This window comes from Peromyscus californicus, unplaced genomic scaffold, assembly GCF_007827085.1.
Source record: "Peromyscus californicus insignis strain IS unplaced genomic scaffold, ASM782708v3 Scaffold_4__1_contigs__length_199733344, whole genome shotgun sequence".
NCBI classification, from domain to species: domain Eukaryota; kingdom Metazoa; phylum Chordata; class Mammalia; order Rodentia; family Cricetidae; genus Peromyscus; species Peromyscus californicus.
This window is the reverse complement of record NW_026294562.1, coordinates 48,545,499-48,617,587: the sequence shown is the minus strand read 5'-3', so window position 1 is coordinate 48,617,587 and position 72,089 is coordinate 48,545,499. Positions and strand designations below refer to the sequence as shown.

Here is a 72,089-nt window from a genome sequence, read left to right as displayed (position 1 = left end):
TTGGTTTTACTTGTGTGAGAAATTTATTTATGTGTTTTCATGGGTATATGTAACCTCCATGGGTTGGAGTTTTCATTCTAGTAACTTTTATAGGCTAGATTTGTGGAAAGATATTGTGCAAATTTGACTTTATCATGTAATATCTTGTTTTCTCCATTTATGGTGAATGAAAATTTTGCTGAGTATAATAGTCTGTACTGGCATCTGTGGTCTCTTAGAGTCTGAAAGATGTCTGTCCAGGTCTTTCTGCTATTAGAGAAGTTGGGTATAATTCTAATAGGTCTACCTTTATATCTTACTTTCTCTTTTTCCCTTACAGCTTTTAATATTCTTTCTTTGTTCTGTATGTTTACTGTTATATTATGTGTTGATGAGATTTTCTTTTCTGGTCCAACCTATTTCATGTTCTGTAAGTTCTTGCACCTTTATAGGCATCTCCTTTAGGTTAGGACATTTTTCGTCTATGTTTTAGTTGAAAATATTTTCTGGGCCTTTGAGCTGGGATTCTTTCCCTTCTATTGCTTCTATTGCTATTATTTTTAGGTTTGGTCTTTTCATAATGTCACATATTTCCTGGATCTTTTGTGCCAAGATCTTTTAGACTTTTAACATTTTCTTTGACCAAAGTATCTGTTTTTCTATTATATGTTTAATATCTGAGATTCTCTCTTACATCTCTTGTATTGTATTGGTAATGCTTGCATTTGTGTTTGCTGTTGATTTACCTGGATTTTCCATTTCTAGAATTCCATAATATGTGTTTTCTTTATTGCTTCTATTTCCACTTTCAGGTCTTGAACAGTTTTATTCATTTTCTCCAATTTTTTGTTTGTCTTTTCCTCGATTTTTTGGAGGGATTTATTCATGTACTATTTAAAGACTTCTATGATCTTCATAAAGTTGATTTTAAAGCATTTTTATTGTGCTTCAGTTATGTTGGAGTATCAAGGGCTTGTTGCAGTAAGATAGTCATGTTGGAGTATTGAGGGCTTCTTGTAGTAGGATAGTTGTGTTCTGGAGGTGACATATTTTCCTGGTTTTTATTGATTGTATTCATATGCTTTGTTTAGGCATCTGGGTTTGGAATGGTTATAGGTCTATTTGCTAATTTCTGAATTAGGCTTTCTTGGATGGGTGTTTTGTTCTTTAGTTTCTGTTTCCTCTCTGTTCTTCTGGTCTGTGCAGTCTGTGGTTGAGCAGGGGAGGTCTCTTAATGAGGCTATGAGACATTCTTGAAGCACCTGTCCCTTACACAGTAAACTTAAAAAGGTCAACAAATGCCAGGTGGTGGTGGCACACACCTTTAATCCCAGCACTCGGGAGGCAGAGCCAGGCGGATCTCTGTGAGTTCAAGGCCAGCCTGGTCTCCAAAGCGAGTTCCAGGAAAGGCGCAAAGCTACACAGAGAAACCCTGTCTCGAAAAACCAAAAAAAAAAAAAGTCAACAAGATTTGGTGGGCTAGAGGAGTTGGTCACAGTTCAGATTACAAGCCTCTTCCCACTGTACATTCAGACATTACATGACATACAACTCTGCCCTACATAGAGACATGTTGATGAGCAAAGTATGGAATGGAAAGTGATAGAAGTATGAGGCATCAGGACCTCCCTTTCTTAGAAAAGTTAGCACATGCAGAGTCACGGCAATGTCATATGACCAAAGAACAACAGAATGCCAGGATTAGATGTATAGACAAATTCTATAAAGATATAAATGTGAACACTATATTGTGCCAGAATTGGAAATAATAACTGCAGCACTATGGCCTGATGATTTTTCTTGGGCATTCTGACCATCAAATGTTAATCATACTGCTTGGGACATGGCAAAATGCCTGGGTGGCTTGAAGATTTTGTTTTGGTCTAATGTCCTTGAAGCAACCAAAGATAATAGTCTGAGAACAGGTTGTCATATGCCTTTAGATTCTTAAAAATTGGGTTATAGGGTTAATGAGCAAAAATGATAACTTATTAATGATGTCAAAACTTGAGGGAAAATGATTGGAAATGATAACTCTGTTCTATCACAGTTTATTAGTGATGACTAAAAGATAAGCAAAAGGAAGTGAAACACATGTCCAAAAACAAAAATGATATGATATATGTTTTGAAACATCATAAATGTATCCCTGCTTACTAAATTCTGTACAAATGAAAAAGCACTCTGGCTGCTAGTCAGTCAGGCTGCAAGATTCTCCTGTCCACCATGACCTGGCACACTTCCTTCCCTCACCTACCCCTTACATCTTCTGCTGGGACCTGTCCCACTGGGAATGATTCCCATATGCTTCCTCTTGTCCACATCACCTAGAATGAAACTAAGAAATATCCTGTGTCTGATTCCTCTGTTGCTGCTTTTGCATTCACCCATCTTTAGACCCTGCCCTCATTTTGGAGCTTTACTCAGGTACTCTACTACAGAGCTGTAGCAATAAAAACCACATGGTATTGACATTTAAAAAGCAGGTTGATCAAATGAATCAAATCAATCACCCAGACAAGGTAAACCTATACGTCTATGGGTACCTCATTTTATTTTATTTTTTAATTTTTTTTTATAAAGAAGCCAGAATTATACAATGGAAAAAAGAAAGCATCTTCAACAAATGATGCTTACATAACTGGATGTCTGCATGTCTATTGATCCTTATTTATCTCTCTGTACAAAACTCAGGTCCAATTAGATCAAAGACCTCAACATAAAACCAGATACACTGAACCTGATAGAAGAGAAAGTGGGGAATAGCCTTCAACATATTGACACAGGAGACAATTTCTTGAACAGATTATCAATAGTGCAGGCAGTAAGATCAACAATTAATAAATCTAAGCTTCAAGAAACTGAAAAGCTTCTGTAAACAAAAGACACCATCAGGAGGACAAAACATCAGCCTATAGAATGGGAAAAGATATTCACAGTCTGTTTTTTAAAAGACCACTCTTAAGTGGTCTTAATTAGAAGTGACAAATTATCAAAAAAAGAATTTAGGTCTACTCATGTTTCCCATTTTTGTTTTGTTTTGTTTTGTTTTTTTGTGGCTGATACAGACAGATTGGTGAAAGACTGATGGATTATATTTTTTCTATCATCTAATTGTTTTAAATATTAGTCTTATGTTCAAGTATCTGAGTATATGTCATGTCTTCAGTTAACCCACAGATTGTGTTGTTTCTGGGTGAAAAGGGAATGCATGTCAATTGTTAGGATGATAAATGCCCGCAGTGTGTTATAAAGCATATGCAAACATTAAGAAGAGGGGATCTATTGATTTCATCTGTGTCTCTGCCAGTACAGTCCTTCACATTCCTCTCTGCATCAGATTCTGGTGTTCTAGGCTCCTCAGTATATTGAGGAGTATTCAATATCATTTCAAAGTTTATGTTTAAAATAAGCATAAATAAAATAAACACAGGCTTTATTTCTGTCCTTTATATTTGAGAGTTTAGGTTCTGCATCATACCAAGTACTTCCTGAGGTCTCTGTGCACGTGCATGGGAAAGAAGAAAGGCAACAACTCCATGCCATCCCTTATGACTGGAATGGATAGTATTCAACAAAGCACCACCTGTAACCCAATGAAGATTCCTGGCACTGGACAGTTGGGCACCATTGTAATAAGAAAGTACAAGGTGGGGACCTGAAAAAGAGGGAGAGGTGGAATGGTTTATAGGCTGGTGAGAAAGGCAGATCTGGAGAGGTGAGGATGGTAAGTCTAGCCAACTGGCCACTCAAGTCCAGGGAAGTGCCTGGGCCTGGGCTATGGCAAAGAGCCAGGTCTTAGTCTGGACCCTTGAGCAGTAGGGGATGTGTGCCATATTGATGTCTGTGGCTCCTGTTATCTCTGGGGGCTATACAGGGGCCATGGCCCACATTGCCACCAAAAGCCACATAGATGCCTGGAGTCTGTGCTACAACCTGTGGCCATGAGGATGTCCGAGGGCCATGATGCTACCAGGGACATCCTGATCTGATTGGTCTGTGCAGTCACCCTGGTAATGGTGTCCTCCAGGTCAGGGCTGCTTCAGAGGGCCATGTCTGGGTCCTTGGCCCTATAGCAGCCAGGGCCTGAGTTGATGTCCAAAGCTCCTGTGGTCACCAAGGGCCATGTGGAGGACCAGGGTCTGGTTGGCCACCTTGGACCATGTCAGTGTCTGAGAACTATCCCACACCTGGGGACCATGGTGATCTGGGTGGCAGGTGCTGCCATCTGCAGCCATGAAGACTTTGCAGACCATGTCAGGGTTGGTGGCCCTGTGGAGGCTGGAGTCTGGGTGGTGTCCATGGCTCCAGCTGCTACCAAGGGCTCTGCAGATGCCCAGGGTATAGCCAGCCACCTGGGACCATGTTGGTGCCTGGGGGCCAAGCTGCTGCAGAGGTTGTGCTGATCTGAGGGCCCGTGCTGCCATGGGGACCATTGTGGCATCTGGGCCCAAGCTGCTGCCTAGGGCCTTGTCTGGGTCTGTGGTCTTGCTGCAGCTGGGGGTCTGTGCTTATGTCCATAGCTGGTGTTAGCATGGGGATCATTTCATAACTGCCCTTCACTGGCCCTGGGATGTTTGGTCCTGCCCCTCACTGGTTATTACAGCAGGTGAGCTGGCCCTATCCCTCAGGAGAGAGTTCACCCCTGCACTCAGGAAAGATAACTCCACTCCTCATCATTGTTGTGCACCTCACCTGGGAAGTACACTAGCACTGACCCTGTGGTCAGGGACACAGGTGAGCTATCCCTGGAGGCATGAGACCAGGAGAGTTGACTCCACCACCCCTCCTCTACCATGTGGTGCCCTGGGTGAGGGAAAGATGCCCCTCCACACCCATTACTGTCTGCGGCAGGTGAGTGAGGTGGCCCTGTGGTCATGAGAGTAGGAGAGCTAGCCCTGACCCTCACCAGCTACAATGCATGAGAAAGCAGTCACTGCTTCCCATCTGGACAACACACTGGAGCTGACCCTGTTGTTGGGGATGCAGGTGAGCCAGCCCTGAGGGCATGAGAGCAGGAGAGTTGACCCTGTCCCACCCCTAATATGCCTGTACAGAAATTGGGAAAGAGGGCCTTGCACCTTGCTTGGGCAAAACAGTAGAGCTGGTCCTGGTGATATGAGTGAGGGGGACCTGGATCTGAAGGCCCAAGAATAGAACTGGCCCTGCTCATTGCTGTGGGCTGCTATGGGTGAGAGAGCTGAGGCAGTGCTGGAGAGCTCATCTGGGTAGTGACAATGAGGGAAAGCAAGCGAGCTGATCAACCCAGCTACCACCAAGGCCCAGAACCAGAGTCACACTACAGCTTCGAAGACAAGATTCTTCTTTTTACTTTCTTGTTCTTTTTGTTTTTATTTTTGTTCTGGTCTTTGTTTTATTTGGTTTGGGGGTTTTCTTTTGTATTTGGTTTTTTTGTGGGGGAGGTTGCAAGGGCAGGGGGTTGATGCAAGGGGTCGGGGAGATAAATGGGATTGGAATGCATGAATCATAAAGAATCACATAAAGTAAGGATAACCAGGCTACAATCCACAATCCCAGAAAAGCTAGGTAACAAGGAGGGCCCTAAAAGAGACATGCATGGATGCCCATGAGAAGGGGAAATAGATAAGATCTCCTGAGTAAATTGGGAGCTTGGAACTGAGGAGCAAGGAGTAAGGGGAAGGTTGAAATAGAACATGAGGGAACAGGTTGGCCAAGTTGGGGGAGGGACAGAGAGGGAAAGTAAGGAAAGAGATATCTTGATAGAGGGAGCCATTATGGGGTTAGAGAGAAACCTAGTGCTAGAGAAATTCCCACGAATCCCCAAGGATGAACCCAGCTAAGACTCCAAGCAATAGTGGAGAAGGTGCCTGGACTGGCCTTCCCCTGTAATCAGATTGATGACTACCCTAATTGTCATCATAGAACCTTCATCCAGTAACTTATGGAAGCAGATGCAGAGATCCACAGCTAAGTACTCGATTGAGCTCATGGAGTCCAGTTGAAGAGAGGGAGGAGGAATTATATGAGCAAAGGGGTCAAGATCACGATGGGGAAACCTGGAGACAGCTGGCCCCAGCTAGTTGGAGCTTGCTGACTCTGGACTCATAGCTGGGAAATGTGGTGGACCAGCCCCCACATTTATTTACCCCAGGAACTCTTGAGGAATGAGGAATAAGAAACTTAGTTAGAAACAGAGGGGAGAGAAACAGAGAGAAATGCAGCATAGACTTGGGTGGGTATGGATCCTTATTCATCAGCCCAGAACTTTATTCCAAAGGTCTATTTATAACAATGCCAAGGGGTGGAGTAAAAGACCTCCCCCTTGCTAGTTACGGTCAAGTGTAGACCCTTACAAATACTCAGGCCTGTGGTCCAATCAACCTCTTATGCAGTCCTGCTGAGTACAGCCACTAGGAAACCTAGTAGATTACAACAGAGGAACCTTCATAAACCTAAACTAGTCCCTCTGAATGTGGGTGCCAGTTGTGGGCTTGAGCAGTATGTGGGGCCCCTGGTAGTGTGACCAGGATTTATCCTGGGTGTATGAACTGGCTTTTTGGAGCCCATTCCCTGTGGTCGGATACCTTGCTCAGACTCAATACAGAGGGGAGGGGCTTGGTCATGCCTCAACTTTGTTGGCTCCCCATGGGAGATCTTACCCTCTCTGAGGAATGGATGGGGAGGGAGCGGGGTGGGGTGGGGTGGAGGTTGAACCGGAGGAGGGTAGGGAGGGGGAACTGTGGTTGATATGTAAAATGAAAAACAAAACCTTTAAATGAATTTTAAAAAGTGGAAAAAGAGTTTAGGGTCTGAATCACTTGGTCTTCAGACGGTTCTAATGCTGACGATGAAGACCTCCTTCCACTAGATGTGTCATCTTGCTGGATACATAATCACTGGTAAAGGAAAGCAACTCAATTCTCGAGATATTGACTAAGTGTTCCTGTTTACCAGCCAGCATGAAGGAACTAAGCAGGGAATCTCAAGATGCTCCTATGTTAATGGAAACAAAAAACATACCATAACCAACAATGCATTTGCTCTAAATAGTAATGATCAATTCAGTTACAAGAAAGACTTCTCAGCATAGAAAGAGGACTTGAAGACAAAGCAGAGAGCAATTTCCTTCTATTCCCCCATTTACCTATGCAAACAATTATGTCAAAATCATTGTTTGTCTTGGGGAAAACACTTGGGGGATGTTGTCCCTGAGGGCTTGGGAGGAGCTAAATGTCCCATGTGAGTACAGCACCATGAAAGCATTAACTGAGAAGCCTGGGAGGACTGCTTTCAGTATCTACTTCTACTGTCACAGATACAACAACAACAACAACAACAAAACCTTTGGATTTTTTTTAACCATCATTCACAGGTGAGCATCTTAGAATTTAACTTTGGTCTTAACCATCTAGACAGCTACACTGGGGATTTAGAACAGATTTGGGTAAGATTGCTTTAGCTGGGAGAGGTAGATTAGGAAACTGAGATTAAAGTCAAACACCCAAAATCATATAAATTCCCATTCTAAGCAAACCCAAATCACTCCAGGTCCTATAACCATAGAAACTTCTCAGGCTTGTCTCTATGTCGGGTACAGATCCTTGTCAGCTTTTAACCCCATTTAAGTTTTCTTATGGAGTCTCCATTTTGCATTTTTCCTGTCTGATTTGCAAGTTGTGCTTTTCCAAAGTAAGAAGTCCTCAGACATTCTCCTTTCCCAAACTACCATTCAGTTTTCCAGAATCCCGGTGGCAATGGATGACAGTCTATTAACCAAGGAAAGAACCATTTGAGAGACAGTGACTTGAAGAGAGTCAGAAGAGGGAGAGGAGAGACAGAGGGAAAAAGGAGAGGGGTGACACTAATGTTCTATCAGGAGGGAAGAATGACAGAGACCACTGTCTCAAGAAAAATCAACTTGACTAATCTCTGCTGTCTCTAGGTGACAATTTATAAGCTGAAAATAAATTTTTGACCACCTGTGGTCTAAAAATTTTTGGTACTAAAGACCTATTTCAAGATTTTAAAAGTCCCATTTTCACTTTAGTTTAAAGTATGTGTCTTCTTTCTTGATCTCAGATCCTACATGTAGTAAGGGAATGTGGTCAGGGATCATTCAGGGAATAGTCAGGGGCTATGGAGGGGATGGTTAGAGGATGTGTGGTAGGTAGTAAATGGTTGTGCCACAGGTAGTCAGGAGCTGATTATTACGTAGTCATGGAGTGTGCAATGGACAATTAGGGGCTGGGCAGTGAGTATCTGGGGGCCATTAAGTGAGTAGCCAAAGGCTATAACTTACATAGTCAGGGGCTATACTATAGTCAGTCAGAAACTTGCAGTAAGTAAACAGGGGATTTGCAGTGGGGAGTGGGTCTTTACCCTGCTGGATTCTTTAACCTCATCTCTCCCAGAACATTTTTATTTTGTCATTTTAATTGCTGTTTTACCATTCATCCTTCATTTCTGTTTTATAGAGTCAAAGAGGTGTGAGGAAACAGAAAAGGAAACAATATCCAAGGCAGTTGTCAGAAAGCACCAGCAATGTGCTCTTTTTGAGTGACAGTCCTGATACTATTTAGGACTCCTTTAGAAGCCCCAATTTGGAGACTGTCTAGTAGTATAATTCCTTTACAAGTACAATGTATTTTTGCATTATGCCTTTTATAAGAGAACCATTCCATGTATGTTACCACTTTAGCCTGTTTTATCCCACTAGTACTCCTCTTGATTAGATTACTAATAAGGTAACCTGAGTATAAACACCTCCTGAAGAGCTCCTTACCCTACACAAAATTCACAATATTTCTGCTTTGCCATGAGTGAGAATTCAAGCTTTCTCTTCTACCATTTACCTTTCCCCGAAACCTTCAAAAGTGGGCTAATGATCTTCCAGTATTCAGTAGTGAGAGGCAAGCCCATGTCTTCAGGTTCCTATGTGTACTTCCTACTTCTCTTGGATAACCCAACAGTGCTGCAAGCATTCCTATTTGTCCTTTTTTCAGTCAGTCTTCAGATTTTGTTCTGTTTGAGTCATTGTCCTCTAACTTTTCTAGAAAGGAGCCCTCACAAAATAGTATTCTTCCATAAGGATCCCTAAACCTCAGTTGGTTTTGTCTCTCCAGATACTTCACTTCAATGACTCTTCAAGTTTCCATCTTCTCAGGATTAAAGGATAAAAGTGGAGAAAATCTTGGGACCAGTTTCTTCATTTTGTGTTTGTGTTATTATGAGCAGGGTGTACAGATGCATGTGTGTTGAATGTGTATGTGGAGGCCCACAGTCAACTGTGGGTGTTGTTCCTCGGGAACTAACCTCCTAATTTTTGGAGACAGAGTTTCTCACTGGGTCATGGAGCTTATTCATTCAGCTAGTCTGGCTAATCAGTAAGACACAAGGATCCTCCTGTACACACACACACACACACACACACACACACACACACACACACACACACACGTACATACACACTAATATTTGTACACAGAGAGAGTAAAATGGAGGGAGATGGAAGATGGGGAAAAGGAAGAGAGAAGGGAAGAGAAAGTGAGGACTTAAAAGCCTGCACCACCACCATAACTGTTTATTTGTATGGATGCTCTAAATTAAACTCATGTCCTCATATTTACACATCAAGCACTTTACCAACTGATCTACCTCCCTGGCCTCTCTTTGTATACTTTAAATAATTAATGCTAGGGTATCTAGTATCTTTCCAATATGGGACATCTATCAGTTTTCTCAGGTTAAAGAGTTAAACTTTTAGAGCCAACTAAAAAAATTATGGTCAGAACATGCCTACTTAGAAGTACATATTCTTCCTATACTGCTGAGGAATTTGCTTAGCCTCTGCACTGCTCAGATAATTCTTTAGTAAGGAGCCTTTCTATTTAAACACAGAAGGAAGTTCATTCTCCTTCAGCATCAAGGAAGTACCACCCACAAGCTAGCTGTAGGTAAATGATACCATTTTGTGTGTGTGTGTGTGTGTGTGTGTGTGTGTGTGTGTGTGTGTGTGTGTGTTTGACTGATTGTTTTTGAAGTTTATGAAGAGTTTATGTTCTTTTCTTCAAATTAACAGAAATATGAATCAAGGAAACAAAACCACCATCTCTGAATTCATCCTCCTTGGTCTCTCCAACCAGGCTGAGAAGCAGAAACTCATCTTTGTGCTTTTCCTGAGTATGTACCTGGTCTCTGTGGTTGGAAACGGGCTCATAATTTTGGCCATTGGATTGGATATACATCTTCACACACCCATGTATCTCTTCCTTGCCAACCTATCATTTGCTGATATTTCGTCCTCTTCTACCTCAGTCCCCAAAATGCTGATGAATATTCAGACCAAAAGTCAATCCATCTCGTATGAGGGCTGCATCACACAGATGTATTTTTCTATTGTATTTGTTGTCGTTGATAATTTCCTCTTGGGGGTCATGGCTTATGACCGATTTGTGGCCATCTGCCACCCTCTGAATTATACAATCATCATGCACTCCAGGTTCTGTCTTTTTCTCACTGTTTGCCCATGGGTTCTCAGCAATATTGTTGCCCTGACACATACTCTTCTGGCCAATCAGTTGGTTTTCTGCAACCACAACACCATCCAACACTTCTTCTGTGACTTGGCCCCCCTGCTCAAACTTTCTTGCTCAGATGCAATGATCAATGAACTTGTGAAATTTATTGTGGGCTTATCAGTCATCACCTTCCCCTTTGTCCTTATCCTCTTCTCCTATGTCTGCATAATCAGGGATGTGCTGAGAATTTCATCCACAGAAGGAAAGTGGAAGGCCTTTTCTACCTGTGGTTCTCACCTGACAGTCGTAATACTCTTCTATGGGACTATTGTGGGGGTTTACTTTTTCCCTTCATCCACTCACCCTGAGGACACAGACAAGATTGGTGCAGTACTCTTCACTGTAGTGACACCCATGATGAACCCCTTCATCTATAGCCTGAGGAATAAGGACATGAAAAGTGCCCTGAGCAAGCTCATCAATAAAAGACATTTCCTCCCTTTGATGTCATGAGCATCTGAACTCTTTTGATCTGCACAACTAGATAAATGGCAGAGCCAAGAGTTTGTAGAATAGTTATGATGATTCAACATTTAGTGAACATTTTGTATCTGCCCAATTGCCTCCTACTCCAATTTCTGAGGGTTATGTGCTTTTACATTAGTTCTGGTACTAGAAATGAGACTGCTTATCTACATAGTTAAGTCACAACAGAAACATAAACTTGGTTACAATATATACTGTTGTAAACTTAGGTACAAATTATTTGTGATTTGCATATATTGACTTACATTGGGAGCTTCATAGCTACAGATATATCTTTGCAGTATCCTATTTATTCCACACCTGAGATATGCATGATTAATAGAGGATGGTGAATGGAGTTGAATGAATAGGAAAGGTAGAGAATCTGAGAGGAGTTAGGAAAGGGAAAGAATATGATTAAGCTATAGAGGAAGAAAATTTACAAACTAAAACTTAGTAAATAAACTTTAAAAATAAAAAATTAAAAAGAAAGGAAAAAGGTTGAGCAACTCAAGCCAGAGACACTTCAGGTCAGGATTTTCTTGGGTAGTCATATATGCACTTTAGACTGTATTTTTTGGTGTAGCTGTACCTTAGCAAACATAGGTTTCTCATCAGTTAGGTTTCTCATGAATGGAAATTAATTTCGGTGGAGATCTGGCCAAAGTTCAAACTGTTAAACATTTATCAGGCTAAAAAAGATTTTATCATTATCTTCCAAACCTCCCCTGGATTAACAATTCAACCTCTCCAAGAGCTTGGTACTTCCATTTTATAATATGGTTGGTTGTCTGGGAAATGTGATTTAAATTAATTTGTATACCTATGGGCCTGACCTACTAATCTATATTGCCTGGCTTATAGATTCTAGGCAAGGTTAGAAACTGCATTTGCTGTGAGTCACAAGATATGAAAAGACTAATTTGACCAGTAATAGAGTTGTGCACAAGTTGTGGGTCTGCCTAAAGAAATAGTTTTACAAGTTCCCATAATGATCATGATAAATTCTCATGGAAAAAAATGTCTGGATGTGTGTCTAAATGTTTGTATTTACCAGAATCATTTTTTCTTTTTTGTTTTTCTTTATTAAGAAATTTTCTATTCACTCTACATACCACCCACAGATCCCCCCTCCTCCCTCCTCCCATCCTCCAGCCCTCCCTCCCAGGCCACCTCACATCCCCACATCCCTCAAATCAAGGTCTCCCATGGGGAGTCAGCAGGTCCAAGCCCCTCCCCACTGCACTAAGGCTGTGCAAGGCATCACACCACAGGCACCGGGCTCCCAAAAGTCTGCCCATGCACCAGGGATGAATCCTGATCCCCCTGCCTGGGTGCCCCCCAAACAGTTTGAGCCAAACAAACATCTTCCATATCCAGAGGGCCTAGTCCAGTCCCATGGGGGCACCACAGCCACTAGTCTACAGTTCATGGGCTTCCACTAATGTGGCCAGTCATCTCTGCACTTCTTTCCATCATGATCCTCAACATCCCCCGCCTGCAGAATCCCTCCTCTCTCTCATCAGTTAGATTCCTAGAGCTCAGCCTGGTGCCTGGCCTTGGATCTCAGAGAGGCTGGCTAACAGGGAAAGACTCTAGGAGGGACAGATGGATGACCCAGTGAAGGTGAAGTGGATGAGATCTACATGAGCAGACTGGGAATGACAGGGGGTGGAGGGTGAGGAATGGGGCATGAGAACATAGGGGAATGGGAGGGTCGAGCTGGAACAGGGACAGAGTGGGAGGGCAGGGAGGAAGATACCATGATAGATGAGGACATCATGGGTATAGGAAGAGTTAGGGTGCCAGGGAGGCTCTCAGAAATCCACAATATTGACCCCACCTTGGAGTGCTGGCAGCAGTCTAAAGGGTGCCTAGACTGGTCTACTTTGGTGACCAGTCTAGTGAATACCCTAACCATCATCACAGAGCCATTGTCCAGTGACTGATGGAGGCAGATGCACAGAATCATTTTTCAAATCACTATTTTCAACAAACATCCACCAAGAACTTTTTATTTACCAGTCTTTAGATGCGTCCCAGAGACTAAAAGAATGAATGTACCATAGTATCATTATATTAGCAAACCAAACAGGAAAGGTAAATATAATTTTACATGATTTTTTAAGGTCAATAAACAAAGGCAACATTTGGTTCATTACTAAAGTCATTAATCAAGGAAGTGTAAAAAAGAGTGTATGAAATTTGCACTAAATGTGTAAAATGCCAGCAATATTTTTTGAGCCAAATTTGAAGCAAGTTTTAATTAAATACTGGCCAGGAGGACAGACTTTGGCCAGGACCATTCTGGGGTTCCCAGAAAATGGCAATAAGTCACATTCTGCCAAGGCCTATACAGACAAACCCATAAAGCCACTGTATTTCCCATCAGGTCCAATTAGGGACAAGCATTATATCCTGACATACTTCCTGCCTATGTACCTCCGCCTACATCCAATCAAGGGCAAGCACACACCATGACATATTTCTTGCCAACATACCTCCTGCCACATGTGATCAAGCACATCCTGTGCAGTTGAGTCAAAGCAACTTGTTTAGGGAAACAAAAACATGTGGCTTGTTATCTCCCATAAACAATAGCCTCCAGCATTTCAGGAAGTAACTGTTCTTGGGCAAGGGGCTTACACATTAGAGGCATTTTTGTTTCATAGATCACCTAGGCACAATAATTAAAACTTCAAACTTAACGCATAACTTTGGCTCTCACATTACCACTAGAAACACAGAAGCCCTGGATTTAAATTGAAGTGTACTTTCTGTGCATTTTTAATAGGATTCTTGAAAAGTAGAGGCAGATTTTTTTCTTCAGTTTTGTATAGACCACAAAATATTTAACACATTCAGTCTCTTCACCAGGCTAAATAATTATAACCCTTAAACCTTTCTCACACATGAAAGTAACCTTCCCCTTTAGTGAGCAATGACAGAGGGGTTAGGGAAACCCCAAATTATTGTATAGGAAAGTGTTCAAAATTAAAGTTCTCAAACTTTCTGATGCTATGACCCTTTAATACAGTCCCTCATGTTGTGGTGACCCACAACCATAAAATTATTTTCGTTGCTTCTTCATAACTGTAATTTGCTACTTTTATGAACTGTAGTGTAAAAATTTTATATGCCGGCTATCTGATATACAACCCCTGTGAAAGGATCATTCGACCTCAAAGAGGTCATGACCCAAAGGTTGAAAACCGATGGTTTAACGTAAATACCGAACAATTCACACAGAATAAGACTGTCAGTATAGCAACGAAGAGGGTAAAGACAAAACCTGAGGTTCAGGTCATATTTTACGCAGACAAAAATGAAAATCACGTGCTAATTTCCATTTTTAGCAGCATCAGGAATTAGTTAAAGTGTAGAATTAATGTATTTAGTTTCAAAAATCTTTCTTCAGACATCCTGTGTTACTCCACAGAACTTGTGATGAAGTTCTGAATTGAATGTGGCTAAGCTGTTTAAGAACATTGAACATACTGGCGATCCAGACCCATTGAAGGACTGTTTTTTTTTTTTTTATTATTTTGCAATACAATTCTGTTCTACATACGAGCCATGGATTCCCTTGTTCTCCCCCCTCCCACCCCCCTCACCTTCCCCCCAGCCCACTTCCCATTCCCACCTCCTCCAGGGCAAAGCCTCCCCCAAGGACTGAGATCAACCTGGTAGACTCAGTCCAAGCATGTCCAGTCCCTTCCTCCCAGGCCGAGCCAAGCGACCCTGCATAGGCTCCAGGTTTCAAACAGCCAACTCATGCAATGAGCACAGGACCCGGTCCCACTGCCTGGATGCCTCCCAAACAGATCAAGCCAATCAATTGTCTCACCCATTCAGAGGGCCTGATCCAGTTGGGGACCCCTCAGCCATTGGTTCATAGTTCATGTGTTTCCATTTGTTTGGCTATTTGTCCCTGTGCCAGCAATATTTTTGTATTATTTCACTAAATGAAAAAAATCAGTACCCTAATGAGAATAAACATAAAGTAAGACAAATGTTCTATTCTTGGCTCTTATGGCAAAATATATGAGACAAATCATAAGCATAAATGTAAGTTGCTCATTCTCCAGTGGATGGCTACATACATATGGGCATATGGACACCAATAATTGGATTCAGTGAGTCATTAATAGTAAATAAATAAATAAATAAATAAATAAATAAATAAATAAATAAATAAAAGACATGAAGCTGGGGAAGAGATGCAAGTTAGTAAGATGTAGCAGTAGAAGGATATGACTAAAATACATTGTATAAATGTACAAAACTTTCAAAGAATAAAAAAACTTTTTAAGGAATTAAAACTTTTGATCTGCTAGCATTCCTACTGTCTGCCAAAGAGTTCTTCAATTTCCACATCTAAATCAAGTAAAAAATCACTCCAGAATAGGTTATAGAGAAGTTGTAAACATCTCACACTTCTTTCCTTATATCCTCCTTCCACTTGCTTGTGTCTCTCTATTTATCTTATTCTTTGAAAAATTCATACATGCATACAATGTATCCTCTACCCTCAATTAGCTCCTTCAAACTCTCCCACTTTCCAACATACCTCCATCCAAACTTTAGGCACTTTTTAATAGTTTACTGAATACCATTAGTGATGCCCATATGAACATGAGTGTTGTTTGGAGATCTAATATAACATATATGACATACCAGTGGGAACTTCCCAAAGAAAAGTGACTCTATAGCTCCCATCAACCTTTAACTGAAAATATATCCTCATCTGGGAATGGGGCCTTAGGAGTCCTTCTCCTTTCATGATGGAAATCTTAACCAACTTGACATTCTGCAGATCTTGAAGAGGTACCCACATCTGCTGTGAGTTCCTGTGTGTGAAACAGTCATGTCAAGTCCAGAAGACAGCAGTCCACAGCCTTATTCCTCAATTTCTATCTGCTACATTCTTTACAAACCTTTTCTTCAGTGATAGTCCATAACTTTTGAGACAGGAGCAAGTATTAGAATATGAAACTATGTAAATGCCCGTAAGTAGATAAAGTGATAAAGAAAATATGGTTTCTGATATACTATTCAGCCTAAAATGAAAAAAAGAAGGAATCATATCATATATAACATGAATAAAATGAAAATATTATGGAAAATAAAATAGGCCAGTCACAGAAAGATAAATATTGCACTTACATGAATATCTAAAATAATCAAACTCATTTAAGCACAGAATAGAATAACTGCTAGGTGATAAGACACAGAAGATTAAAGAATTGATATGTGTGTTTCAAATACACAATTTCAAACAATTCTAGTTACCCATTGAACAACATTTTGCTTATAGTCAACAACCATGCAACATACATACACTTAAAGATTAAGTAAGAGGAAGATATCATTTTGTGTGTTGTCATTATAGTTTAAAAAGCAAAATCTAGCCATGCCAAGTGTTGGTGAAAACTGGGAGTACATGGAATCCTAATAAATTGCTAACATTGTTGAGTAGTTTTTTAAATGATACAATTAGTTTGATGAACAACTCAGCAATTTCCTAAAATATTAAGTGTATACCCACCTTACAATCCAGCCATTTCAACCTAGGTGTTGCCTTGTAGAACATAAAATATATATGTATTCAAGACTCCCCACATATGTTCATTACAGTTTTATTTATGATAGCCCAAAAAGTAGAAACAACCCCAATATTCACAAACAGATGAAGGAACAAACACAATATGTTGCATCCATGGAATATAGCAATATTCCATAATTATGTCACATTTATGAGGTACCTTAAAGTACCTCATTCAACCTCTACCAAGAACTGAGATGTCGAGGATATGTGTGTGATCACATTGTGAACCCTAAGATTGCATTTTTTACTGGAAAAATTTGATTCTAGTTGTAGTGTGTTACAGCCTTGGCATACACATTTAATCCATGAGCTTTCTGCTTGAATATTATGAACAGGATTAAATAAATTTGACCATAGGTCAAGAGGTGGAGCAAGCAACCTATGGACAGAAAGTGAACATAGGATGATTATGAAAAAAAAAAAAAAACAGAACAAAAGGAAGTTAAGAGGACAGATAGAGAGTTGCACATGAAGTAGAAGTGAGGGACATTTTAGTTTGAAGGGATTTGTTTGAAATGGCATAGGACAAGGAGGCTTCTGGGATGTCAGTGGAGGAAGGTCAGCTGGGTACTTTCTTTACCTTTCTGAGCTAGCAGGCTTGCACTCCTGAGTCCCAAGTCCTTTTTAGTAAAATCAAGTGATTGAGATTTTGTTAAAAACAACATTTGGTGCTCCAATGCATGACATGACCACATGGACAGAGAAATCGCACCAGCCATGGACACATTGAGAAGCTATCAGTTTTGGTAAGACACCTGGGAAGTCCTCGAGGAAATAAGTAATATTAAATGGAAATGTCTCTCCTGTCTTAAGGATGGAAAATATTGAAATACAGGGCATTAGGACTCTGTATAGTGCTACTTTAGATGGCTTGAAAACAGAAGCAGAATATGAAAAGATAAATGACTCAACTGAGATTGACATAATAGCAATTATAATTACTGAATCTTTCTGGTGATCTATATTTCATCCTCAGTAGCCATAGCGGTTATGTGCCAAATATGAAAAGTGGTTTGACTGTGGGGATCAATGGAATAGTCACAACATTTGACTAATACAGGGTTTTCTGATGGTTCATCAGTTGCTCATGGGACCAAAACTAAGGGAAAGCAGTAGGATATACACCAGGAGATATAATGGTCATTACTGAGGAATGAACCACAAAATCAGCACAGAACTATTGGCTATAAGACAAACAACTAGAAAAGCTAAATGAAGATCTGTATCTTCACTAATTTATGGTGCATGTGTAATAGTATAGGTATATGGTTATCAAAATGCAAAACTATTAAATGGCAGATAAATGGCAAAGATATCTGGTCATGGGAGGCATGCAGAAAAATGGCAAATTTTACCAAAACAGCAAATTTTATGTGGCTCATACAGGCAAGAAAGAAAACTTTTGAAAATAACGAAATAGGGGACAAATTGGCATCATGTTTAATTAAGACTAGAATATTAAAAATTTACCAGAGAATAAATCAGCAAGAACAATAGATTGTACATTTGAAAAACTTTAAAGTTTACACCTAACACTAAAAACTAATGGGAAATAGAGAACCAAATTAAACCAGAAAATATGAGAATAAGTATTATAAGGAATCCATACCCAGAAGTTGGTTCACACCTTTAATCCCGGCATTTGGAAGGCATATATATTTAATTCTAACACTTGGGAGGCAGAGGCAGGCACTTAAGAATTACATTGAATGAAATTCAAAAGCCACTTACAAAAGGCAGGTTGAAATTCAAACTGATTATCCTTTGTGATCTAAAAATAAATACACTTAAACCTTGAATTTATATATAGATGGAAGGGGAATATAGGTACATTTACCCACACATACTAAAGCATATTTAGTTTCAAATTTTCAAAAGAATTTTTAAAATTAAAATATAATACTTTTTTATTGCCCCAAAACAAAACAAAACAAAACACAAAAAACAAAAACCTACCAAAAAAGGAAGCCCCAGAATTAGTGCTGGGGAATGATCTTGCTTTTATCTTGCCAGGAGTATAGCAGCATTCAACTAAGGAACCAGAGACCACTGGACAAATAAAACATCTGCAGAAAAAGGACAGATCATCAAGAGAAAATGTCCCAAGAAAAAAATTAATTGCCCACCTCCAGAGGATCTGACTGAATTCTGGCTCAGAGCCCCAGACTAGCACCAGCATCCATGCCACCATCTTGCAGGAGCAGCTGCTCCTTCCCACTGGACAATGTGGGTCAGGGCAGGATAACCCTGGGTGGCTCTCCCTTCCTTCTTCCAGTCATGTGACTGGCCTGCACTTGGCAGATTCTCAAATCTTGTCTCTGCTGCCCTCTACAGACATTAGTAGCAAACGGGCTTTATGTGGTCCCACTTCTATCATAAATTCAAACTGTCTTTGTGGTTGGAGCATGACTCTCTTCTTCTTTAAACCCATGTATGATTGTTAAAGAAAAACCTTCAATCTCTGTTTCATATCAGAAGAGCCACCTGGTATGGGACAGAAGAAAATGAAAAATAAGGGACTATTCTATTGTCACTAATCTCATAATCTTTTGGTTTACATTTGACTCTCTAACACTTTTTTTAAGGCATAACTATCATCTCAAAATCTATAAGATTATATATACATATATGTATATAAACTTGTATGTACATACGTATAATATATATATATAAACTTTCTGTCATGATACTAGTATTCATACAGAGTACTGACTAATTTCAAAAACAGGCTCCCTCTAGCTTCCTGTATGTGTTCTAAGTTTTGAGTCTGAAGTAGATAACTAGAAACTAAGTTTGTGTGCCTCAGATGTACTTAATAAGCTGTGGCCCTCGAAGCTGTCAGAGATCTGCTGCATACAGCCTTTAAAATGTTTAAGTTTTCTACAATAACCATGACCATTCCTAACACTAACCTTTGAGGTCTCCAAGAAGATGATGGGGCCCTGCAATGATGAATCCATCTGGACTGTGGTAATGCTAACTACTGGGCTAAACTGCTGCCAGTTTTTGCACACACATAAAAAAGGACAGCTTTTGGTTGACTGCTATGTTCTACCTAACCAGGATTGCCACTAAGCTGACAAACACCAAACAAAAATCAGTGTCATGCTACAAACTGCTCAGGACATTCAAATTGCTGAGTTCATGTGAGAGGGACATTAACATTTTACAGAATTTTGAACTCAAAAATACTTAATCCAAAGACTGCCAAATACAGCCAAGCTGGTCATTGTGGAAAGCTTGGCAGAAATAGTTTCATTTTGTGAATAGTTTTACTGTCTTAGAGTTAAAACCTTTCCTTTTTATTTAAACATAAGAGAAGAAATGTTGCAAGATACATGATCACACTCTGAATGCCAAGATTGCATTATTTACTGGAAAAATGTGTTTCTATTTGTGGTGTGGCTCAGCCCTAGCACACACCTTTAATGCAAGAGCTTTCTGCTTGAATTTTGTAAGCAAGATTAAATAAAGTCAACCATAGGTCAAGAGGCTGAGCAAGCAACCAGCTGAGAGAAAGTGAATGTAGGATGATTAGTAAAAAAAAAAAAAAAAATAGAGAGTAAAGAGGAGTCAAGAGGACAGATAGAGAGTTTCACAGGAAGTAGAAGGGAGGGATCAATTTAGTTTGAAGAGGCTTGTTTGAAATGGCATAAGACAAGGAGGCTGTTGGGATGTCGGTGGAGGAGGAAGGTCATCTGGGTGCTTTCTCTGCCTCCCTGAGCTAGCAGGATTTCATCCCAGCATCTGGCTCCTGAGTCTTTATGGGTAAAATCAAATGACTGAGATTTGTTAAAAACAAGACAGATAAGTAGTACAATTAAAATCCAGATAAAACTAAAGAATACTACAAAGTTGTAAGGCATTGGAGAAAAAAATGCAGCATGCATGAAGGTCCAAAATCAATTAAGTTAGACTCTGGAACCTAAAATCAGAACCTGCATCCTCTGCCACTTTCTTGCTACTTACCTTCTACAAGTCACCTCAACATTCTGGGCCTTAGTTCCTTCTTTGCTTTAGGGGCTCTTTTTTCTTTGCTAAGTAAGACCAATAAAATTGCTTTTGATCATGACTTTTTAGAAGAATAAAATAAATGACTCATGTAAAGCTTTTAGCATAGTACCCTACATGTGGTACTATGAGTTAAAACCTTTCCTTTTTATTTAAACATAAGAGAGAAAATGTTGCAAGACACATGAATTCAAGAATTAACTTAAATAATTATTGAGTTTTCCACTTTTGAAGAAAGTATCCTCATCCAAAGTGAATCTGGGCCCGGGAGAAACTGTCCAAAATAATTCCAAATAAAGAGACACATTGATCTCTCTACTCATCAGTATTGATTGTGATGAAGAACCTAGATAATTACTGCAATAACATAGTAATAGTAATAGAACTTACTAAGCACTTTCCCATTCTTCTTGAGTCCCAAATTGTTTCATGGCTAAATCATACACACACACACACACACACACACACACACACACACACACACACACACACACACACACACACACATCACACCTGGCCCAGGTAAATACTCAATACACCCACTAGAGAAGATGTTGTAGTCAGAGAATGTTTGTATAGCAGTTGACATTTGAAGAAAAATAACCTCAAGGATGCACCCTGTGAGGTCACTCTTCTTGAATCTACAGTGTTTAAGTGATTTATGGAAAAACGGGAACCAAAACTAATGCATGGATTCTGGTGTCTATCATAAGCAAAATTTTCCCCCTTATTCTTTTTGAAGCACATCCACCAAACACTTTCCTAAAATACTTGTTATATGTCCTTACTATAAAAGTTCTTAGCAAGCCGAAGAAATGAAGGAGTATGTGACCACCAGATGAATTTCACACAATTGGCTGGCCCTGAATAGCTACAGTCATCTTTATTTATACTTCAAAAACAAGCATGTTTTTCTCTATGAACAAACATGTTTTTCCCAATGTTAACATCTGGCAAAAGTAAATATGTCCAATATATTTTCCCAACTTTTACATCAAAACATCTTTTAAACCAAAAAGAACACTAATCATTTTGATAACTTGACCAAATATTAAGCCAGGTACATCCTGTCTTTACAAAATTAAAAATGATAAACATAGGCACACATTTTTAAGAACAACAATATCATTCAAAACTTAACAAAGCATATTTACAAGAATAGGGGTGAATTGCCTCCAATCCTGTCAGCACTGAATCAGACCAGTTCCCAGGGTCTGGAGTGACAGCTGACATCTCCAGACAAGAAATCTGAAAAACATCAGCTCCCCAAGAGGTTTAGGGGAAAATATTTGAGAAAAAAGTGATTTCCAGGAATGAACACATTTGTTCTATGTGTAACTGATGTAGTGACACAAAAAAACACGGAGAGAATCATCAATATTATGAGAAAGATGAGAGCACGAGAGCATTCAGCCAGCACAGTCCCAGCAGTATCCTGTGCTACCCCAAAGTCCACTGGTCCTTTCTGAATGAGACTGTCCCTGTGGATTTTGCCTCATCTGGAGACTCATTGAGCAAGCACTCATATACTGGCCTGAAACTAGGCCACATGGCTCCCATCACCTGCCTACTCATATACTGGAACCTCAAAAATATGACTATATCAAAAGAGTTAACCCACTTAGCTCTTAGGAAACTAAGGACTGAAGAAGTTGGAAAACAAAGATCAACACTGAAATCTGGGAATAATTTGTCCATGCAATAAATACACACCGAATGGTTTTTATTTGTAGATGATTTGTGTGTTAAGCACCAAGATTGAAAAAAAAATTCTGTTCTCATGTTATCTACTTTCTAATTGTGACTACAGGTCAATATCAGACTAATAAAACATCTCATCTTTGAGATGATAGCAAGTAAGTAGTACACTGAATAAGTCAGAGCGTGGAGGTGGGATGTTTGAGTCCAGCTTTGAGTCTAGGAGAGCCTTCCAAAATAAGATATGTTTGAGAAAGTAAATAAAACAAATATAGAAACAAAGAAAATTTGTTGCTTGATAAAGACCTTCAAGAAATTAATTAGGGCCTTCCAGAAATCTTTGATCTTCTCAGAGATTTCATAATGGCCTCTTTTACCTCCTTATTCCTCAGGCTATAGATGAGTGGATTCAGTAATGGAGTCACCACTGTATAAAACACAGAAACAACTCGATCCCCCTCTGAGGACTGGTCTGTATTATCTCTCAAGTACATGAAGATAAGGGTACCAAAGAAGAGAGCTACAGCAGTGAGGTGGGAGGTGCAGGTGGAGAAAGTCTTGGCCCTACCTCCAGCAGAGCGGATCTGCATAATGGCCACAATGATGAACAGATAGGACACAGAGATAACCACAATGCAAGCAGGCATGACAAAAATGGCAAAGACAATAATCACTACTTCCTGGATATAACTGTCCCCACACACGAGTTTTAATAGAGGAGGGAGGTCACAAAAAATGAAGTTAATTTCATTGCTTCCACAGAAGGAGAGAGTAAAGGCTGTGACAGTCCGCACAAAGCCACTAGAAAAACCAGCCACATATGCCCCAGTGACCAAGCCTACACGGGCCTTCTCTGTCATGATGGTGACATAAAGCAGTGGTTGGCACACAGCCACATAGCGGTCATAGGCCATAATTGCCAAGAGGTAGCAGTCAATGGAAGCAAAGAAGGTAAAAAGGAAGAACTGAGCTGCACAACGAACTTGAGAGATGGTTGTGCCGTGTTCCCATAGTACAGCCAGCATCTGAGGGATGATAACAGAGGAGTAGCAGATGTCCACAAAGGAAAGGTGGCTGAGAAAGAAATACATTGGGGTTTGAAGTCGACGGTTCTTCTGGATCAGGATGATCATTCCTGTATTCCCCAGCAGAGTAGAGAGGTAGAAACTTAAAAATAAAAGGAAGAGAGGGAGCCCCCACTCAGGATGTTCAGTGAATGCAGTCAGAAAGAACTCAGTCACAAAGGTATAATTCCTCCCAGCCATCCATCTAGAGGTTTACCTGTGAGGGCTAAGACAAGATCCAAAGAAGAGAAACTCAGAAGGGAAGAATAAGTTATTACAAGTAATAGAGCTTAAGTTGAGACTCTGATATGTAGTCATTGACTACAACAAAGTTTGCAGACTAAGAAAGACATAGAGAAATGCAGAGCTCACTCTAATATAAAACATGATGTATCTTTATATTATAGTAGGAATGGGGAGTAAGTGATTCTTGGACTGACAACCTAGATCTTGTATTTACAATTGCTCTCCCATTGGCTAGGTTATGTTATAAGGAGCACTTAATCTTTCTGAACCTCAATCCCTTTCCTGTCAAAAGAGGTTAATATACCCATGTGCTTGTGGGATGATTTGCTGATTAAAACAGATGCAGAATGACACTGAAAAGCTAAAATCACTACATAGGCATACAGTTGCTTATTAAAAATTTTAAATGAGCATCTTCTGTTAGCTTCCTCTCATTTATTTTTCAATAACCACTGTCACTACATGAAAGATTTTCTTCATAATGAAATTTCATGTCAAATTGTATTTGTCTTTCAAGTGAAAACATAATGTGAAACACTCAGAAATATGATCCTTGAAATACAATTTCTTTTAGAAAAATCGTGAATACATATAGTTCTTCCAAAGAAGAACAATATAGCTAAAGAATAATAAAAATAAAACTTCTATATTTAAAACTTTGTGTATCTGTCTGATGGCAGACACAAGAGGCCATGAATTTCATAATAGAGATTTTAGAGTTCCTAGACCATATCATCCCAAGAGTTTTAAGGATCAGTGAATCTGCATTTCTGTAGCATACACCACTAAAAAGCCTTAGAGAAGTTCTGCTCTCATCAGTATATCTAGAAATCTTCTTGGTTCAATTATAATCATGTAGGTAAATTACAAAACAGATAATTTAATATCTGTCTACCAAAACAGTAACACAAGGGGATACTCCTAAGAATAGGCTTGTGTCTAACTTTGTGTCTAATCACCAGAACTTTTGAGTGCCTCATATTTTTGCATAAATAACATAATGAGAACTCATCATTTGATAATATTGTATATTCTACTTGATCACCAAAGGGATTAGAATATACACCATATTATTTCTTCTTAAGGGTATCTAGTAACTTTTAATTCCTTGAAAAGCATTCTTTGTACATGTGGTATACCCATTAATAAAATCATGTTGATCAGCCAGAGAATTTCTTTCACTACTTCTGTCAAAATAAGCATTATATATTCTGTAAAGGAAACAGCATGAGTCAAAATATATGCATTATTAATCAGCAATGGACTCTGCTTATAGAAATATTTGTTTTCAGTTTAACTGTATGAATTCTTTAAAAATAGCTGCTTTCCCATTTTAAGTTGTCTGGATAATTAAGACTCTATATAGATATATAAATACATAAACACACTGGCATTATCCTTGCAACCAAGAGAGAAAATATAAGCTCCTACAGGTATCTAACAAAGCTCTATGATGATTGGTTTATTATTCTCAAAGCCTCTAGTAAAACATAGTTTAATAAAAAAAAGCATATATATTTGAAAGGAGAATAAAGCAGAAACTATTCTGCAATCTAGTATTGATGAATTAATGAGGAAGTCTGAATGAATGGATTTTGTATTTTTTGAAAAAGTTCCTCAACAGCGCTGTAAAAAATGACTTTGGTGATTAGAATAGCAAATGCTACTAAAGCCAGGTCAGTGATGAACTGATTCATCAGGGCTGATAACAAAGAAAAAAACTTAGACACACAAACTGTGAGTTGTCTTTACCTGTATTCTTCTGTGCCTTTCTTCTTGGTGTGGTTTTGCTACCTGTGGCCTGACATTCCAGGTGATTTCTGCATCCAGTTCACCATGCAGAGCTGCGGGCAAGTCATACTTCCTTTCTATCTTTAATTCCCTTTACTTTGTTCCCCTTTGCTAAAAATGCAGCTCTTTCTCATAATTCTAGCACTATGGTTGAGATGGGTCACACCAAGTTCTTTTATGTTTTAATCTCACTGCAATGAACCATTCTTCCCTCTCAACATTAGCAAACCAATATATCCCTGACCCTGTTTTCCTGAGATTACTTCAGACTCCTGCCACAACAGTAGGGCTTAAAGAACCAGTAAGTATCCCTAAGTTTCTGATCTCAACTATACTGAATATAAGAAGTTTGATATGCATCTTATAGTCACTTTCAGAGTGTTGCAGTCTAATTAGCTCCTGGGGTGACTCTCCAGGGAAGGCAATTTTGTGACTTCCTAACAAGGTATCTAATATCTTTGAAAGTTGGTCTCTAATTTCAAACTCTCAAATCCCCATGACATGTCTAACCAACTCTCGTACAGTGTAACAGAGCTAGTTCACAGACTTTGCACCAAAAGGAATGCACTTTTGGAAGATCTCCTGTATCTCACTTTGATGCCACTCTAACCAACTATGACTTGATCACTAAATGATGCTATTTCTTAAGAATGAGCTCTTACTTGCCGTGACCATGACATATTGGGATATGTGACTGTGAAAGTTCACTGCTCACTGATATGATAAAAGCATGTGATATACATACATAAAAATGCCAGGGTATTGTGGTATGGAACCTGTAATTTCAGATCTCAGGGAGCAGAGGCAGGAAGACTGTTAGAAACTCAAGGCTACAAATGGATACACAAATTACATCAAGACATTGGTTCAAGAGAGTGAAGAGAGAATGAAGGCACTACATCCTTTGAAACTGATTAATTTGTTAAATTAATATATTTTCCGTTTGCAAAAGCAGAGAGTGAAGTGAATGAGGATCCACAAAAAATATTATGGAGTTCAAGAGTGAGTGGGCAGTGAACTAACTAATTTCTACCAGCAAACTTAGAAAATTCCCCAGGATGATTATAACCTTCAACATATCTCTGGTTCTGAAAATTCAAATGAGAAATTCTCAAGGTACTGTCTGAAAGGTGAATATTAACACAACCACTTCCAGGGATTCTGACTTGGTATCCATCATGAGAAGTAGATATCTATATTGTTCATGATTACCTCAAGACATTCTGATACAAGTAATCTCTAAAAATATATCTGAAGACAATTCTTGAAGACTGTTCTGGGAGTCTAGCCCTTCTTGACCCTCTGTGTGTGGTGCCACAAACTTAAAGTTCCAAGTTACATGGATGCCATCCTTCGTCGTGAGTGAACCTCAATAGGGCATTTTTTAAATGTTCCTCTGTCTTATAAATGAGTTTTTAAATGTGAAGATAGAAAACGTCATAACGATGACCTGAAACGGGGTTTACTGGTTTGACTGAGAATATCCTGAAGATGGACAATACAAGGAGATGCTAGAATCCGCTTAAACTACACTGTCCTTAAGAATTCCCCTGGGAACTGATAAAATCCAAAGGTCCATATCTTAGTGTGTAATAATTAAGTCAGAGTATCTGAGTGTAGGAGCCAGAAACCAGAATATTTTGTTTTTACTCCCCTGGTGACTATAGTATGTAGCAAAGCTGGAGAGTCACTGACAGGATGCTCTTGCATGTTCTCAGGTGTCTGAGACAGATGTTTCAGGAACATGGTTTTAATATTCCCACACACTTAAAGACAACTCTTTGATATTTATTCTTTATATAGAAAATCATACTGTATAACAGCATGTATAGAGCTATATAATTAAGAAACCACATTCCATGGATCCTAAAGGACAATTATATGCTATTTCTTGACATGAATCCTAATATCATTGTGATTAATGTTATGCTTCATCCAGTGGCTGAAAGGAAAGAACAAGCCAGAAGCAAATAAAGACTATTATTGCACACACACACACACACACACACACACACACACACACACACACACACACACAAAAGAAAGAAAGAAAAGAAAAGAAACCACACCACCTTTAACCCACAAATTCCCCAAAGCATTTAACCATAGACCTTCCAGTTCATTAACAGCCTGATACTCCTGGGGAGGGGTACCCATTAGACAGTATAGATTTAAAATGGCTCAGAAATTGTCCAAATGCCAAATGGCAAAGCAGTAATTAATTTAATAAAAACACGGCATCTTTTGTCTTTATTATGATTTTATGTACGATTATGATTACACATGATTCATCTCTAGATCTGGCTCCTTTAGGTCACGGTGTGACTTTCTCCATACAAGCGAATGCTTCTACTGGGAAAGGTCTTAGGATGTAATCTGTAGAAGTAGCATCCTTCCAGATAGTTCCCTAGGGAATTGTAAGAAGATACTATCTGTCCCTCTATGAAAGACTGTCTCTAGAGTCATTAAGGGGATCCCATAGCTGTTTCCCTAAAGCTCTATTTCATAAGTAGTATTGAATACACTCATTTGCCCCACCACCCCTAGATATTGGGGTAATCATCTGTTCAGGAAACTGGAGCCCCATTTTCAGGAAGAATTGAATAAGTTCAATGAACTATGCCTATCTGGTTAGGGACATTGAACCATTCTACAATATATTACATACAAAACATCATATCATACCTCATAAATAGGCACATTGAAGCCAATGTGATGATTCTGTGAGTAAATGTGTTTGCCATGCAAGCCTTGTAACCTGAGTCAATCTCCAGAACCCACATAAAGGTGAATGAAAAAAAGAAAGAATTCACTCCATATAATTGTTTCCTGACTTCTACATGCACACTGTGGCACATACTTCCTCCTAACACAGATACATTTGTAGTAAGAACAGGTCATGTTCTTGTAGAGGTGGCTCAGGAGTCAAGAGCACTGGTCTATACTCCAGAGGACACAGATTCAATTCCCAGCATGTATATGGTGTCTCACAATCATCTAAAACTCCAGTTCCATAGATCTAATGCTCACTTCTGGCATCAACAAGCACCAAACATACATATGGTCCATACACACATGTGCCAACTAACACCCATAGACATAAAATAATTTTGTTTTGGGGGGGTTTCTCTTACAACCCTGGCTGTCCTGAAATTCACTGTATGGACCAGGCTAACATCAAACTCAGAGATTCACCTACCTCTGCCTCTTGAGTGCTGGGATTAAAGACATGCACCTCCATCACCTGGCATAAAATATTTTTAAAGATTGTATTGACTTTAAAATAATAAAAGAAATCAGTCACCATGCAAAAGATCCAATGATTGTAGGTGCAGGGTGGAGGTCATGGAGTGAGGATGAATGAGATCAAAACACAAGGAACTAAAAGTTCTCAAAGAACTAATAAAGGAGGAGAAACACAAGAAGTGATTAAATTAGGCTTACAAAATAGTTTTCCCCAAGATTATTTTCCCTGAGACAAAACTTTGAAACGGAAGTCCAACAAATTTCACAGACTGCCCTAGTGTGTGTATGCCTGAGGACAACTTTAGGTGATATACATATACATACACATATACATATACATTTACTTATACACACGTACATATATGTTTACATATGTGTGTGAGAGAGAGCATGTGTGTGAATAAATTCAGTCTTCTGAGATAGACATAGGTAGGAAGACAACAGTTATGTAGATTATTGAATTGAATGTCTTAACTCACATAATCCATGCAACAATACCATCGCTTAAATATATTACTAGCTTTACTTTAAGGAGATAAAGAGAATTTATGCATAGAAAGCTGAAGTGGCCCCTTAATAGTCCCATAATAGAAACATATCTGGATTTGATTCCATAAGTCTGCTTCCAGAACACATACTCCAGAGTGTCTTTCATACTGAGATTTCTCAGTAGGTTAATTCGGAACTCTACATTTGGGAATTCTTGGGAGAATATGCATGTCCCTGTCTACATTTCTCCTTACGGTCTCTCAAATGACAGGAGATTTGCTTTTTGGTGGCACTTAAGCTGCAGAATAAGTAGATTGTAGCAGAAAATTCTTACTATCCCTGACCAAGTTGTTTCATATTTTATAAAGTATCAGCACAGTCCCTGGTGATGAGATAGGCTCACCTTACTCACTGATAGTATCACTTTCCTAGCTATGGCCCTGTGTAAATTGATAACAAGCAGTAACACTCTCTTCTCCCAAGCAGCCTTTTCATTTAACTACTATACATGGATATCTGGGCCTTTGAGGCAGAAAGTCATGGTCTGTGACAGGTAACGGGCACTAGGAGGTTCAGTTTTTATGTCTAAATGTAAGTTCTCATATCTAAATATTCTTGGGTGGGTCGTATGCCATTTCAAGGCTTTAAGACAACTACTGCCTCTAAATGTCCTTAGAAAGAACTTGGGCAGCACTCACCCTGATTCAGAATTACCTCTCATTTCATCATTGCTTTTCCTGCTATCACTTTACATATTTTAGACCTGCAGGATTTTTGTAGGTCCTCATAAGATATTAAAATTAAAAGGAGTAATCGGGCGGCGGTGGCACATACCTTTAATCCCAGCACTCAGGAGGCAGAGCCAGGCAGATCTCTGTGAGTTTGAGGCCAGTCTGGTCTACAGAGCAAGATCCAGGACAGGAACCAAAACAACACAGAGAAACCCTGTCTTGAAAAACCCAAAATAAATAAATATAAATAAATAAATAAATAAATAAATAAATAAATAAATAAATAAAAGGAATATTGTAAGTCAAATAGCTCAGGCTTTCTGATTTTCAGTCAAACAGTCTCAGACCCCAAAATTAAAAGATTGCTAATGATTGGAATAGTTGACATTCAATCTATGACTATTTAGGAACACTCTGATTAACCAGTACTTTACCCACAAGTCCCTTATTGATCACAAATTTCAAAGACACCCATATACAGATGACTGATAATTGAGCTTACTTTTCTTTAAAATCTTTAAGGTCTGTCCTCCTGACCCCCAAATTCCTCGTGGAGATATGTATCCAGAGATAATTACCATTTGGTGCTTTCCTTATGAGGTTTCCCAGCTTCATCAGAGTATCTATATATGAACTTCACAGAATGACAGAAGATCAAAGATTTCTGGTGATTCCTAATGTATTCTGTTTGACCTTCTAGAATTTATATAAAATATGAAAACTTCGTGTCTTACAAATTCAGCTTCCCTACCCTTCACTCCCATTCCCAAACCTAATTATTCATTTTTGAAATGCTTGCTATCCATCATAACCCATGCCAGACAAGATTTCAAAGAAAAAAAAAGACTTGCCATACTTAATGTCAAGTTGTTTATGAAATAATTTAAAAGTTAGCAGGATTAAAATTCAAATAGAGATCTTTGGGGTGTGTTTAAGTGTTAGAGTGCTCCTTTATTATGCAAAAGACCATGGGTTCAATTACAAAGACTCCCCAAATGAAACCAAAAAAATCCAAATATGTAGATAGAACCTCAGAACACAGATTGACTGTTGTAATGATCTTACTCAACCCTCTGCCTCACTTGGAAGAGAAAGAAATCAAAATAAAAAACCTGGGATTGCCTTTATTGAAGACAATAGAGTAGGTTGGTGTCTATCACCAGATGAATAGACAGAGAAGAGATGGTTTACATACACATTTGAGTATTACTCAGTCAACAAGCATAAATTTTTCATTTGAAGGAAAATTAGTGAAACTAACAATCATCATGTTATATGAACTAACCAGATTCAGAAAAGACAACAACTGCATGTATTCCCCTCTTTGGAAACAATATTCAAATAAAATCAGATATAAAAGCAGAAGGGAGACTTTTTGGGATATGAAAGGGAATCAACAGGAGAAAGGGAGAAGAGCAAGAGAGAATTTGAGAGAGAATATATCAAAGTACATTATATGTGTATATGAAAATGTCATAGGAAAACCTATTATTTTATATAATTAGCATGCACCCATTTAAAAAGGAAGACATTTTTCTCTCCACAGTGGGAAGTTTATTATGTGTTCATCTGTTCCTTTCCTGGTGAACTCCTTGTACTCCAAAAATTCTAATAGAGAAAATATACTGGTTTTATTCTCAAAGAGCCAATATTGTCTTTATCATTTTATAGAAAAATTTTTATAACTCATTTATAATTTACAGCTACTTGCATAATGTTTAAACTGAATTATGTACTAGCCACCTCTTTAGAAAAGCTATCCATTTTCAAACAGGATTTTAATACAAAATTGTATTGGAAACAAATGGAATTCATTATGAAAATTATAATGTATTAAATACAAAGTAATGTTGCTTATAAAATAATACATTCAATGAAAACATATCTTGTAGTTTGTCACTTTTTATACAAATTTATTTTTGTTTTATGTTGAGAATCATAGACTCATTCTTTTTCCTCAGTTCATTCTTGTTTTACCAGCTTAGTTTATGAACATTTTCAATCTGGTCAACTATTACAGAATTGTGGCAAGGGTCATAGATTGACAGAAAAAACTAAGGAAATTGAAAAGAAAAAGAATGGTTGATACTGGCAGCTGATTTTTGCTGGGAGATCTCATATTCATCATTGTACTTAATTTTGTAATATATCTTTAACTAGGAGTTCTTATACCTCTTTTAGACTGAGAAATTAATATGCCCAAAGCCTCACTAGAGGGAAAATAAGGTTTAGATTCTTCTGCATACTCTGACTCTGAAGAAGGAAATCTTTCTTTAATTTCAAAATGAAAATTTTATTTGCAACAATGTCTTTCTCATTTGCTTGAAACTCAAATGAGACCATTCACAGTAATGAAAATTATTTCCAAAGCAGTTACTACTTGATGTAGACTTTGTACCTAGAAGTGAAGGAAATGGATATTCTGTCTGAGGGTTTTCTCAGTTTTGTATAGGACCCACAGTTACTATCCTCCTTAAGCAAATCTTTGCCCTAGAACATAAGTGTAGCTGTAGAGTTTCTCTCTGGTTCCCACCAAACCCCTGCAGTCCTGCAGCCCACTTATAAAATAATCACTCAGACACTTATATTACTTATAAACTGTATGGCCGTGGCAGGCTTCTTGCTATCTGTTCTTATACCTCTCTCTCAGGGGAAGGACAGCGGTGAGTGGTAAGATAAGGTGGTCTTAGCTCTTGGCTACTGCTCTGATCTCTGGGGTTTTAACTCTGCATTTGTGCTTCTTATTTAATAAGACCGTTTAGAATTTCATCTACACATAAGGTATGCTTGAACTATCTATATATGCCTACACTGACTGTGCTGTGTATAACATAGGATGCTTAGTGAGAACCACAAAAGTGTGAGGAGGAACAGCAATACACTCTGTCTTTCATAAACTACACTACACTTAGCCCTTGTGGAGGCCTCAGAATATGTCAGTTGGCTTATGTCGTCTTGAAACTCTTAGCAAAACATGACAAAAAGAACAAAAAATATAAGGAATTAAGGATTAACAAGGCAATTTGAAAATTTTATCAATCTGGCCAGAATAAATAGACAATCTAATGAGGCAGGGAGTTGGTGCTATATCATCATACTGCCTAATTGCCCTGACCAAGCATTTAAATATCTAAATGAAAATTTAAAATGATTTTTCACAATTTAAAGTAGTCCCATGATATGATCTTTTACACAAAAAAATTGTCATGTTGATGAAAAAGAAGACAAGAGAGAAAGGGAGTCCAGAATTCAAGTCAAGTGACCTAACTCAAAATATGGTTTTGTAAATGATGGAGCAAGATAGCAGCAGTTACTAGTGCCAAGTAACAAACTAGCAGTGACAAACAGAGATAAGAAGGAAGAACAACAGAATTTCGAGTACAAATTTCACCACTTTGTACTTCGCACTCTTTAACACTTGCTTGCTTCCTCTGTTCAAGGTATAACATACCCCCTAGGAAACATCAATAGTGGGGGGAAATTGACTGATTGGTCCTTTCACTCAATTTTGCAAGATTTGAGAAACCTGGAATCTACCAGTGGCCTTTCTGAAGGCAGCCTTTACATCCTTGTTCCTCAGACTATAGATGAGGGGGTTCAGCATGGGGATGACCACAGTGTAGAAGACAGACACTACCTTGTCTTCCTCCAGGGATTTTCCTGAGCTACTTCGTATGTACATGAAGATGAGGGTCCCAAAGAAAAGAGCCACAGCAGTGAGGTGGGAGACACATGTGGAGAAAGTCTTGACTCTTCCACCTGAAGACTTCATCCTCATGATAGCCTTGATGATGAGCAGGTAGGAAATGAGTATGATGAAGGCATTGGCCAAAATAACAAAGTTCCCAAAAAAGACAATGATAATCTCAACATTTGTTGTGTCACTGCAGGCCAGCTTCAGCAGAGGTGGGAGGTCACAAAAGAAGAAATTGATCTGATTATTTTCACAGAAGAAGAGAGAAAAGGTGCACGTGGTTCTTAAGATGGCCCCAAACAATCCACCACCATAGGCTCCAGCCACCAAACACCAGCATCTTCTAGGACTCATGGCTACAGTGTAGAGCAGTGGGTTGCTAATAGCAACATAGCGGTCATAGGCCATCACAGACAGCAGGAAACATTCTGTAGCTGCACAGATGGTGAAGAAGAAGAACTGGGCAGCACATTGGCCATAGGAGATGATCAGTCTGTCTTTGGCCAGTGTGGCCAGGATCTGAGGGGTGATGACTGAGGTGTAGCAGGCATCCAACACAGAAAGGTGGCTCAGGAAGAAATACATTGGGGTGTGGAGTTGGACATCCACCTGTATGAGAATGATCATGCCCAAGTTCCCTAGAATGGTGACAAGATAGAAACTGAGGAACACCAGAAAAAGGGGGACCTCCCACTTGGGAAGGTCATTAAAGCCCATGAGAAAAAACCTAGTTACTGTGGTGAGGTTATTCTTAGCCATAGAATCGATGTGGACTGCTAATCTGAGGATGGGAATGAAGTAAAGTAAAACAGGGACAAAAGCACAAACCCCTTTTCTCTCTGGTAGAAGTAGAGTTTGCAGCTATGAACTTATTTCCAATACTTGTTTCAGAAATCTTGAGCCAGGCTTATTCTTCTGGAGAAGTTCCTAAATTTGATAGAGCTGAGACTTATGCTCTTGTTTCTGATTCAGATTAATTCTGGTTTATATTTGAAATTTCTGTGAAGAGAAGACACAAATGACCTTCAGGTTTGAAAGGGGTTAAGACAACATCTATTCCAACCTTATATCTTGTACCACACATCTACCATATGCTTATATAAAGGTGGAATCTGTCTGTCCATACCTTACACACAGTGACCTCAGGTTAGCCTTTCTTGACACTCAAATCCAGCTAATGTCTTCTTTTCATGAAATTCTTACAGAAGTTTGAAGATGATATATTTTCTCTTCATGTTGTCCCTACAGCACACATTCACATATAATTTTTTCTAATTATATGTTTATTTAAGCAGGCTTAGAAAAAATGCCCTCTCAGGGACCAGCAAGACAGCTCAGATGAAACAGGCACTTGCACATAGGTCTGATAATATGAATTAGTTCCCCATATCCCACAGGTGCCTAGAGAGAATCCACCACAGAGAATTGTCCCTTAATCTCCACAGAAAGCCTATGTGCCTGCACACACACACACACACACACACACACACACACACACACACACACACACAGAGAGAGAGAGAGAGAGAGAGAGAGAGAGAGAGAGAGAGAGAGAGAGAGAGAGAGACTAGAAACTAGAAGCTTTTGGCTGGTTAAGCTTTCAGGCTTTCTAGCAGCAGTTCAGCTGAGATCCATTTGGATGAGGACTCAGAAACTTCTAGTCTGAGGAAACAGGATCAGCTGAGAAGTTGGCCAGGTGAGGTTAGCTGTGGCTTGTTCTGTCTCTGATCTTCCAATGCTTGAAAGCCTAAAAGCTTAACCAGCCAAATGCTGGATTTCTGCCTCTGGAATGCTAGGATTAAAGGCGTGTGCTACCACTGCCTGTCATCATGTTTAATATTGTGGCTGTTCTGTCTCTGACCCCAGATAAGTTTATTAGGGTACACAATATTTTGGGGAACACAATACCACCACATTATTCTTTTCTGCACTTCACTCTTTTAGCATCTAGCTCAGATTGTGTACTCATTCTTCTCTTCATTATGTGGCTTTGATAAGGTAACTCACCCCCTTGCCTCAATTTCTTCTCTATAATATTGAAAAAAATATGCCTGTATTTTAGGGTTTTGTGAGTGTTAAATGCTTTTTTCTTGTTGTTGTTTATCTGTTTTTTGAGACAGGGTTTCTTTGTGTATCCTTGGCTGTCCTAGAAGTAGCTGTGTAGACCAGAATGGTCTTAAACTCATAGAGATCTGCCTTTCTCTGCCTCCCAAGTACTGAAATTAAAGGCATACACCACCACTGTCCTGCTGGTATTAAGTAATTTAATGTGTGTAAAAGATATAATATCCAGTTCAAAAACACCTAAATATAGTCATTTCTTATTATTGCTAATGTTATTATAAATTTTAGATATGACCTGCTGTTTCCTTTTCTGAAAGACAATAAATTTCACTCATATAAATTATCTATGTTTATTTCTGCATCCCATTAATAATGTATTTTCAGATTATAGATTGCTAGAGAGACAGGTTCATACACATAGGCAACTTTGGCACAATAATTGAGTTATTTTTGTCCTCTCACTAAATGAAATAAATCCCTTCAAACTCTGTCTTTCTTCTCTTAAAAGAAATCTTGCCTTTCATCCCATTCCTGTACAAGTACTTGTTCTGCTCACTAGTTCTATGATTTGCTTGTTGGTGAGTTATGGAAATGGTAAGTGGTGTTTTTCTATTATGATTGCATATATACTATGCAATAAAGAATTCTGTTGATTCTGGGAAAAGATTTCAAGTATCAAGTGAAATTAATGTTCTTTTCCTATGGTTTATCAGTTTTTCAAGATAATTATATTTAATTTACCTTATAATGATTTATGACAAATTTCGCATTTCCTACAATTTCTTATCACCATATGGCACAGATCTCAGTCTTATCATCACCCACCATGCATACTACTGACTATTTTCCATATGCATTCTGTCTCTTCATGAAAGTTCCTAACACCTAAATGATCTCTGTGAGTTTCTTCATGGAAACCCAGATACATATCTCCTTACTTCAAAGGCATTGATACTTAAATATTTTATACAATACTGTCAATAATATCACTAGACAGATTCTATTGACACATCATTTATGGAAGAGAAACTGAAACCAGATATGAAAACTCCTCAAAGAGTTCACATGCAGAGGAATCACTGTCCATTTTAAAGACCCCTACTTGATAAAAAATCATGATTAAAAAATGACTCATTTAATATAATGCATCTCTACTTTTTTCATAAATATTTATATCCATAAACCCATATAGATTCCTGTATACTCAAACACTTCATGTTTTGAGAGATTCCTTTGTGTGTTACATATACATGAATGTATATGTTAGATATGTAATTTTAAAAGTGGTATAGTGAATAAGAATCCTAATTTTTCCTAAGAATTAAATCCAACTTTGTTTACATGAATTTCTAAGATATTCCTCAAAGGAAACTTTCAGGATGAGACTAGAGATATCCACTTTTGTAAGATGCAATTTAAAGGGTTTGAGACACCATCAAGTTGATTTGATCCTAGAATAAAGGAAATCAGTGGCCTTACTGAACCAAGTTTATTGTTAGTGAACATTTTGAAAAGAAAAACCTTGGTATTTTTGTGAGTTGATATCATTATTCATAATATACAATATAGAATATAAGATCCTTGAGGGAAAGTGAAAGAGATATATTTTCTAAAAAGAAACTTAACCCTAAAAATTATACTTACTTTAACTTTCAACCTACTCTCAACCTGTTTATCCTGTTTCCTGCAAGGGCTGAGTCCCTGGGTGGTCAGAGGGTTCTTAGCATCAAAGGAGCTCAAAAATCATATCTTTCCTCATCTTAGCAGAATCAGTCTCTCAAAACACTACAGCACACTTACTGAGCTTCTGCCTGGAGTCAGGAAGATGCTGAACGTATTAAAATTATTTCCTTTCAACTTGATAATCCTGAATCAAAATGTTCAAGTTTTTACTTTTATTTTACAGATAAGGAAAATGAAGCCCAGAAATATTAAATAATTTGTCTGAAATGTCACTACTGAAAGCAAGAGGTCCCACTTTGATCCCCTGACTGTAGCTGAACTAATTTATACTTGCTGCTTTTCCAAACACTAGTGTTTTGTTCATTGAGTACCTGCTCTGTGACAATCACGATGTGGCATGTTCTGCACACATTCTCGAACATAATCCTGTGAGCCTAGGAAAGAGGTATTATTTTTGTCTTTGAGGAGACTAAGATTATATAGATAAGGATGCTTCCCAATGTCAAAGCAACAAGCAAATCTGAAATCTAAGTTTATCTTATTCCAAAGATGTAACTCTAATATATGTGGTTATCACCCCTCCCAGTATATGTACAAGAAGCACAGAATTCACATTCTCAGGGAAATCTAAAAGCTAAGCTCTACAATCTGGTAACAGCCTCTCTCAAGAAACTATATGTTCTAAAAGGTACCTAGTAATACCCAACTCTGAAGAAATGAAAGCTGGTAGTTGCAAAACAAAAATGATCCATACATACCTGTGCATTTTGATGGAAACTGAACTCTAAGCATGGATATGGTGCCTGAAGAAGTGAAGGTCTGGGGTTGGAGAGATATCTGGTCTTTTAAGAGCACTCGCCACTCTTTCACCTTTCATTACTGACTTGGGTTCCATTCCTAGCGCCCACGTGGCATCGCACAGTCATCTGTAATTCCAGTTCCAGGGAATCTGATGCCGTGTTCTGGCCTCTGCTAGTATCAGGCACATATATGGTGGACAAATTGTGTACAGGCAAGATATTAATACACATAACTTAAAAGAAATTTAAAAAAGAAGGTCCAGTAGCAATGGACTTATTCTCTCCTTAATTTGCCTTCGCTGGTTTGTCTGGAAAAGCCCAGTATCGTTCCAGGGTTCTCAGGTGGTAGAATCACCCTGTTCAATTTGGAGCCTTTTAATTCAAATTAACAAAGGCATTATGTATTTTTGAAAAGTAACTCAGATTACATACATAGTTCAATGTAATGGGTGCATTTAGGGATTTATTCTTGCACAGCAAGCAAGTGGGTATTTAAAATGCTTTTGGGGAAGGCCAAAAGCTACACAGTGGATAAGTATTCCCTTGAATCATAAATCAGCTCCAGGGACAGTTCCTAAGACTCCTGGGAAAAGCTCCCCTATCATTTGCCCAACAATTTCCCACAGGCAATGGCTTATTTTTGCATCTTCTCCACATCTCTTAGTGGATAAAATCTAACCTGTGGGATTACATGGCAACTCCTTTAGCTAGAGTTTTCCTGCCTGGCCCACAGTCAGGACAAATCTCTCTCACCTGCCAGTCCCACAGCCGCTCAAACCCGATCAAGTAAACACAGAGACATATTGGTTACAAACTGTATGGCCGTGGCAGTCTTCTTGCTAACTGTTCTTACAGCTTAAATTAATCCATTTCTATAAATCTATACCTTGCCACGTGGCTCATGGCTTACTGGCATCTTCACATGCTGTTTCTCATCATGGCGGCTGGCAGTGTCTCTCTGACTCAGCCTTCCACTTCCCAGCTTTATTCTCCTCCTTGTCCCGCCTATACTTCCTGCCTAGCCAATGGCCAATCAGTGTTTTATTTATTGACTAATCAGCAACACATTTGCCATACAGAACATCCCACAGCAAACTCCTATGACTTCTAGGTTCTGGAGAGCAACAGCAGCTTCTGCGGGGAACAGGCATGGTCTGCTGAGTTACTCTGTCAGTGACCTGAAAGTTGGATCAGAGGTCTTCGCATAAAAGTCGTTTTACACTGTACATATTCTTACACTCACTGTCCACTTACAACTCAGATATGAAACTCCACAGTATTGTCTGTTCAAGTTTTCATAAGGAAGCATGATTTTTGACTCAGATGGCAATGCGTATAGGATAGTATAAGCATGCTTCAACTGCTTCTGCACTGAGCAGTATGCTTTCCCATGCCCTCAAGATCCATTTCCAGAGTTATACAGCCACCTTTTTTTGTTCTGTTTCTCATATATTTCCTGCCTCTGAAACCACAACCTCTTTTGTTAGAACCATATAATTTGCCAAAATTGCTTTTATATTACATAGTCCATAATTATTCATTAGAGGCTAGTCTTGTTTCTTCAGCTTCATGGTAGACTCTTACAGTCCACTAACCACAAATGTCCTTTGCAGTAGACTCAGCCTCACCTGTTTGCTTTTACCTATTTACTTGATATTACAGGATTTGAAAGAGTATGGCATAAGCAGTGTCACTGACATTGTATACCTTCCAAGTATCAAGATTTGGACAAATATTTTGATAATCAGCAAGCATTTGGCCTAGCCAGGATTGTGAGATCACAGATGCCAGAAAATACAAAGATATACTGAAAAGAAAGGAAGCTACTAACACTAGTGGAAACCCATGACCTGTGGACTGGTGGCTGTGGAGCCTCCATGGGACTGGACTAGGCCCTCTAGACATGGAAGATGGTTGTTTGGCTTGAACTGTTTGGGGGGCACCCAGGCAGGGGGATCGGGATCTGGCCCTGGTGCATGGGCAGGTTTCTGGGAATCCGGTGCCTGTGGTGTGACACCTTGCACAGCCTTGGTGCAGTGGGAAGGAAAGGGCTTGGACCTGCCTAGGCTCAGTGAGCTGGGCTCTGCTGACTCCCCATGGAAGACCTCGATTTGGGGGATGTGGGGATGCAGGGTGGCTTGGGAGGGAGGGCTGGAGAGTGGGAGGAAGTGGGGGGTCTGTGGATAGCATGAGGAGTGAGTAGAAAATTTCTTAATAAAGAAAAATAAAAATTAAAAAAAAGAAAGGAGGCTACTAGAGAGCAGAATATCTGATGTGCAGCTTAAGGAAGTTCACCCAATGCATTTTGATAAAATTTGTTATAACCTCCTGAAATTAATTTTGTTTTGAAATGACTGTGTGTCAGAGTATGTCTACTGATTTTATGCTTCCTATAGACAAACTAGAGTGAAAATTGGAACACACTGGAGGAAAAGTAGAAGAGAGTACACAGAAATGAGAATATTCCTTTGTTATTACCAGATAAGCTTGTTGTTGAACTGATTGTATAATGTTTACTATTCATCCCCTTTTTGGTAATGATTGGGAAATTATGAAAATTTTGGTATATTTCTCTTTTGTTATTCAGATTAAATATCATGTTTGGATTTTGGGGGAAGAACTACATCTCTGTTTTTTGAGCTACTTGTAATATTGCAGAAGACAGAGTAGAAAGACTTTAAGAGGTTTCTAAAGATCAGGGAGTATCCTGTGAGACTGTGTGCCCCTGTAATGTCAGAAGATGCATGCATAAAGTATAAGAAACATAACTGCCCAAACATGAGCTGAACAAAGACAACATTAACAGACATGCCAAAATTGATGACAGAAAGCGCATGAGCCTCAATCCTACCCAAAGAACTACAGGAAATTAAGGATTGTTGAGAGCAGAAGAGGTGATCTTTCCCAGGATCAAGAGTACACCAACTGGTTATCTGATATCAAGTGACCAGTCCTAAAACTACGCATATAAGTAACACTACACACACTGAGCATTTTATATTTAGGAATATGTATGTATCTATACATGTAAATACATGAATGTAATTACAGTTAATGAAAAAAGAGATCATGATTTTGAAAGAGAATAAGGGGGTGTAGATGGCCGGGTTTGGAGGGAGTAAAATGAAGGAATAAATGTTGTGATTATATTATAATCTCAAAAATAAAAAAAAAATACTGTAGAAGCAAATTAAACCCTGGTCAGAGCTAGAATGCAAGTGTTTCACTGATAAAGTACACACAGAAGAAACATATATAGAATAAAATGAAGTACAAAATTGTTAAGAACGTTGTCTTCCTATCTGGAGTCTAGCATTGACTTGATCACTGAAGAACTCTAGAAGTGTATTATACCTACTAAGGGTATTAGGCTTTTGCAGTTCATGTCAGTCATTCATTGGCTTTACGCTGTCCTCCAGAAGCTCAGTTATACCTTTTTAGGAACTTCTAGAAAAGATAGATAGCTTGGCTGAGGAAGACTTCTCCAGGGGAAAATGCAGTTACAAGTTATTGGCAGTTAGTCCTTACAAACATGTAGATTAGTTTGGTAACCAGGATGCTTAAATTCCAGGTAGACTAAGATTTCTGTCTATGGTTTATTGGTAATAAGCAAACTGGGAAGTCAGATGAGGCCAAATGACAATAGATTCCTGAAGCAAGTCACTCCTGAAGCCATCCAGATGAAATGCTATAGCTAAATGTGCTGATTAATTTCATTTTTACTTCATGATATAATTTTATTGTTTTATCTAGTTATTTCAACTGAAAAAGTTTTAGTGCCACTCTTATTTATTGTCTATACATAAATATATGTATATATGTGCATATATATGCATATAACACCGGGAAGAACAGAGTGGACTGATCAAAATGAATATGACCATGAACTATAAAAATAGTAGGATTTTCATAATTTTGTGATGGGATTTGCAAGAAGAAAAGACATATTATTTGAAAAAGATGTAAAGTATAGAGTACAATAGGAAAAACAAATCGGTGAAAATACTCAAGAAAAAAAATGGAAAAATAAAAACATTAGGGAGAGAGGCATAGACCTTCCTGATATAAAAGATTGGAGGACTATCAAGACAACAAATAACAAGACTTGAAAACATATCCAAGTACACATGAGAGATTTGTCTATGGTGAAGATGGTATATCACATGATTTGAAGAAAAGATAAATATTTAACATTGGTGACGGAGAGGTTAGTAAACTATTTGGGAAGAGAAATTTAAACAATAATTGACAGCTTACAAACAACTAGATACAACCAATGCTAAAAAATATAAGTAGATTATTTCTCAACATTTGATTAGAAATATATTTTTAAACCTGAAACTTCAGCATAATATGATAAAGAAAGAAACATACACACACACACACACACACACACACACACACACACATACACACACACACACACATATATATATATATATATTTCCATATGTCAAAATAGCATGTAATAATATGAAAGATAATATACCAAAAGTATAGTTCTCATATGTCAAAGACATGTTCTGTATTTAGCTCCCAGAAGTTTTGTTCATTACTTTTTACCTCCCACAGCTCTTGTAGTTAGCTGGGTTATCCTAGGTTATGCTACTGAGATAAGTCATACAAACTTTAAGTTGCTTAATTCAACAGAGTTGTATTTCTTTCTCTGGACACTTATTCTGCATAAGCCTTCATTTCTACCAGGATGTAAGCTCCATGATAACATTGATGTGTCTCTAATAACTGGGATATTTTCTGACATATAGTAGGCACTCAATAAATTTGTTAAATCAATGATGAGAGATATCCTTAATGTTTCTAACATCAAATTAGAAGCCTACTTGGTCATGGTGGATAATTTTCTGATGTGTTCTTGGAACCGGTTTGCCAATATTTTATTGAGTATTTTTGCATCAATGTTCATGAGGGAGATTGGTCTGTAATTCTCTTTCTTCATTTCATCTTTTTGTGGTTAAGGTATCAGAGTAACTGTTGCCTCATAAAAGGAGTTTGGTAATGTTCTTTCTGTTTCTATTGTGTGAAACAATTTGAAGAGTATTGGTATTAGCTCTTCTTTGAAATTCTGCTAGAATTCTGCACTGAAACCAACTAGTCCTGAGCAATTTTTGATTGGGAGAATTTTAATGACTGTTTCTATTTCCTTAGGGGTTATTGGTCTATTTCAAGTGTTTATTTGGTCTTGATTTAACTTTTGTACATTGTACCTATCCAGAAAACTGTCCATTTCTTTTAGATTTTACAATTCTGTGGAGTACAGGTTTTTGAGGTATGACCTGGATATGGTGAAATTATTATGGCCACTCCACGTAGTTAAAAGGGAGGTTTATTTTGTGGGGTAACTTACAAGTGAAGGGATAGTTTATAGGGCCTGGGAAAGGTGTAGCGCAGTCTGGCGGTGTTCTCTGGAGAACTCTGCTCAGTCTATCTCCAGCGTCCAGGGTCCAGGAACCAAAAGAGCCCATGCACCCGGATCTCGGGTCTTCAGAGTCCTCTCTCAGCCCCACCTTGTAGGCGTGACCATTACCGAAGCCTCAGTGGGGGTTGGAACTTCCAGGTCAAAGTTGGAAATGGCTACCCACTACACCTGATGATTATCTGAATTTCCTCCTTGTCAATTGTTATGTCTCCCTTTTCATTTCTAATTTTGTTAATTTGGATGCTCTTTCTCTGCCTTTTGGTTAGTTTTGTTAAGGGCTTGTCTATCTTCTTGATTTTCTCAAAGAACCAACTCTTTGTTTCATTAGTTCTTTGTATTGTTCTCTTTGTTTCTTTTTTATTGATTTCAGTCCTCAATTTGATTATTTCCTGGTGTCTATTCCTCCTGGTTGAGTTTTCTTCTTTTTGTTCTAGAGCTTTTAGGTGTACTGTTAAGTCACTAGTGTGAGATTTCACAACTGCTTTATGTGAGCATGTAGTGCTATGAATTTACCTCTTAGCATTGCTTTCTTAGTGTTCCATAAGTTTGGGTATGTTGTATTTCCATTTTCACTGAATTCTAGGAAGTCTTTAATTTCTTTATTTATTTCTCCCTTAACTCATTGGTGATTCAGTTGAGCTTATTCAGTTTCCATGTCATTGTAGGCTCTCTGTAATTTTTCTTGTTGTTGAAATCTAGCTTTAAGCCACGGTTGATCAATAAAATACAGGAGGTTATTACAATTTTTTTATCTGTTGAGATTTGCTTTGTGACCATGTATATGTTCAATTGTAGAGAAGGCTCAATGGGGTGTTGAGAAGAGGTATATTCTTTTTTGTTAGAATAGAATGTTCTATAGATATCTATTAAGTCCATTTGAGTCATAACATTTGTTAGTTCCCTTAATTCTCTGTTAAGTTTCTGCCTGGCAGATCAGTCCATTGGTGAGTTGGGTGAAGTCTCCCACTACTAATGTGTGTGGTTTGATGTGTGATTTAAGTTTTAGTAATATTTCTTTTACATGTGTGGATGCCCTTGTATTTGAGACATAAATGGTCAGAACTGAGACTTCATCTTGATGGATCTTTCCTGTGATGAATATGTAATATCCTTCCTGATCTCTTTTGATTGATTTTAGTTTAAAGTCTATTTTGTTAGATATTAGGATAGCTACACCAGCTTGCTTAATTCCATTTGATTGGAAAGTCTTTTCCCAGCCTTTTACTCTGAGGTAGTATCTATCTTTGAATTTGAGGTGTGTTTCTTGCATGTAGCAGAATGGTGGATCCTGATTTCATATCTGTTCTGTTAGCCTGTGTCTTTTTATAGGCAAATTTAGTCCACTGATATTTAAAGATATTAATGACCAGTGATTGTTAATTCCTCTTATCTCTTGGTTGTAGTGTGTATGTATTTCCCTTCTTTGGGATTTACTGCTGTGGAGTTATCTATTGCCTGTGTTTTCGTGGGTGCATCTGAATTCTTTAAGTTGGAGTTTTCCTTCTAGTGCGTTCTGTAGGGCTGGTTTTGTAAATAAGTATTGTTTAAACCTGGTTTTGTCTTTGAATATCTTGTTCACTCTGTCTATGGTGATTGAATGTTTTGCTGGGTATATTAGTCTAGGCTGGCATCCGTGGTCTCTTAGTGTCTGTATTATATCTGTCTAGGACCTTCTGACTTTCTGAGTCTCCATTGGGAAGTCGGGTGTTATTTTGATGGGTCTGCCTTTATGAGTCACTTGGCCTTTTTCCTTTGCTGCTCTTAATGTTTTTCCTTTATTCTGTATGTTTAGTGGTTTACTTATTATGTGGTGAGGGGCCTTTTGAGGGGAGGTAGTCTATTTGGTGTTCTTGTATCTTCCTAGTTATTTCTTGTATCTTCCTAGGTATTTCCTTCTTTAAGATGGGAAAGTTTTCTTCCTTGATTTTGTTGAATATGTTTTCTGTGCTTTTGAGTTAGTATTCATCTCCTTCTTCTATTCCTATTATTCTTAAATTTGGCCTTTTCATGGTTTCCCAGATTTTCTGGACATTTTGTGTTATGCCTATTTTGACTTTGGTGTTTCCTCTATTGTATCCTCTATGCCAGAGATTCTCTCTTCCATCTTTTGTATTCTGTTGGTTATGCTTGCATCTGTAACTCCTGTTCATTTACTCGTATTTTCTATTTCCAGCATTTCCTTGGTTTGTGTCTTCTTCATTGTTTCTATTTCACTTTTCAGGTCTTGAACTGTTTCCCTCACATGTTTAATTGCTTTTTCACGGTTTTCTTGGCTTTCTTTAAGGGATTTATTGATTTCTTCCAATTTTTTTGTTTGTCTTTTCCTAAATTTCTTTAATGGAATTTTTCATTTCCTCTTTAAAGACCTCTATCATGTTTATGAAGTTATTTTTAATGTCACATTCTTCTGCTTCTTCTATGTTGTGATGTTCAGGTCTTGCTGTTGTAGAACCACTAGGTTATGGTGATGCCATATTGCTCTTTATGTTGTTTAATGTATTTTTGCACTGGCATTCTTCCTCCAATAGGTCCAAGAGGTGTCTGTATCTGAGCAAGCTGTTCTGTGTCCAACCTGTGTTTGCTGTGTCTGTGTTTCAGGGGGCCACTCTGGGTACAATCTTAGCTCTTGGTCTAATTGGAGCTGGTGGATTCTGTGTCTCAGAAAGCTGCTCTTGGTTCAATTCAAGCTGCCTGATTCTGTGTCTCAGGGAGCTGTTCTTGGTCTTATTAGGACTCTCGGTCCAATGAGAGCTGGCAGATTCTGTGTCTAAAGAAGCCGCTGGGGTCACAGGGGGATGGGTATATTTGCAGTAGGGCATGGGTCTTCTAGATTGCAGTGTTCAGTGGGGGGTTTTCATGGGGGAGCCTGCCAGCAGGATTCTTCTCTGCTGTCCAGCAACTGAGGCAGAGATGGGTGGGAGTTTCCAGGGACTGGTATTGTCTCAGGGCCTAGGTCCTAGGGGCAGGATTCTCTGGGAGGGAGAAGAGATACTCACCTCTTGGTCCAATGAAAGCTGGTGGATTCAGTATCTGAGGTAGCCACTGGTGTCACTGGGGGTTGGGTATGTTTGGTGTAGGGCATGGGTCTTGTAGATTGCAGGGTTCAATGGGGGGTTTTGTGGGAGATCCTAACTGCAGGAATCTTCCGGCTGGTGGGGCAACTGGGGCAGAGATCGGTTGGGGTTCCCAGGGACTGGTTATGCCCCAGGGCCTAGTCCTTGAGGCAGGACTCTCTAGGTGGGATAGCAGTCACTCACCTATTGGTCCAATGAAAGCTGATAGATTCTGTGTCTCAGGAAGCCACTCTTGGTCCAATGAGCTAGAGGAGTCCATGTCTCAGGAAGCCACTTGGAGTTGCAGGGGGATGTGTATGTATCGGGTAGGGCATGGGTCTTATAGATTGCAGGGTCCAATGGGGGGGGTGGTTGGTAAGGGAGCCTACCCACAGAAGTCTTCCCTGCTGGCTGGCAACTGAAGCAGAGATTAGAGGTTCTAGGGGACTGGTTGTGTTCTAGGACCTAGGTTCTAGTGGTGGTCTCTCTTGGTCCAATGAGAGCTGGGGTATTCTCTGTCTCAAGAAGCCACTCTTGGTCCAATGAGAGCTGGCAGATTCTGTATCTCAGGGAGCCAATGGGGTCACAGAGGGTTGGGTAGGTTTGAATAAGTGTGTGGTGTGGGTCTTGTAGATTGTAGATTCCAATGGGGGGTTTTGATGAGGGAGCCTGCCCACAGGAGTCTTCCCTACTGGTAGGCAACTGACATTTTAAACCCATGCACATTGAACATGGCTGTACCCAGTTTCATAAAACAAATAATACTTGACGTGAAGTCGCAAACTAACCACAGCACAATAGTAGTAATTGACCTCAATACTCAACTTCAAATAAATTGACAGATCAACACATACACACACACACACATACACACACACACACACACACACACACACACACACTAAATAGAAATATCTTAATTAAATGACACTGTATATAAAATGGACTTAATAGACATTTTTCAGACCATCCCATTAAAACACTAAAATTCAGATTCTTCTCAGAAGCCCATGGATCTTTCTTTAGGTAGATCACTTATTTAGTAGGATTCAAACACAATCTGACAAATAAAGTAAAATACTGAAATATTTGTATTCTGTATGATCACAATGGTGAAATAAAGCTATAAATCAGGCATATATGAGACCATAGGATATACAGAAACTTATAATTAGACAATATACTATTAAATGATAAAATGATGGTTGAAGACATAAAAAATTAAACTTAAAAAATCCTAGAATTGAGTAAAAATATAGCATACCAAAAGCTACAGTGTGAAATAAAAGCAGTCATAAGAAAGGTGTGTGTAGCTCTAAGTGCCTACATCGAGTCAAAAGAGGCTATCTTTTAAATAGCTACCATTTTCCGCTTTAGGGCCATCTATGCATTGCTTAATTCTTCAGTGTCTCTTTATATTCTGAAATGATATCTGGTTCCAGCCAAAGTATGCACACTCAGGAATGGAAGAATGAACATGGAGGTAAAATGTTCTGAGTGTTGAGCTCCTACACCAACATTCTAGAAAGACATTTCTTGTACCTTAATGCTCCTGAGCAAGAGTTCTTTCTTAGTCCATAGCCAGGTCACTGTCTTAGCTGTGTTACTGTTGTTTTTGGTTTTTATGTGAAAATGTCAAACTATTTATATAGTCATTAAATCAATCTGTACTTACCATTATACATATCCTTGCTAATATGAGGCCATAGTGCTTTTTTTTTTTTTTTTTTTTTTTTTTAAAAGTTTTACTCTTTAAATTTATTTTTAATTGACAAATATTAATTCATTATAATTATAGGATATGATTTTATTTTTATTTATGTTTACAACAAGGAATTATTAGACTAGTTAATGAATAGATCTATCACCTCAATTACATGTGGTGTTGTGTTATACAAATCACTATAGAATTTGCCATACAACACTTTTTTTTTTTTTTTTCAAAATTTTGAAAATAAGATTTATTAAATAAGATATAAAAGAAAAATCAATTCATTAACATTTTTACATGCTTAATGTCAAAATAAAACATACATTAAAGAGTAGGAGGAATATATTAGCATCATATCACCAAAGATTTATATCCAGTATATATTCATACTTCAAATCTGTTGGTTTGGTGTTTATATTTCTCCTTAGGCAGCCTGAAGAGTATCTTTCCTTCTCAAAGACATTAGAACATGGGAGGGAAGGTTTTTTTTTTTTTTTGTTTTGTTTTTTTTTTTTTAATTTATTTTAATTTATTTTGCAATACAATTCAGTTCTACATATCAGTCACGGATTCCCTTGTTCTCCCCCCTCCCGTCCCCCTCACCTTCCCCCCAACGCCCCCCCCCCCCCATTCCCATCTCCTCCAGGGCAAAGCCTTCCCCACAGACTGAGGTCAACCTGGTAGACTCAGTCCAGGTAGGTCTAGTCCCCTCCTCCCAGGCCGAGCCAAACAATCCTGCATAGGCCCCAGGTTTCAAACAGCCAACTCATGCAATGAGCACAAGATCTGGTCCCACTGCCTGGATGCCTCCCAAACAGATCAAGCCAATCAACTGTCTCACCCATTCAGAGGGCCTGATCCAGTGGGGACCCCTCAGCCATTGGTTCATAGTTCATGTGTTTCCATTCATTTGGCTATTTGTCCCTGTGCGGAACTCAAGAAATTAGACATCAAAATGCCCAACAGTCCAATTAAGAAATGGGCTATAGAACTAAACAGAGAATTCTCAACAGAGGAAACTCAAATGGCCGAAAGACATTTAAGGAATTGCTCATCATCCCTAATCATCAGGGAAATGCAAATCAAAACAACTCTGAGATACCACCTTACGCCTGTCAGAATGGCTAAGATCAAAAACACTGAAGACACCTTATGCTGGAGAGGATGTGGAGCTAGGGGAACTCTCCTCCACTGCTGGTGGGAATGCAACCTTGTACAACCACTTTGGAAATCAATATGGCGCTTTCTTAGAAAATTGGGAATCAATCTCCCCCAAGATCCAGCTATACCACTCTTGGGCATATACCCAAGAAATGCTCAACCACACCATAAGAGCACTTGTTCAGCTATGTTCATATCAGCATTGTTTGTAATAGCCAGAACATGGAAACAACCCAGATGCCCTTCAACTGAAGAATGGATAAACAAAATGTGGTACATATACACAATGGAATACTACTCAGCAGAAAAAAACAATGGCATCATGAGGTTTGCAGACAAATGGATGGATCTAGAAAAAATCATCCTGAGTGAGGTAACCCAGACTCAGAAAGACAAACATGGTATGTACTCACTCATAGCAGGATACTAGACATGAAACAAGGATGAATTGTCTGCTACTCACATCACCAGGGAGGCTACCCGGAAAACAGGACCCCAAGAAAGACACAGGGATCGCCCAATGACAGAGAAATGGAATGAGATCTACATGAACAGCCTGGACATGAGTGGGGGTAATGAAAGGCGAGGGTCGAGGGAAAGAGAGCTTGGGGGAGCGGGAGATCCCAGCTGGATCAACAACAGAGAGGGAGAACAAGGAATAGGAGACCATGGTAAATGAAGACCACATGAGAACAGGAAGAAGCAAAGTGCTAGAGAGGCCCACAGAAATCCACAAAGATACCCACACAACAGACTGCCGGCAATGGTCGAGAGACAGCCCGAACTGACCTACTCTGGTGATGGGATGGCCAAACACCCTAATTGTTGTGCTAGAAACCTCATCCAACTACTGAGGGATCTGGATGCAGAGATCCATGACTAGGCCCTGGGTGGATCTCTGGGAGTCCAATCAACGAGAATGAGGAGGGTTTATATGAGCGAGAATTGTTGAGACCAAGGTTGGATAAAGCCATAGTGCTTTTTAATTTTTACAAAACCAGTCAGTATATTTGAGTTTTAAATATGAAATTCCTGTTTATTACTAAAATTGAGCATCTCTCTATAACTCTCCATAATTCTAGTAGTTATTTACATACTCTGTGTCTGAGTCAACTCTTTTCCTAGTCTGACTCTCTTTCATGTTTCTGCATTCACAAAAGATATTGCAAAGCTTTATAAGTTCAACATGCACAGATGATTAACACAAAATCAATCAACAGAAAGTGTTTTAGTCATCCATTCTAATTTAATGGTTATTTCCACATGGAGGGAAAAGATCATTGTCTCAAAAATGGCCATCAGGTGTAAGAGTTCAGTGACACAAAGCAATATGCTTAGTAAAAGAGATGTCTTTGGAGATGAAGAGATGAATCCACAGTTAAGGGATGGCAGCTCCTCCAGAGGACTTAGGTTCAGTTTCCAGCACCTAAGACAGCTCACAGCCAACTGTAACTCCAGTCCCAGGTGATTTTATGCCCTCTTTTGACCTCCTGTGGATACTGCACAAAGCTGGTGCACAGACATACATACAGACAAAACGCCCAAACACATAAAGTGAAAAAAATAAAGCAAAAGAAAACTTAAGGTGTTCTTCTGTTACCTTTGATTATATGAGGTGTAATAAATATATTTCTCCAGATAAACATGAAAATTTGTTTGATTGATTCATTTTCCTCTGTCCATTGCCTTTATCATTGGTTCATATCAATAATGAATTTGTCAATGACCATGAAATTGTAGTAAGAGTATAGAGCTGGTATCAGAGAGTTAAAGAATGCAAAGAAAGAGATCAATCTATACTGACATTTGACTTATGCTAGGAAATTACTATCATCTTAGTCAACTATTATACTATATTTAAATTAACAATTGCTGTACATATTTTAGACCTGAGAGAGTGAAATATTTACCCAAATTCTCACAATTAACTAGAGGCAAAATAAGATTTAGATTGAAATCACCCCATGCCTTTTCTACTGCTGTATATTGTGAGTACCCTAGGTCTGAAGGAAAGGTTTTTTTGTTTCTAAATGGAAATTTCACACGTGACAACACCTTCACATTTGCCTTTGAAGTTAAAATGAAATGCAAATAGAACTTTGCATGTGACAGAAAATTATTTCAAATGCAATTGCTGAGAGCTCATCTGACTTTTGACATGGAAAATAAGGAAACAAAGAAAAGCCTCTGAAGTTTAACAGCCTGGTGCAGGAGCTGTTGTATTCATAGGTCATCCCTACTGTAAAGAAGGGAATGAGTGATGTAACCATCTGTTTCTCTGCTCTCTTACATTGCTAACCCTACAAACAAGATATTTGGATGAGAGCTTCCAACAAGGTAAGCTATAGGGTGAGGAGGAGTATTAAGGCATTGTCCTTCTGAAGCCAGAATTGACTCTTGTAGACACCTTCCCATAGGTGAGGTAGCTTAGTTCATTCCAAAGTCATCAACAAATCAATAAAGAAGAAAAGAAGTGAGTTATCAAGACAATTTGACGGCTCTTTTATTCTAGCCCCAGCAAAAAGACAAACATTGCAATGTTGAAGGAAGAAGCCTGTATTATATACCTTACATATGAAAAAGGAAACAAAAAAAGCCAAATAACTCAATTCGCAGAAGTCCTAAATGTAATATTTGACACAACCAAAACAGTAATATGGACAGCAGCAAAGACAATATGGAAAGTATACCAGAATTTAGAGTAAAAAATCACAAGATCCCTTAGAGCTTCTCTAAGTGATGGTATCAGAGAACAGCAGGAGGCAGTGACAGAAAAAAAAGGAGGAAAATACTTCAGTTGCTGGTTATAATCTGCATGACATCTTTTCTTCTTGCCTGGAACAACTTGCCGACATTTTCTCTGTTCACAGATACATCATGCATATATTGCTGCTGTATATTAGGATATTAATGATATGCATACAAAACTGACAATGAGGAGGGTTCATCTTACTCGGTTCTATACACTCTGGGAAATCTGCAGTCTATTAGTGACCTTTCTGAAGGCAACTATAACGTCTTTATTTCTCAAGCTGTAGATCAGAGGGTTCAGCATGGGAATCACCACAGTGTAGAAGACAGACACAACTTTATCTTCCTCTAGGGATTTGCCTGAACCACTCCTTATATACATAAAGGTGAGGGTCCCAAAGAAAAGAGTCACAGCAGTGAGGTGGGAGACACATGTAGAGAATGTTTTACTTCTGCCACCTGAAGTCTTCATCTTCATGACAGTCTTGATGATGAGCAGGTAGGAAATGAGTATGACCAAGGCATTAAACAAGATCACAAAGTTCCCAAATAAAACAATGATAATCTCAGCATTTGTTGTATCACTGCAGGCCAACTTCAGCAGAGGTGGGAGGTCACAAAAGAAGAAATTGATCTTATTGTCTTCACAGAAGGAGAGGGAGAAGGTACATGTGGTTCTTTGAATGGACCCAGACAACCCACACACATAGGCTCCCACTACCAAACTCCAGCGTTTTCTAGGACTCATGGCCACTGTGTAGAGCAGAGGATTGCTAATAGCAACATAGCGATCATAGGCCATCACTGCCAACAGAAAACACTCTGCACTTGCACAGAAGGTGAAAAAGAAGAACTGAGCAGCACAGTGACCATAGGCAATGATTGTTGTGCCTGTGGCCAGTGTGGCCAAGATCTGAGGGGTTATGACTGAGCTATAGCAGGCATCCATTACAGAGAGATGGCTCAGGAAGAAATACATTGGGGTGTGAAGTTGGACATCCACATGGATAAGAATGATCATGCCCAAGTTCCCCAGGATTGTTACAAAATAGAAGCTCAAAAACACCAGGAAGAGAGGAATCTCCCACTCTGGATGGTCAGTAAAGCCCACAAGAATGAATTCAGTTACTTTGGTGAGATTATTATTGGTCATATTCAGTAAGGACTGTTTACTCAACAGACGATAAGAGTGAATTGTAAAGAATCCAGGATTGAAGACTATGGTGATATATTGTGCACCCCAATAAAACTTATCTAAGGATCAGAGGACAGAGTTAGCCGCTATATTAGACATAGAGGCCAGACAGTGATGGCACACACCCTTAATCCTACCACATGGGAGACAGAGACCATCCGGATCTCTGTGAGTTCAAGGCCACACTGGGAATAGAGCCAGGTGCCGTGGCACACACCTTTAATCCCAACACTTGAGCAGATCTCATGCCTTTGCTTGGGAAGCACACATGCCTTTAATCCCAGGAAGTAAGATGGCAGGGCAGAAAAAGGTATATAAAGCATGAAGAAACAGGAACTCACTGTCTTTAGACTGAGAATTTGGTAGAGGTAAGAACTGTGACTGGCTTGTTCTGTTTCTCTGATCTTTCAGCTTTCATCTCAATATATGGCTCTGTTTTTTTTTTATTAATAAGACCATTTAGCAATTCTTGTTACAGAAGACCAGTCTTTTTCTCTGTAGTAGGTGTTAAGTTTGTATTTTTGAGCCTATTTATTTTTCAGGCATTGTTGAATCTAACTGATTTTCCTTAGACATTTCCAAAGTGTGTGACATGGCTCTTCAGTTGCTCTTTCTGCTTCAAATTAATTCTAGTTTACATTTGTAACTTTCTGTGAGGACAAAATAGATATCTTCAGGTTTGGGGAGGAAAAAAATATCCCTTTGCACCTCTGCTCCAATGCCATTACAGGGAGGAATCTCCTTTCCTCCTTACCAACATGTATTCATCATGTGTCCCTATCCTTAGGCAATCCCACCTGTTAATGCTCTCCTTGAAGCTGAATCCTGTCTCTCTCTCCTTTCTACACACTGACCTTAGCTTTTGCCCTTATCCTCAAATCGATGTAACTCACTCTTTTCATGAAAGTCTTAAAGAAGTAGAGTTGATGAGCCTGTTCTTTGTGTAAAATAATCCCTTATTACACACATCAATATATTCTTCTTACTATTGTACCATTTTCCAGGATATGATCTATTCAGGTAATATTTGAACAACTTTTTTCCACTGTAGTGTTTACCATTCCACTTCAAAGACCATCATATTTAATATACTAAGCTTCAATATTTTTCAATTTATAGCATCCAAATTTATATACATCCAAACTCACAGTTTTTCTGTGCTTTAGTTCTGTGCCTAGAGTCACTTTATCTAATCTTATTGTGTCTCTCTTCCTTTGTGAGCCCATTCATTTTCATTGTTAATTCTTTTATCATTATTGTGATATTGTATACATTATACATAGTTGTTCTTTGCTTAACCACTTACCTTAGTACTCCTCTCTGTCCTCCTACTAGTCCTCCATCAAATGGTTCTCTTCTGAATAATATAGACTCCATATATCACAGAAAAGAAATGATATTTTGATTTCCTTTCCCCATAACCCTTTCCCCTTTCTCCCCTATTCAGGACCCACCCTCTTGCCCCATAGTCCCCATAGTCTCCTTTCTATTTTCATGTCATCATATATATGTGTGTGCATATGTGTGTGCATGTGTGTGTGTTTAAATCGATATTCCTATACTACAATTTTGTTTCCATAATAAAGAAAAAGATGCCTATATTATTGGGGTATTGTCAATGCTAAATAATTTAATCCTGGAAGGAGAGTAGAGTAGTTCTCATCATAAAGAAAGAGTTAAATAGTGTTGGCCATTATAATTTTTGTAATTGTAATCCTCAATTTTAGATATTATCTATTGATTTCTGGTTCTTACAATAATGTGTTTCTTTCCTATAAAGTTTTACTATATTGCTCTTTATATACCTTTAAATAATACATTTTGTTTATAAATATTTATCTCCATATATGTTTGTTTCAATACTTAGTGAGAAAATTTGTACTCTTACTAAATAAGATAAACATTTTCTTTAATTCCTTCTTACTTTCTACTCCATTTTAACAACTTTCACTCTTTTAACCCATTCATGTAACGGTACTTACCACTTTATGTGGTATTGTATTCCCCCAAATATTGTGCATGCTAATAAACTTATCTGGGGTCAGAGACAAAGCAGCCCCAATATTAAACATAGAGGATAGGCAGTGGTAGCACACGCCTTTAATCCTAGCATTCCAGAGGCAGAAATCCATGTGTTCAAGGATACAGCTAAGCATGGTGACTCATGCCTTTATCCCAAAAAGCAAGCCTTTAATCCCAGGGAGTGGTAGTAGAAAGGAGAAAGGTATATAAGCATGAGGACCAGAAACTAGAAGCATTTGGCTGGTTAAGCATTTGGCTGGTTAAGTTTTCAGGCCTCTAGCAGGACAGTTCAGCTGAGAGCCATTCGGATATGAGGACACAGAGGCTTCCAGCCTGAGGAAACAAGACCAGCTGAGAAGTTGGCCAGGTGAGGTTAGCTGTGGCTTGTTCTGTCTCTCTGACCATCCAGCATTTCACCCCAATAACTGGCCCCGGGTTTGATTTTATTAATAAGAACTTTTAAGATTCATGTTACAACTTTAGTTCAATCTTCTACATTTTGTATATGGGTTGGTTATAAATAACGAGTGATACTTCTTTATTATTGTTGCAGATATGACATATATTAAAATAATAATAGTGTAATTGTGGGTATTGAGGAAGACTTGCCACTAGACTTCTGTTGCTTCTGTACAAAGTCTTCAAATCTAAAGGGAATGAGTGTACTTTCCCTGTACTGTATTGATTGCTTAAATAGATTATATTTAATTCTCTATATACTGAATCATGGCAATGTTTGCATTTCATAAAATATCTTGTTTCCATACAGCACAGATTGGAGTCATATCAGAGAACATGCTTGTTGCTGACCATTCTGTGACTACATTCTGGATCCTCATGAAAGTGCCTTCAGACTGACTTTGACTCAATCTGTACAGAAGCTTCCAAAGACATTGCTACAGTTCTAGAACCTTCTGTTTTGAATATTTTATAGACAACTGACAGTAAACAACTGGGAGGGTTACATCAGGCTCATTATGAATGTAATACTGAGTCCAGATATGAAAGTTCTTCTGAATTCACTTGAAGCAGAACCAGGGACCCATCCAAGAGTCTTTATTCCATTGTCCTATACTGGTCCTCTTGAACCATTTGCCAAGTATTTCGACGTCACATCATCAGCTACTTCAGATTGGAATTCAGTAACTCAAGTTCCTTAAATCTACAGCCAAATTCCTGACTATCAAAATGAAGTCATTAAGAAATTCTTTTCAAGCCAGAATTTTCTTTGTTGTAACAACATGAAAGTTTTGTTTCACTATATTTTCCTAAATGTTTATATTCACAGTATGGAAAAATTTTCCCTATGGTTAATTAGAAGCTTCTCACTTTGAAATAATGAAAGAATGCAGTTAATTTTTAACATTTTTCTCATCATCTAATTGTTAAACTGCTTAATTACATTTTCTGTCTAATGACTGGTTTGTGGAATCCTTGTAATAGATTTACTGTTCAAAGCACCTGAGCTGAGATTAAAAGCAACACATTGGGTGCCGATGCAAATACAGCCATACTAAGACTATGTCTCTCTGTCTCTCTGTCTCTCTCTCTGTCTCTGCAAACCCATATCACCACATCATATTACCTCTCCTACTTCCAATAGGAATGTATTGTGAACAAACACAGGACGTTCAGAGTGGCTGTGGAATTTGGTCATTATGCTGTGTTTGAACCTAGGACTTTCTAAGCCAAACCCTGTACTTGTGGCCCACACTGCATTTCTATCTTCAGAAACAGTATGGTCTGCACACCCTAGTCCAAAATTTGAACACATATACTTCTCAGTGATCATTAAGGAAATAATAATTAAGGTTTGCTTTGGACTTTTGCAGTACTAGGGTTTTTTTTTTTCTCTTCTTTCTTGGATATAGTGGACATAGACTTTGTTGCTCTATCTTTTTCTTGATGTGTCCTTAGGTAAAATTGCTTAACCAAGAAGCAAATATGAATGAGTTTTTCAACAACTTAGAACTGATTTTTAAGCTGGTTGGGTTTGATTATTTCACCTAAGGACAATTTTCACAATATTTTATGGAAGGAAAATTTTCAGGACCCAGCTAGTGTGTTCAAATCTTGTGTGATGTTATTTAAGGAGGAGAGTGAGGAACCACCATTTTGGATTGTGGCTGGAGTAGAGAGAGGCAACAGTCTCCTTAAACACAAAACTGCTTACAAAAGAGAAATAAAAATTTTGTGGCTAATGAACACTTTTTATTTGTTCTTTGAGAGTTTTGTAAAATGCATTTTGATCATATCCATCCTCCTACCCCTTCTCCTACCCATCCAGTTTTGTATCCTACATTTTTGTTTACACCCATCAAGTCTACTTTGTGCTACATATCTACTTTTGAATGTGCAACCTTCACTGGAGCATTGTCTAAAAACTGACTCTCTCTCATCCAGAATCTATCAATTGGCAATAGTTCCTAAGGCTTTTTTTCCCAGTAGACAGTGGTGAACACAGAAACCTACAACTGGTTGATATAAAAATAATAAGAAACTTCACAATTTTCGACCATAAATCCGAGATACATATTACACACCCTTTCCTCCTAAGGCTCAGAGGTGATTGCACAAGAGGGTGCAGAAAGAGTTTAAGAGTCAGATGTGTTGGGTGACTACAAGGCTAATGAACATTTTAAGAAATCCTGGAACATGTATGGGTTAACAGTATTACCTGTAATATGCTTTGATTATAACACACAGCACAGAAGATGATGATGTCTCTGGAGGTTCCTCAGGGAAAGAGAAATATCTTAGCAAGTGGAATGCCCCAGAGAATAGTGGAACCCAAACCTAACACTTTAAGTTGCAACTTTATCATAAACTCTCTGTTCTTTTTCTTCCAAAGGATGAGTATCTTTGGTGACAATAAAGCTCAACAATGCTAAATTCCTCACTTCTGGGATTAATGTCTCCAAATTATTCTACATATGTACTGTGCTCTTACTTTGCTTCAAGCACAAGCTAAGCACTTAAAAAATGTTATTGCCAATTCAACTTGACAATAAAATTATGAGGTAACAACAGTCAACCTTATTTTAGATATGAAGAAACTGAGCTTTGAATACTCAGTTTTTTTCCAGACATACCACAACTAAAAAGAAAAGCTTTTTGGATTCTACCTATGTCCCTAGCCTCCAGCTGAACTCATTTAGGCCATATTGTTTTTCCAAACACTAGTGGTTCTGGACCAATCATAATGTGACACATTGTGCACACATTATCTTACACAATTTTATGGTCCTATGACTCTTTTATTTTGTCCTTGAGGAGCCTTGGACTCAGATAGTTAAATAAGTTTCCATGGCTAGTCAGTGAAATGATCTGTAGCCTCACAAACTTTTTCTTTGTTGGAAATCACAGCTCAGATGCACAAGGTTGGTTCCCTCTAGTGGTTGAATACAGCATATAATTTATAGGGAAATCCTGTGTGTAAACTCTCCAGTCTAACATCAGCCCCCATTTGCATGAAACTATGTTTTTTAAAGTTTCAATCAAAGGTTTCAAAAAAGTAATTCAGACTTACCAATTATATTCCTAGGATGAACAAGGTTCCAGGAGATGACAGTTTCCAATGGTCATGGCCAAATCTTCTGCCCAGTTCACCTTTCCTAGTTTGTGTATCTTTCCATGGTTTCCAGAACAATAGTTATGTAAAAATTACATTTTTTTGAGATGATGGTAGAGTCATCTAGTTAACTGATATTGAATTTAAACTATTAAATGTTGTTCAAGCATTTTGCAGAAAGCTAACATAATTCATAGATTTTATATTTTCTTCTTACTAAGCAAACAGATGATATACAAATTGTTTGGGGAGTTGGTTCTGTGAGAGTAATAAAGTGGAAAGGCTTCCCTTGATCACAATCAGCTCCAGAGATGCCTTTGGGACTTCTGAGGAGAACCAAGCCCTGCAGAGAGAGTGTACCCTTGAAGACACTCATTATCTCATCCCTTCCTCTCAACTTAGAGGATAAAAGCAAACCTTTAGGGATTACATGGGAACTCCTAAACATCCTGAGTCATACAGCTCAATAGCAACTCCTTCAGGGACTCACTTATGTTCTGTTCAACTTGTTGTTGAGAAGTAGTATTGGTACTGGAGCTTGGAGTTGAGGACTTTTCATGAAGGTCTCTTTAAACCGCATTGCCCTTCAGTCTGCTACATAGTCAAATTCAGGACTGAGTAGTTGCATTATCAACTCAGAATTTCATAAGGAAAATTAATCACTGAGTATGGGATAGTCTGAATATACTTCATTTGCTTCTGTTCTGAGTAGCATGTTTGCTGCCCTGGCTTAAAGATTTCCAGAGTGTTTGTGGTCACCTTTCTCTGTTCCATTTCCTATCTTTTACTTGTCTCTGAAATCCACATTCTCTTTGTTAGAACCATTCAATTTGCCTTGAGTGTCAGTTGTTCATACTTGATTATTAGTGATTAGCCTCCTCCACTACACAGATGATTTCTAGAACAACTTGTTTCTCACCCTCTGTTCTGTTTACTTTTATCCACTTAGTATTTAGTTCTCAGAGCTCGTTCAATAGAAAGGATTCTCAAAGACACACTATACCTCATTTCCTTCTAAATAACATCATTTGGATAAACTCTTTGGTGACTAGCAGGCTCTCAACCTAGACAGGGATTTGCAACTACAGATGCTAACTGATTTAAGAATGTATTACAGCCAGGAAGTGGTAATGCATGCCTTTAATCCCAGCACTAGGGAGGCAGAGCTAGGCGGATCTCTGAGAGTTCAAGGCCATCCTGGCCTACAGAGCAAGAGCCAGGACAAGCACCAAAACTACACAGAGAAACCCTGTCTTAAAAACAACAACAACAAAAAAGAAGAATGTATTACAAAGAACAGAGGCAGCCAACACTGGGACTCCTGACAGCATGGGTAATCCCAGTTGTCCATGCATTTTTGGCTATATTTGTTGGAATTTTCTGAAAGTAAACTTGAAATGACTCTGTGGTGAGTTTGTTTTCTAGAAGTTTGCAAAGTGCAATGAGAATTTGGGACAGAGTAGAGAGAAAGCAGGGAAAACACATAGTCAATAGTGATGAGACGATTACATTCTTTCTTGGGGGCAGGTACATATGGTGATATTTTATTTGTACTGAAATGTGATTTTATAGTATGTTAATAAATAAAGTTGCCTGGGGGTCAGAGCTAATAGTAAGCCATAGCAGAAGTCTGGCAGTGATAGCACATGCCCTTAATCCTGACCACATGACATGTGGATCTCTGTGTGTTCAAGGATACCACCAGCATGGAGACACATGCCTTTAATCTCAATACCAACCATAGAAGACCTGGAGGTCTGTATAGATGGGCAGTGACGAGGAGGTCATGTGGTTGGGTTTACAACCAATGAGAAGGCAGAATAGAAAGTCAATAAAAAGGGCAAACACACAGGAAGTAGCTCTCTTGCTGAGGGAAGGACAGGAGTGGCAGTGAAGGGTAAGGTTTTTAGTGCTTAGCTATTACTCTGACCTCTTGGGCTTTCATCTCTGCATTGGCTCTGTGTTTCTTATTTAACAAGACAGTTACATCTACAGGTATGGGTGGTTATTGCATAAGTTACATAGTATCTATTACCCTCCCCCTTCCTTTTGAATGACTGGGATAGCTGGAGCACTCTGGTTAATTATTTATTATTCTTCTTATGGCAATTAGGCATTATGTTAGAAGTTTTATTTTGACTTTAAGGAAAAGCTACATCTTATACTAAGTTCCTTTAAAAAAGTTTTGGGACAGGGAAAGTAAGTGAGTGTTTCACCAGCAGAGTGCTCACAGAAGAATACTGCACTTGAGAAAATGAAGTAGGAAATGGTTAAGCAAGATTTCTGTTCCTTTAGAGTCCAGTGTTGTCCTGTTCCCTTTGAAGCCTTGAATATTAATTTTTAGCAGACATGCCTATAAACAAGGGATTAGCACAAGGATGATTCCTCTTTAAACTACTAGTGGAGAGGGTGCCTGAACTGGCCTATGCTGGTTATCAGATTGGTAAATACCCTCTCATCATAGAGCCTTCATCAAGTAATTGATAGAAGCAGAGGCAGAGATCCACAACCAAGCACCAGGCCCAGCTCCAGAAGTCCAGTCAAAGAGAGAGAAGAGGAATTATATGAGCAAGAGGCATCAAGATCATGATGGGGAAACCTTCAGAAACAACCAAATCAAACTAGTGGAAACGCATGAACTGTGGACCAATAGCTGTGGAGCCTCCATGAGACTGAACTAGGCCCTTTGTGCTGGCAAGACAGGTGTTTAGCTTGACCTGCTTAAGAGGCCCCTGGCAGTGTGATCAAGATCCTTCCCTGGTGCATGAGCCAGCTTTTTGGAGCCCGGGACTTATGGTGGGACACCTTACAGAGCCTTGGTGCAGGGGGAGGGGCTTGGACCTGCCTCAACTGAATGTACCAGACTCTACTGACTCCCCATGGGAGGCCTCACATTGGAGAAGGTGAGAATGGGGTGTGGGTTGGGGGAGAAGGATGGAGAGGTGGGAGCAGGGAGGAGAGGGGAATCTGTGGTTGATATGTAAAATGAATAGAAAACGTTTTTCTTTTTTTATTAAGAAATTTTCTTAATCCATTTTTCAGTTGAGAGACATCTGTTTTTTTCATATTCTAGCTATTATGAATAAAGCTGCTATGAAAAGAGTTGAGCAAGTGTCCTTGTGGTATGTTTGAACATCCTTTGGGTATATGCTCAATAGTGGTATACCTAGGTATTGAGGTAGATTGATTCCCAATTTTCTAAGAAACTACCATAGTGATTTCCAAAGTAACTGTACAAGTTGGTACTCCCCAGCAGTGGAGGAGTGTTCCCCTTGTTCCACATCCTGTCCAGCATAAGCTATCATTTGTGTTTTTGATCTTAGCCATTCTGACAAGTTTAAGATGGAATCTCAGAGTCGTTTTGATTTGCATTTCTCTAATGGCTAAAGACATTGAACATCTCCTTAAGTGTTTCTCTGCTATTTGAGATTCTTCTGTTGAGAAGGTCTATATCCCATTTTTTAATTGGAGTATTCAGTTTTTTGACATCTACTTATCTGAGTTCTTTGTATATTTTGGATATTAGCCCTCTGTAGGATTTGGGATTGGTGAAGATCTTTTCCCCATTTTGTAGGCTGCCATTTTGTCCTATTAACAGTGCCCTTGGCCTTACAGAAGCTTTTCAGTTTCTGACGTTCCATTTATTAATTGTTGATCATAGTGTCAATGTTACTGGTGTTCTATTCAGAAAGTTGTCTCCTGTGCCAATGTGTTCAAGGCTATTTCCCACTTACTCTTTTATCAGGTTCAGTGTAATGGGATTTATGTTGATGTCTTCAATCCACTTAGAGTTCTGTGCATGGTGATAGATATGGATCTATTTGCATTCTTCTACACGCTAACATAGACCAGCACCATTTGTTGCAGATGTTTTCTTTTTCCCATTGTATAATTTTGAATTCTTTGTTGAAAATCATGTGTACATAGGTGTGTGGATTTATATTTGGGTCATTGTTTCAATTCCATTGAACCAGTCTTTTTTATGTCATGCTCTTTATATTACTATAGCTCCATAGTAAAGATTGAGATCAGGGACAATAACACCTCTGGCAGTTCTTTTATTATATAGGATTGTTTTAGCTAATGTGGGCTTTGTGTTTTTCCATATGAGGTTGAACATTGTTTTCAAGGTCTGTAAAGAATTGTGTTAGAATTTTGATGGTGATTGCATTGAATCTGTAGATTGCTTTTGGTAAGATGGCCATATTTATTATGTTAATCCTACTGATCTATGAGCATGGGAAAGTTTTCTATATTCTGATATCTTCTCCAATTTCTTTCTTCAAAGGCTTGAAGTTCTTGTCACACAGGTCTTTCACTTGTTTAGTTAAAGTTACCCCAAGATATTTTATATTGTTTATGGCTATTGTGAAGGGTTTTGTTTCATTGATTTCTTTCTCAGCCCTTTTATTGTTTGTGTATAAGAAGGATACTAAATTCTTTTTAGTTAATCTTGTATACAACCACTTCTCTGAAGATGTTTATCAGCTGTAGAAGTTCCCTGGCAGAATTTTTGTAGTTGCTTATGTATACTATCATATCATCTGCAAATAGAGATACTTTGACATCTTCTTTGCCAATGCCTATGCCCTTGATCTCCTTTTGTTGTCTTATTGCTCTAGCTAGAACTTTAAGTACAATATTGAATAAATATGGAGAGATTGGACAGCATTGTTTTGTTCCTGATTTTAGTGGAATTACTTTGAGTTTCTCTCCATTTAATTTGATGCAGGCTGTCGGCTTGCTGTATATTGCTTTAATTACATTTAGGTATGTTCCTTGTATCCCTGATCTCTGCAAGACTTTTATCATGAAGGGATATTTGATTTTTGTCAAAGGCTTTTTCAGCATCTTACAAGATGATCATGTTATTTTTTCTTTCAGTTTGTTTATATGGTGAATTATATTGACAGACTCTCATATGCTGAACCATCCTTGCATCTCTGGGATGAAGCTCACTTGATGATGGTGGATGATCTTTCTGAGGTGTTCTTGGATTTGGTTGGCCTATATTTTGTGGAGTATTTTTGCATTACTTTTCATGAGGGAAATTGGTCTGTAATTCACTTTGTTGATCCTTTGTGTGGTTCAGGTATCAGGGTAACTTTAGCCATTTTGGCAATTTACTTTCAGTTTATATTTTGTGGAATAACTTGAAAACTACTGGTATGATCTCTTCTTTGAAAGTCTGGTAGAATTCTGCACTGAAACCATCTGGCTCTGGGCTTTATTTGATTGGGAGACTTTTAATGACTGCTTCTTTTTCCTTAGGGGTTATAGGTCTATATAAAAATAGTTTATCTGATCTTGCTTAAATTTTGGTATGTGGTATCTACCAAGAATTTGTCCATTTCTTTTAGATTTTTCAATTTTGTGGCATACAGGATTTTGAAGTATGACCTGTGTGGATTTCCTCAGTGTCTGTTGCTATGTTCCCTTTTCTATTTCTGATTCTGTTAATTTAGATATTCTTACTGCTTTTTAGTTAGTTTGGATAAGAGTTTGTATATCTTGTTGATTTCCTCATAGAACCAACATTTTGTTTCATTGATTCTTTGTATGTTTCTGTTTGTTTCTATTTTATTGATTCTAGTTCGACTATTTCCTGCCATCTGCTCTTCTTGGGTGTATTTGTTTCTTTTTCCTTGAGAGATTTCAGGTGTGCTAGTATGAGATATCTCCAAATTCTTAGCAGGCATTTAGTGCTATGAATTTTCCTCTTAGTACTGCCTTCATTGTGTCTCATAAGTTTTGGTATGTTGTGCATTCATTTTCGTTGAATTCTAGGAAGTCTTTAATTTCTTTCTTTCTTTATTCCTTGACCCATTGGTAATTCAGTTGAGAGTTGTTAGTTTCCATGAGTTTGTATGCTTTCTCTAGTTTGTATTGTTGTTGAACTCCAATTTTAATCTATGGTGATCTGATAGGATACAGGGGGTTATTCCAATTATTTGTATCAGTTAAGGCTTCCTTTTGACCAAATATGTAGTCAGTTTTGGAGAAGATTCCATAAGGTGCTGAGAAGGTATATTCTTTTGTGTTTGTATGAAATGTTCTGTAGATATCTATTAGGTAGACTTGAGACATAACATCTACTACTTCCATATTATTTCTCTGCTTAGTTTCTGTCTGGACAACCTGATCATTGGAGAGAGTGGGGTTTGATATGTGATTTAAATTTCAGTAATGTCTTTTTTTTACAAATGTGGCTGCCCTTGGATTTGAGGCATAGATATTCAAAATTGAAACATCATCTTGGTAAATTTGTCTTGTAATGAATATAAAATGTCCTCCTCCATCTCTTTTTATTAATATTGGTTTGAATTCTATTTTGTTAAATATTAGGATAGCTACACCAGCTTGCATCTCAGGTCCCTTAGGTTGGAAAATCTTTTTCCAACCCTTACTCTGAAGTAATGTCTGTCTTTGATGTTGAGGTGTGTTTCCTGGATGCAGCAGAAGGATGTTTTCATATCCATTCTGTTAGCCCTGTTAGCCTGTATCCTTTTATTTGCAAATTGAGTCCATTGATATTGAGAGATATTAATGACCAGTGATTGTTAATTCCTATTATTTTATTGTGGTTGTTGTTGATGGTGGTAGTGGTGGTAATGTTCATGTATATGTGTGTGTGTTTCCCTTGTTTTGTGTTTTGCTGGTGTGTGATTATCCATTGTCTGTGTTTTAATGGGTGTAGCTAACTTCCTTGGGCTAGAGTTTTCCTTCTAGTTCCTTCTGTAGAGCTGGATTTGTTGATAGATATTGATTAAATTTGACTTTTTCATTAAATATCTTGCTTTCTTCATCTATCATGATTAAAAGTTTTGCTGGATATGATAGTCTGAGCTGGCATTCATGGTCTCTTAGAGTCTGAAAGACTTCTGTCCAGGCTCTTTTGGCTTTTAGAGTCTCCATTGAGAAGTCAAATATAATTCTGATAGGCCTGTATATGTTAATTGGCCTTTTTCCTTTGACGCTTTTAATATTCTTTCTTTATTCTGTATGTTTAAGGTTTTGATTATGATGTGGTGAGAAGAACTTTTTTCTGGTCCAGTCTATATGGTGTTCTGTAATCTTGTACCGTTATATGTATGTCCTTCTTCAATTTGGGAACATTTTATTCTTTGATTTTGTTGAATATATTTTGTGGGTCTTTGAGCAGGGATTCTTCTCCTTCTTCTATTCCTATTATTCTTAGGTTTGGTATTTTCATAGTGTCTCAGATTTCCTGGATGTTTTGTGTTAGGAATATTTTTAGATTTAACATTTTCTTTGACCGATAAATTTTTTAGATTTAACATTTTCTTTGACTAATGAATCTATTCCCTCTATTGTATCTTCAATGTCTGAGATTCTCTCTTTCACCTTTTGGATTCTGTTGGTGATGCTTGCATCTGTAGATCCTGCTCACTTTCCCAGATTTTTCATTTCCAGAATTTTCTCAGTTTGTATTTTCTTTATTGCTTCTATTTCCATTTTCAGGTCTTGAACAGTTTTAGCTGTTTCTGTCAACTGTTCGCTTTTTCAAAGATTGTTTTTTGACAATATAAACAAGAAAATAAAATAAGAGTTTTATTGATTTCCTCCAATTTTTTGTTTGTCTTTTCCTCAATTTCCTTAAGGGATTATTTCATTTCCTCTTTAAGGACCTCTATTATCTTCATCACATTATTTTTAAGGTTGTTTTCTTGTGTTTCTGCTGTATTAGAATTTTCATGTCTTACTGTCATAGTATAGCTGGGTTCTGGTGGTAGCATATTACCCTTTTGATATTGTTTGTGTTCTGCCACTGCCATTTAGGCAACTGGATTTGGGATGATTATAGATCTAGGTGTTGATTCCTGTGTTTGTCTTTGTTAGATGGATGTTTTGTTCCTTGGTTTCTGTTTCCTCTCTGTTCTTCTGACCTAAGTAGCTAAGGGTTCTGGTGGCAGGTGAGTCTTCAGGTCCAGTAGGGTGTCTCCATTGGTGCTAGGGGGCCTCAGGCCCTTGATTGGGTCTGGCCTCTGGTAAAACCAAAATCTTCCTGGGTCTCTAGATCTGGCCTGTCCTCTAATAAAGCCTGAATTTTCTTTTGGGATATGTAAGACCAGCCTGGCTTTTGGTAGAGCTGTTGGGGCTGTTCTGACTCAGAAATTTATTTTTAAATCTAAAAATACATGTAAAAATAATGAAAGCCATGTGTATTTATCCATATAAAGTGTTTCATATGTCTTAAATAGTATCTAAAAATATGAAAGATAAATGAAATAATAAAAAAACTATATCTTGTTATGCCACATTAAGTTGCTATCCCTGGGAGGCCTGCTATTTTTTAAAGGGAAAGAGAGAGGGAGTGGATCTGGGAGGTGAGGTGGGGAAGGTCTTGGAAGAGTTGGGGGAAGAGAAACTGCAGTCAGAATGCATTGTATGAAGAGACGAATAAACAAAAATACTGAAAAAATACACACACACATTTATATATATATAATATATATATGTTATATATATATATATGTTATATATATATATATATATATATATATATATATATATATATATATATATATATATATGGTCTGTTCTATATTTATCTCCCAGATTCCTTGTACATTTTTTCCTTCTTCCAAGAGCCTAGATTTTAAATGAGTTAAGCTAAGCTATGCTACTGAAGTAAGCCATATAACTCTTAGTGGTTTAAAGCAAACAGGATTTATTTCTTGTCCATATTTCCCAAAGTGATTTATAAATTTAGTGAAATCTCAAAATTTCATGGACAGTCTTCATAGAACAGAAAAACACTCCTACAATTCAAATGGAAACACAAAAGATCACAAATAGCAGTAAGGCACTTGCAGACTGGGTAAGGAAGTTAGGTGAAGAATCAGCAAAAACAAAATAGTTGTCATAAAAAACCCATTACTGTGAAGGCTAATTCAAATTATTTCAATAATTTTAGAAACTAAAATACATATAATTCAGCTATATCACTTTTGCATATTTTCAAAAAATACAAGTAATTATACAACAGAAATATCTCCACCCTCTTGTTTATTGCAGCACTATCCACAATTTCTAAGTTATAGACCAAGCCAAGATGCACAGAAATGTATTAATATATAAATAATATGTGGTATGTTGTGCATAGTGAATAATTTTTCAGGCATAAAAATTACATCATATCATTTTCAAAAAATTAGTTGGAACTAGATATCATCCTGTTAAGTGAAATAATTCATATTCAGAAATTCAAACATTGATTGTTTTTTCTCACATGTGGGAATACATGTTGAAAGAAAGGAATGACATAGATATTAGTCAGAAAAGGAAGAGAACCAGGAGGAGAGATAAGAGGGAAAAAGTTATGATGTGGATAATATATTCAACGCACATTGTATACATACAGAAATTCATAATATTTAACTTAATGTACTCTAATACAAGACAAGAAAAAGTACAAGGTTTCTTGTATTAATTAATGTAGGCCAAGTTCCCGCAGCTTCATCATTTTGCCTTTTCTTCTTGAATGCATGCCTTAGTTGCCTGCTTAAAATTTGAAGTGAAACCAGAAAACATTAATGTATTTCTTTAAGCCTGGAAATTAATTCTCTTAGTCTTTTCTTTCCACTCACCTGCTCTTTCTTTTTTGATGAATTCTCAAAGCAGGTAACTCTTTCACATACTGATTTCATTTGCAAGAACCAAAATATTGTCCACCTCAACCTGCAGAAAATTTCATGTAACTAATTTGAGATTTCTAATGACTTCCTTCACCACATATAATACAATCTACATGTGAACTATGAATTAATCAACCATTTTTATCTTACATTTTAATATCTGACAAAATGCTACTCAAAGTAGTAAATGTTTTAATATTATTTATGAGAATTAGAATATATACTTTTAAATAAAGTGTGTTCAAGAAAGCTTTGAGGATTTATATGGGTTTTATTTAGATGTGTGATCTAAAGTTAAATATCTTTGGACACTACATCCCCACTCTTTCACCTTGCACAAATCTGTTTCATCCACTCAGAGATCCTGTCATTGGAGTTCCTTGTGTGACATATTACTTTAGGGAGGTTGTGCTTAAGTAATCCTGTTAGACACTAGACATCATCTTCCTCTGGATCCCATACTATGCATCATTTTGTATAAACAAAATATTGTTTACTTTTATTTCATGGAATAAAAGTTTTGGAGTGAGAAGCAAACTAAATAAGAAAAGATGAGTCAATATGACCTATTTCCCTCCAATTCCTCAGGCAGACTCAATTAAATCAAGGGGTCTGTGGTTAAAGAAGTAAAGATCCAGAGTTGTATGGGATTGGATACAGGCTGACATTTTGCAGGGCACTGGGCCTTTGGGCTGACTAAGATCTACCTACCCACAGGCAAGTCAGAACATGTAGAAACAAGATATATATCTGTGGTAACAGATACAAGGAACACCATCATGGGCAGGTGAGGGGTGTAATTTAGTCAAAAGGACTCCAAAGCATGCACTAGAACAGAAGGAATCTAGAAAAGGTGAATAGAAGAAAAAATAGAATATATTTTGAGTGGTGAAATGCAATCAACTGTAGCTTGAGTTTTCCTGCCTGGCCCACAGTCAGGACAAATCTCTCTCACCTGCCAGCCCCACAGCCACTCAAACTCGACCAAGTAAACACAGAGACTTATATTGATTACAAACTGTAAGGCCATGGCAGGCTTCTTGCTAACTGTTCTTACAGCTTAAATTAATCCATTTCTATAAATCTATATCTTGCCATGTGGCTCGTGGCTTACGGGCATCTTCACATGCTGTTTCTCATCATGGCGGCTGACAGTGTCTCTCTGACTCAGTCTTCCACTTCCCAGCTTTATTCTCCTCTTTGTCCCGCCTATACTTCCTGCCTAGCCAATGGCCAAACAGTGTTTTATTTATTGACCAATCAGCAACACATTTGTCATACAGAACATGCCACAGCACTTCCCCCCCCTTTTTTTTTCGAAAAGGAAGGTTTTAACCTTAACAAAGTAAAATTACATATAATTTGGGAATTTGGGCGTGGCTTCTCTTACTACTTCCTGCTGGAGGAGGGCGCTGTATCTTATGGGGACACAAAGAAAATTTTAGGATTATGGAATTGTCCATGAGGGTGTATCGTCTGAGCCAGTTGCCTTCAAACCATTCTGGATGTTGGATCATCTGGGCCATGGTGTCATCAGAGACCTTTCAGGGGGTCTTGGCTGGTCAAACCTGATGTATCTTAATCTGGAACAAATCCATAGCCTCTGGCTTTCTGTGGGAACAAAAGCAGAGTCTCCTTTCCAAAGCAACATATCCTTATATCCAAATTTTGAAGTCAAGGTATCTTTAAAATATACATATTGGTTTAACTCAACATCTTTTACAATCAAATGTTTTTCTGCAGTTAAAAATCCCAAAGAAAACACAATCCAGATTCTCTGTGTAATATTCATCTTCACATGGCTTATTTTTTTATATTAATTTTACTGTCTCTTTAAAGACTTTATTTTTTAAAACTATGTACTTGTTTCTGTAACTGTATATATCACCTTTTTAATCTCTTTCAAGCCTACGTATATTTTACACACATTTTAAACTATTATATCTGAATCTGTCTTATTGTGAACCTATTGCCTTAAACGGCAGCAGCTGTGGCTGCTGGCTCCGCCCACCTCAGCTTCCCAACATGGTGGTGGCAGTTTACCACCAGCTCTGGGAGCTATCGTGGGTTTATGCTTTTATCCAAGCAGCGTGTAGCCCAGAAACCTCTTTTTTTTGTTTTGTACTAGCAAAGTCTAAATCCACCATGCAGCTTAATGTGCCACTTGCAGAGGCCTCATTCCCACCATATGGCAGGTCGAGCGCGCACGCTAGAAACCCACCAGTAGCTCAAACCAGCAGCTGCCGGTCATTTGAGAGAGACAATTAGGAAGCTATTTTTAGCTCCGTTTTAGAATCTTTTTTCTCAGTTTTTAGGTGGAAACTCTTGCCACCACGTTGGACGCCATTTGTAGCTTGAGTTTTCCTGCCTGGCCCACAGTCAGGACAAATCTCTCTCACCTGCCAGCCCCACAGCCACTCAAACTCGACCAAGTAAACACAGAGACTTATATTGATTACAAACTGTAAGGCCATGGCAGGCTTCTTGCTAACTGTTCTTACAGCTTAAATTAATCCATTTCTATAAATCTATATCTTGCCATGTGGCTCGTGGCTTACGGGCATCTTCACATGCTGTTTCTCATCATGGCGGCTGACAGTGTCTCTCTGACTCAGTCTTCCACTTCCCAGCTTTATTCTTCTCTTTGTCCCGCCTATACTTCCTGCCTAGCCAATGGCCAAACAGTGTTTTATTTATTGACCAATCAGCAACACATTTGCCATACAGAACATGCCACAGCAATCAAGCATGTTATTGCAGGTCTTAGTAGAGATTCTAGTAAGGCACCCTGGCAAAAACTAAAGGATTTGAAAAGTACTTTGAATAGATTCAGCTTCATTAATTAGGTCATTAAACTACCATAATTAAATAATTAAAAATAAATTGTGATTCTGAAGAGATGGTTCCCTGATTGAGAATGCTTGTGGTACAATCATAAAAACCAGTTTGTATTATCACCCATGTAATAAGCCTGGAGTTCCATAAATGCCTGCAATCTGAGCTACAAAAACAGAGACAGGAGAATCAGTAAGGTTTCCTAGCTTCCAGCCTAGCCCACACAATATGAGCTGCAGGTTCAGGGAAAGAATCTGCCTCAAATAAATAAGCTGAGAGTGATAGAAGAGGTCACCTGATGCCATTTTCTGGCACATGCATGTGCACACCCTCATAAATAAATGAAAGTAAATAAATATTTTTAAACTGTCATCTAAGGCTAGGAAATAACTCAATTGGGTAGGATAATGCCTGCCTACCAAATACAAAGTCCTAGGTTTGATCCTGAGAATTTATTGCCTAAGTCCAGAAAGTAATGGAGACCTTTAATCACAGCAATTGTAAGGTAGAGGGAGATCAGAAATCTAAGGTCATCCTCACCTTCATAGAGAGTTTGAGGTTAGAGT

The 72,089-nt window shown here is 38.3% G+C and overlaps 4 protein-coding genes across 4 annotated transcripts; 1 reads left to right on the top strand and 3 right to left on the bottom strand.

The window, feature by feature from the left end:
• The first annotated feature begins 10,043 nt into the window (after nucleotides 1-10,043).
• Nucleotides 10,044-10,991, top strand: LOC128095374 (olfactory receptor 1S1-like). Its single transcript, XM_052714248.1, has one exon. The coding sequence runs from the start codon at nucleotides 10,044-10,046 to the stop codon at nucleotides 10,989-10,991; it is 948 nt and encodes a 315-aa protein (XP_052570208.1).
• An 11,649-nt stretch (nucleotides 10,992-22,640) lies between these two features.
• LOC128095134 (olfactory receptor 9Q2) lies at nucleotides 22,641-23,585 on the bottom strand. Its single transcript, XM_052713863.1, has one exon. The coding sequence runs from the start codon at nucleotides 23,583-23,585 to the stop codon at nucleotides 22,641-22,643; it is 945 nt and encodes a 314-aa protein (XP_052569823.1).
• A 9,804-nt stretch (nucleotides 23,586-33,389) lies between these two features.
• On the bottom strand, nucleotides 33,390-34,340 carry LOC128095334 (olfactory receptor 9I1-like). Its single transcript, XM_052714193.1, has one exon. It carries the CDS (start codon nucleotides 34,338-34,340, stop codon nucleotides 33,390-33,392), a length of 951 nt encoding a protein of 316 aa, XP_052570153.1.
• An 18,109-nt stretch (nucleotides 34,341-52,449) lies between these two features.
• On the bottom strand, nucleotides 52,450-53,394 carry LOC128094680 (olfactory receptor 9I1-like). Its single transcript, XM_052713161.1, has one exon. The coding sequence runs from the start codon at nucleotides 53,392-53,394 to the stop codon at nucleotides 52,450-52,452; it is 945 nt and encodes a 314-aa protein (XP_052569121.1).
• Nucleotides 53,395-72,089: the final 18,695 nt, after the last annotated feature.

Excerpts from the sequence above, each read along its gene's own strand:
- LOC128094680 (XM_052713161.1), bottom strand. The coding sequence starts at position 53,394 with ATGACCAATAATAATCTCACCAAAGTAACTGAATTCATTCTTGTGGGC.
- LOC128095334 (XM_052714193.1), bottom strand. The coding sequence starts at position 34,340 with ATGGCTAAGAATAACCTCACCACAGTAACTAGGTTTTTTCTCATGGGC.
- LOC128095374 (XM_052714248.1), top strand. The coding sequence starts at position 10,044 with ATGAATCAAGGAAACAAAACCACCATCTCTGAATTCATCCTCCTTGGT.
- LOC128095134 (XM_052713863.1), bottom strand. The coding sequence starts at position 23,585 with ATGGCTGGGAGGAATTATACCTTTGTGACTGAGTTCTTTCTGACTGCA.